Raw genomic sequence first — 72,089 nt, 5'->3', positions numbered from 1 at the left:
ATTCGGATCTCTGTGAGTTTAAAGCCACACTGGAAACAGCCAGTCATGGTGACTCATGCCTTTAATCCCAGGAAGTGAGCCAGCCTTTAATCCCAGGAAGTGATGGCAGAAAGCAAAAAGGTATATAAAACATGACAATCAGAAACTAGAAGCTTTTGGCTGGTTAAGTTTTCAGGCTTTTGAGCAGCAGTTCAGCTGAGATCCATTTAGATGAGGACTCAAAGGCTTCTAGCCTAAGGAAACAGGATCAGCTGAGGAATTGGCAAGGTGAGAAAGCTGTGGTTTGTTCTGCTTCTCTGATCTTCCAGCTAAGTTTATTAGTGTGCACAATATTTTGGGGAACACAATACCACCACAATGGAGTGAAATCTTTGAAACCGGACCAACAAAAATCCTTCCTCCCCCTAACTCATTCTTAGGTTTTAGTTAGAGTAATACAGAAGGAACTATAAAATCATAATTGTAGGCGAATATGTTTTTCTTGTTCCTACTCAAATGTCCTAGAACTGGTTCTCTGATTTGCTGTTATTGGACTCCTTTTGAATTTGATTAAGCATGTTAAGAAGTTCTACTTGAACAAATACTTGCTAATGAAACGTTTACTAGGAAAATATCTGCTCAGGCCGGGGCTTTTCTGACAATGGTAATGACCTTATTAGTTATTTTAATGGCTCTAATAGCACCTTGGAGAGTAAGAAGATCTGCCATTAAGGGAAGAGAAAGCACAGCTGAGCTGTCTCATTAATGGATTAAACCACTCATTAGCTAGTCTTTTCTAAAGTCCCTCATGATGTCCTGCCTAATGGCCACTAGAAATACAGGAGTATTTTAATAGAGGGTCTCAATCTAAAGCCCTTGTAGCTGCAGCATTGATTACTTTGAACACAATGGTAACAACACAAATTAGAGCAGCAGCTAACTACTGAGTACTTACCATGTGTCAGGCACACACAGGAACAGCATATCTGAAGAGACAAGCTAGATTAACTGACACATCTGGATAGCTAATTAGATATCTAATTCAATTTGCACATAAATGTACGAAATGGGAACAGTGGACATGATCAGCCAACTTTTCAAAAGTTTGTAAGTAGAGGGGTGTAGATGGATCCTGAAGCTTCATCCATGAACTTTATGGGAAGATACACATTGTGTCTTGCCTTCGTGTGGGAGACAATTCAGTTTCACTGACTACAAATCTGTCATGGGTTTACCAAGAAGGATTTTTGTTGTTTGTTTTTTTTTCTTATTGTTTCTTCAACCTTCTTACCTTTCATTTAAAAGCCAATAGATACTAAAGAGTTGTATCTCAGTGGAGAGCACTTGCCTAGCCTTCATGAATTCCTGGGCTTCATCCCCAGTACTGCAAAGAAAAATAAATAAAAGTCAATAAAACAAAATAGTAATTATTCATCTAGTGAATGAAAATCACTGTACTTGAGGGTACAGACAAAAGAGACAAGAACTCTAAGTCTCTTAATGCTAAGTCTCTGAAGCTTGCAACACAAGATTTGGACCATCCAGTTCCTCTTTCGATCCTAACCAGGCAGCATGCCTGGGAATTTAGCACCAGAAATGCTGGGTGTCATCCAGGAGCACAGGCAGGCATGTCCAATCTGCATTGATTATGTCTCTGTCTGTATTATGAGACTTTGCTAGAGTTTTCAGATCTATCAATGTTTCTCTATCTCTGGAAATTCAGACATTGGTAAACTACCTCATTTGGCTACAGTGGGGATTGAATTTAAATGAAAGGAGATCTATTCTACACACAGTCAGTATGCAATAGGTGGCAGCTATTATTATTCTTAGGTGTATAAGATAAATAATGATGGTACAATGAGAGTCAACCCAAAGTAACAGTACTATGCTTCAATATTTTCTCTGCCTGTAATATAAATAAATACTCCTCTGAAACCAGAACTTGAACCTTGTCTAAATTTCTGTTTATTCATCTCAAGCTTTGCCAAAATTTTCTCCCAGGAACTGGCTCCTTTAAACCTTTGTAAGAACACTGTTACTTACCCCTCCTCTCCAGAGCCCTGTTCACTGTATTTCTGCCTTGGATTGAATTGTCAAAGAATTATGTGGATGCCACCTGTTTCTAAGTATCAAATGACATAATAATTTTTCTCTGTATACCTGCTCCACTTAATAGCTAGATACCATTTGATCTCTGAAATAGCCCAACTAGATGGAACTGGCTTATCTTTTGTACAATTAATCACTCGGCTGCCATGGCTGGTGGCAACGGTTGCACCAAGCTGTGTTTCTAGGCCCTTTCCCTAGCTCAATGCTTTCCTCTTGAATTAGGTCTTGACATTCCTCATGGGTAGCATTTTATGTATTAAACTATCTGTACTGGCTGGTTTTTTGTGTCAACTTGACACAAGCTAGTCATCAGAGGAAGAAGCCTCAGTTGAGAAAACACCTCGAGATCAGCTGTAAGGCATTTTCTCATTTAGTGATCAATGTGGGTGGGCAGCTCTTGGTGGGTGGTATGATCACTAGCTAGGTAGGTAGTCCTGCATTCTATAAGAAGGTGGCATGGGAAGCATGCCAGTAAGCAGCTCCTGTCCATGGCCTCTGCATCAGCTCCTGCTTCTGGGATCCTGCCCTGTTTGAATTCCTGTCAGTGATGAACAGCAATGCTGAAGAATAGAGCAAATAAACGCTTTCCTCCCCAACTTGCAATTTGGTCATGATATTTCATCACAGCAATAGAAATCCTAACTAAGACACTCTCCAGAGGAATTAGTGTGATCCCTCCCAGCAGCAGCATCAAAGAAGGTTACAATTCAGTTTTCACCATTATCCTACGTTGTAATCCTAAAACACTCGCATATTTGACACAAACCATTACTATCTTATTATTTTATCTTTTAGTAGACATTTATTAATAAATACTGGTCTAATTCAGCTCATAATACATACCTACCTTTTAAATTATATTTCATATTGTTTTATTGATATAAATGCAAAAAATGCCATTTAAGGAAGAATAAAAGTGTTTCAAAATTCATAATTCATTTTTATAAATCTATAAGAAATAATATGCAGCAACTACTTTTAGCACTACTGTAACACTGCATATCAATACTATAATTGAAAACTATTTTAAAGAGGAAATTGTAAATGTTTGTGTAAAATAGAGTTTCAACGTAGAAGATCTCTCTTCTATGACCAATTTGCCTTCCTCATGTTTTTATAATCTTAGGTATCTAAATTCATTGTCTTGCAATTGTTCAGCAACCACTTAGCAAAAATAGAGATACTCCACACTCTGAATATGGGGTTTTCATTTTCTCATTTTTAAAAGACAGGATTGTGGAGAAGACTCAAGACCTTGTGTAGCTCAGCAATCCCTATGTCACTGAGCTGCACCTTTACCCTGGCTCTGCCTTTTAAATGACATCGTGTTGAAGCTAGCCAATATACCTCTCTGGTTAGTTTTCTGTCAGCTTGTCACAAGCTGGAATTGAATAAGAAGAGGGAACCTCAACTGAGAAGATGCCTCCATCAGATTGGCTTGAGAAGAATGATTAATAATTGCTTAGGGAAGGCCCAAACTACTGTAGGTTGACATCACCCCCAGGGAGGTGGACCTGGGTTACAGAAAGCTATGAGTAAGCCATGGAGAACAAGCTAGTAAGCAGTGTCCCTCCATGGTCTTGGCTTCAATTCTTGCCTTTAGGTTCCTGCCTTGAGTTCCTGCCCTGCCCTTCCTTGATTGTGGACTGCAAAGTATAAGATGAAATAAACCCTTCTTTCCCCACACTGCTTTTCATCACGGTGTTTATCACAGGAATACCTACCAAAGCAAATGAAAACAATACTTATCCATACAGAGATAGAAACTTCTTGATGTCTTATTCCTCTTAAAAATTTTTACACTAGGAGTTTAGCATTGGACCAATGATATGTCCTAATTAACAAAGTATACTCACACTGACCTCTACTGTATAGTTTTCTTTCTAATGTGGTTTCACTCACTCTCCATAGCTTACACTATTCAGGAAGAATGACCCACAGTGACAATTCTCAAACCTTAGGACATCAAAGATTCCTTTTCTCCTTTATATAACATCCACTGTGGCTAGACCTGAATGGTAGTGCTCACGTACATCTTCCTTCCAAGTGATGATTTAGGGATCTGGATTTTTAACATTATGAATTCTCATTTCTGTACATGGTCTCCAGGTGTGTCATATACAGGGTGCACGAGAATGTGAAAACTTCTATATGGATGTTTATGAGCAAGTTTGGAATTACCATACACAATATCTGTCTTCATTGATAAGAGACCATATCTGTAGCCTCCAGATAGCTGTAAACAGCAGTTATATTAGGAAATGTAATCAGTCAGCATGCCCAGGAGGGAAATAAAGTGGATTTATAAAATACAGCATTGTCCTTGTCATATAGTTAATAATTAAATTATATTTGTAATGTAAATAAATTATATCTTTGGCTTTTTAGTGTCCACATACCGATGTCTTTAACTATTTTATATCATAAAGAAAACATCCAAGGTCTGTATAATTCTCAGTGAATTCATGCCTACCAGGTAGCTAGAATTAGTCCTCTTCATATGTTGATTAGAATGAAGGTAATAACTGTGTCTAGGTATAAGCTCACTGGATGTCGATTGATATGGAAGAAGGAAAGAGGAAAGTAGCTCATTATTCCATTATTGATTATTAACTGGAGGACCCCAGAATTAACTGTGTAAGACTGAACTAGGTGATGTTTTCTACCAAAATGCACATTGGTCCTTACGTTTCTCTAATGAATGTATTCGGTAAAACCACTAAGGCACATGAAATAAAAAATGTCAACAATAACTTCGGTGATGTATAGAATGAACCACAAGTCAGCAAGATTAATTGGCTGCTACTAAGGGAGGAAACGTCTTGCCATGAAAATAAACTGTAAGGTTTTCCACAGGGACAATGACAGATTCTATATGTGGAGAATGTAAGAGGCAATGGCTTCTCAGCTGCAGGCCCAAGGAGCATAGACTACATACTCCATCAGCTACTGAGATGTTTTGTAATAAGGCCAGCTGTTTATAACATGAGTGATTAGCTTTGCTCTCAGATGGGAGTTTAGTCATGCTTCTGTCTCAACAAATAGGACAAGGCAGGGATCCTCTAGAATGGGATGCCTGCCAAGCAGCCAGTCCTGTTGCCTAGGTGAAAAACTATTACCTAAAATGTCTTGTTCTCCCATTAAACAGTTCCCAGTGTTTTCAACCTACTACCTGAGTTAAAGCGTGTGGGTAGTGAAGATGTGCACAATCTTAGAGGGCTTCTGTGTTTTCCACACACACCATGTAAGTATATCATCATGAGGTTGGTCAAAATGTCTGTTCACTCCAACATGGTCTTTTCATAAAAAAATCCTCCATATATACTATAATATGTATAATCATATGACGTGTGCACATGCACACACACACACAACACACACACACACACACACACACACACACACACACACACACACACACATTAAGTTCTTCGGTTTTACCAATATACAGATCCAGGTCCCTTTCTTGAGCTCCCCAGACTAACACTGTCTGGTCTCTCACAGCCATTCCAGCCTCTTGTCACATCACAGGCCCACTGCCTGATGTGCAGAATCCCTCTACTCTCATCTCCTTGGCTCACCTCTGGAAAGGCTTTACAGTGTCTCCTGGAAACCCACTCTTCACTTGTGGCTTCCTTGTTACTGCCACAGGAATATCCTTTCTGACCTTTCTAATCAGATTGAAAATTCTTTCCTGTGCTTTTCTTCATCATGTGACTTTTTTTTTCCCCTGATATTCTCAATCACGCTGAAACTTTGCGTGTGGGTGTTCAGTTTTGTATTTGAAATGTGTTGCATGTTTCAACCCCTAAGCCTCTTCAAGACTCGTCAATTTTGATCTTTAAAGCGTGCCAGGGGCAAGAGTGACTCTGGGAGATGACAAGTCCATAGAAAGTCATTTCATCTAAGGCAGAGCAAGGTTCAGTGTTAATAAGGCTTTTACTTTTCAGAGAAGCCTGGTCATTCCCACTCAGTGTCTGCCAGTGAGCTCCTACTGCCCTGTGTCCTTGCTTCCTGCAGTTCTGCCCTCTGGGTGACCACTCCTGCTCAGCAGCCTTATTTCTCTAGCTGACTTTGGCATGCCCCTGTCCCGCTTCTTTTCCTCACTCTGCTTGGGAACCTGCAAGCCATTGATCCCTCTCTCCAACAGCTAATCAAGGGCTCAGCAGAGGCTGGGCCCTGGCACAGGCCACCTCCTGTAAGCACAGAGCTTGACACTTTCATATTTAAAATTGTTGCCAGGGAACTCGGATGGAGCCATTCACAAACGCAGCTGATGGCAGGGGAAATGTCATTTTTTTCTATAAATGCTTTCTAACCTTGGGTAGACTCGCCCCAGGGAGTCTTTTGCTCTCAGGATTTTTACCTCAGATGAACATTTATGGCTTTCAAGGCATCACTCCTGGACCTACTCTTCTGTCATTGTGTCTTTGCATGGCTGAATGAATAAAAAGGATTCAACGTTTAGCAAGCAAATATAAATCCTTAAACTAGAGAGGTGAGTTGAAAAAAATAAACCTTATAAAACTACTTAGAGATTGCAATGACTTCTTCAAGTCTCTGAAGCAAAAACATATCAGATTCCTTGGGATAGCTAAGAGCATGGATGCTCCAAACAAGGGGTCTAGGATGTTAACTGCCATGTGGTTGCTATGGTACCCTCTAAGAATGCTGCAAACTGGACCTGTTTATAGAAATATAATAGTGTAGCTAGTCCTGGTTTATAATAAAGGAGCTATACCATATCCTGAATTTGACCCACATTTTATATTAATCCTCAGCTTTTCTGGCTATTTGCCAAACACTGTCTTTGAAAGTCAGAATAATGGTCATTTCCAAAGTCATTCAACTGTTACTAGATTTGCTAAAAGCAGATTAGAATACTGGCCAAATTATGCTATCTTCATAAACATCTTTTTTTAATTAAAAAAAATTACTTATTTTACATACCAAGCACAGATACCCCTCTCATCCCTCCCTCCACCTTCTGCCCGCCACCTGCCTTCCCCTCTGACCCACCCCCAAATCCCTTTCTCCAAAAGGATAAGTCCTCCCATGGGGAGACAGCAAAACTTGGTACATTCAGTTGAGGTAGGACCAAGCCCCTCCCCACTGCATCAAGGGTAAGCAAGGTGTCTGACCAGAGGTAATGGGCTCCAGAAAGCCAGCTCTTGTACCAGGGATAGATCTTGATCCCACTGCTAGGGGCCCCTCAAACAGACCCAGCTACACAACTGTCTCCCTTATGCAGAAGGTCTAGTCCGGTCCCATGCAGGTTCCACAGCTGTTGGTCTAAAGTGAGTTCCTATGAGCTTGGTTCAGTTGTCTCCAATGATTTTCCTATCATGATCTTGACTCCCCTTGCTCATATAGTTCCTCTTACCTCTATTCGACTGGGCTCCCAGGGCTCAGACTGTTGCTTGGTTATGGATCTCTGCCTCTGCTTCCATCAGTTACTGAATAAAGGCTCCATGATGACAGTTAGGGTATTCACCAATCTGATTACTGGGGTAGGCCAGTTTGGGCACACTCTCCACTATTGATAGTAGTCTAAGCTGGGGTCATACTTGTGGATTACTGGGAATTTCCCTAGCACCAGGTTTCTCTTTTACCCCATAATGTCTCCCTTTATCAAAATATCTCTTTCATTGCTCTCCCACTCTGTCTCTCCCTCAGCACGACCATCCCATTCCCTCATGATCTTATCTCCCATTACCTCCCCTCTATTGCCTTCTCTCATCCCCAGTTTACTCATGGAGATCGCCTGTTTCCCCTTCCTAAGGTGATCCGTGTATCCCTCTTAGGGTCCTCCTTGTTTCCTAGCTTCTCTGGAACTATGGGCTGATTATCATTTACTTTACATCTAGTTTCCACTTATGAGTGAGTACATGCCATGTTTGTCTTTCTGAGTCTGGGTTACCTCACTTAGGATGATTTCTCTAGTTCTATCCATTTGCCTGAAAATTTCGTGATGTCATTGTTTTTTACAGCTGAGTAATACTTCATTGTGTATATGTACTACATTTTCTTTATCCATTCTTCAGCTGAGGGGCAGCTAGGTTCTTTTCAGGTTCTGGCTATTAAAAGTAATGCTGCTATGAACATAGTTGAGAAAAATGTCCTTATGGTATGATTGAGCATCCCTTGAGTATATGTCCAAGAATGGTATCCTTGGGTCTTGAGGTAGATTGAGTCCAAATTTTCTGAGAAACTGTCATAGTGATTTCCAAAGTGGCTGTACAAGTTTGCACTCCCACCAACAGTGGGGGAGTGTCCCCCCTTTCTCTGCATTCTCTCCAACATAAGCTACTATCAGTGTTTTTGATCTTAGCCATTCTGATAGGTGGAAGATGGTATCTCAGAGTTGATTTGGTTTGCATTTCCCTAATGACTAAGAATATTGAGTGGGCCAGGTGGTGGTGGTGCACGCCTTTAATCCCAGCACTTGGGAGGCAGAAGCAGGTGGATCTTTGTAAATTTGAGGCTAGCCTGGTCTACAGAGCCAATGCTTCACAAAGAAAGAAACCCTGTCTCAAAAAACCAAAAGAGAGAGAGAGAGAGAGAGAGAGAGAGAGAGAGAGAGAGAGAGAGAATATTGAGCAATTCCTTAAATGTCTTTTGGCCATTTGAGATTCTTCTGTTGAGAATTCTCTGTTAAGCTCTGTAGCCCATTTTTTAAATTGGATTGTTCAGTATTTTGAAGTCTAGTTTCTTAAGTTCTTTATATATTTTGGAGATCAGCCCTTTGTCAGATGTGGGGTTGGTGAAGATCTTTTCTCATTCTGTAGGCTGTTGTTTTGTCTTACTTACTGTGTCCTTTGCCTTATAGAAGCTTCTCAGTTTCAGGAGGTCCCATTTATTAATTGTTGCTCTCTGTATGATCTCCTGTGTCAATGCATTCTAGGCTACTTCCTACTTTCTCCTCTATCAGGTTCACTGTAACTGGATTTATGTTGAGGTCTTTGATCCACTTGGATTTGATCCATGACAATAGATCAATTTGCCATCTTCTACATGTTGACATCCAGTTATGCCAGCACCATTTGTTGAAGATGCTTTTTTTTTCCATTGTACAGTTTTGGCTTCTTTGTCAAAAATCAGGTGTTCATAGGTGTATGGGTTAATGTCAGGTCTTCAATTCAATATCATTGGTCCACATGTTGGTTTTTATATCAGTACTGAGCTGTTTTCATTACTATAGCTCTATAGTAGAGCTTGAGGTCAGAGGTGGTGATGCCTCCAGAGGTGGCTTTATTGTACAGGATTCTTTTAGCTAACCGGGTTTTTTGTTTTTCCATATGAAGTTGAGTACTGTTCTTTCAAGGTCTGTGAAGAATTGTGTTAGAATTTTGATGGGGATTGCATTGAATCTGTAGATTGCTTTAGGTAAGATTGCCATTTTTATTGTGTTGGTTCTACCTATCAATGAGCATACAGGTCTTTCACTTGTTTGATTAGAGTTACCCCAAAGTATTTTATATTATTTGTGGCTACTATAAAGGGTGATGTTTCTCTGATTTCTTTCTTGGCCCATTTATCATTTGTATATAGGAGGGCTACTGATTTTTTTTTTTTTTTTTTAGTTAATTTTGTATTCTGCCACATTACTGAAGGTGTTTATCAGCTGTAGGAGTTCCCTGGTAGAATTTTTGGGGTCACTTATGTATACTTTCATATATTGGTGAAATTATTAAGGCCACTCCACGCAGTTAAAAGGGGGGTTTATTTTGTGGGGTAACTTACAAATGAAGGGATAGGTTGTAGGGTCTGGCAAAGGTATGGCACAGTCTGGCGGTGTTCTCTGGAGAACTCTGCTCAGTCTACCTCCTGCGTCCAGCATACCAGAACCAAGAGAGCTCTCTCCTCTAGATCCTGGGTCTTCCTCTTCCTCCTCCACCCTGCCTTGTGGGCGTGACCATTACCGAAGCCTCAGTGGCAGTTGGAACTTCCAGGCCAATGCTGGGATGGCTACCCACTACAATCATATCATCTACAAATAGTGAAAGTTTGACTTCTTTATTACCAATTTTTAGCCCCTTGATCTCCTTTTGTTGTCTTATTGCTCTAGCTAGAACTTTGAATACTATATTGAGTAGATATGGGGAAAGTGGACAGCCTTGTCTTGTTCCTGATTTTAGTGGAATCACTTTGAGTTTCTCTCCATTTAATTTGATGTTGGCTGTCAGCTTGCTGTAAATTTCCTTTATTATGTTTAGGTATGTGCCTTGTGTTCCTGATCTCTCCAGAACCTTTATCATGAAGGGGTGTTAGATTTTGTCAAAGGCCTTTTCAGCATCTAAATGAAATGATCACATGGTTTTTTCTTTCAGTTTGTTTATGTGAGGGATTACATTGACAGATTTTTTTGTATGTTGAACCATCCCTGCATCTCTGGTATGAATCCTACTTGGTCATGTTGGATGATTTTTTGACGTGCTCTTGGATTCGATTTGCCAGTATTTTATTGAGTATTTTTGCATCAATGTTCCTGAGGGAGATTAGTCTGTAATTCTCTTTCTTTGTTGCATCTTTGTGTGGCTTGGGTATCAGGGTAACTGTAGCCTCATAGGAAGAGTTTAGCAATGTTCCTTCTGTTTCTATTGTGTGGAACAATCTACGGAGTGTTGGTATTATCTCTTCTTTGAATTTTTGGTAGAATTCTGCAGTGAAATCATCTGGTCCTGGACTTTTTTTGGCTGGGAGACTTTTAATTACTGTTTCTATTTCAATAAGAGTTATAGGTCTATTTAAATTGTTTTTCTGGTCTTGATTTAACTTTGGTATGTGGTACTTATCCAGAAAATTGTTCAGTTTTTTAAATAGATTTTCCAATTTTGTGGAGTACAGGTTTTTTAAATATGACCTGATGACTCTCTGGATTTCCTCATTGTCAGTTGTTATGTCTCCCTTTTCATTTCTGATTTTGTTAATTTGGGTGCTCTCTCTCTGCTTTTTGGTTAGTTTGCATAAGTGTTTATCTATCTTGTTGATTTTCTCAAAGAATCAACTCTTTGTTTCATTGATTCTTTGTACTGTTCTCTTTGTTTCTAGTTTATTGATTTCAGCTCTCAATTTGATTATTTCTTGATGTAGACTCCTCCTGGGTGAGTTTGCTTCTTTTTGTTCTAGAGCCTTCAGATGTGCTGTTAAGTCTCTAGTGTGAGCTTTCTCCATGTTCTTTTTGTAGGCATTTAGAACTTTGAACTTTCCTCTTAGTACTGCTTTCATAGTATTCCATAACTTTGGGTATGCTGTACATTCATTTTCACTGAATTCTAGAAAGTCTTTCATTTCTTTCTTATTTCTTCCTTGACCCATTAGTGATTCAGTTGAGTATTATTCATTTTCCTAGAGTTTGTAGGCTGTCTGTAATTTGTGTTGTTGATGAATTCTAACTTTAAGTCATGGTGATCTGATAAAATATAGGAGGTTATTCCAATGATTTTGTATCTGTTGAGATTTGCTTTGTGACCGAGTATGTGGTCCATTTTAGAGAAGATTCCATGGGGTACTGAGAAGAAGATATATGAAGATATATCCTGTTGTGTTTGGGTAGAATGTTCTGTAGATGTATGTCTATTAAGTCCATTTGAGTCATAATGTCTGTTGGTTCCCTTATTACCCCGTTAAGTTTCTGTCTGGCAAACCTGCCCATTGGTGAGAGTGGGGTGTTGAAGTTTCCCACTACTAGTGTGTGGGGTTTGATGTGCGATTTAAACTTTAGTAATTCTTGTTCTACAAAATTGGTGCCCTTATATTTGGTGCATAAATGTTCAGAATTGAGACTTCATCTTGATGGATTTTTCTTGTGATGAATGTGTAATGTCCTTCTCAATATCTTTTGATTAATTTTAGTTTGAAGTTAGATATGAGCATAGCTACACCAGCTGGCTTCTTAAGTTCATTTGACTGGAAAGACTTTTCCCAGCCCTTTACTCTGAGGTAGTGTCTGTCTTTGAAGTTGAGGTGTTTCTTGTATGCAACAGAAGGATGGATCCTGTTTTCATACCCATTCTGTTATCCTGTGTCTTCTTATAAGCAAATTGAGTCCATTGATATTAAGGGATATCGATGACCAGTGATTATTAATTCTTGTTATTTTTTGGTAGCAGTATTGTATGTTTCCCTTCTTTGGGATTTGCTGGTGTGGAATTATCTATTGCCTGTGTCTTCATGGGTGCATCTAACTTCCCTACCTTGGATTTTTCCTTCTAGTGCTTTCTGTAGGGCTGGATTTGTGGCTAGATATTGTTTAAATCTGTTTTGGCATGGACTATCTTGTCTATTCTGTCTATGGTTATTGATAGTTTTGTTGAGTATAATAGTCTGGGCTAGCATCCAAAGTCTCTTAGTGTCTGCATAAAGTCTGTACAAGACTTGGCTTTCAGAGTCTCCATTGAGAAGTCAAGTGTTATTCTGATGGGTCTGCATTTATATATTTGTTGACCTTTTCCTTTGCAGCTTTTAGTATTTTTTGTTGGTTTGTTTGTTTGTTTTTTTAGTTTGTACGTTTAGTGGTTTAAGTATTGTGTGGCAAGGGGACTTTTTTGTGGGGTCCAGTCAATTTGGTGTTCTGTAAGCTTCTTGTATCTTCATAGGCATTTTCTCCTTTAGGTGGGGAAAGTTTTCTTCTATGATTTATTGAATGTAATCTCTATGCCTTTGAGCTGGTATTCTGCTTCTATTCCTATTTTTCTTAGGTTTGGTCTTTTCCCATTGCCCCAGATTTCCTGGAAGTTTTGTGATATGACTTTGTTGGCTTTAATGTTTTCTTTGACCAACGAATTTATTTCCTCTATTGTATCTTCAACACCAGAGATTCTCTCTTCCATCTCTTGAATTCTGTTGGTTATCCTTGCATCTGTAGCTCCTGTTCATTTACTCAGATTTTCCACTTCCAGCATTCCCTCAGTTTGTGTTTTCTTTCTTGCCTCTATTTTGGTTTTCAAGTCTTTAAACTGTTTCCTTCACCTGTTTGATTGCGTTTTCTTGACTTTTTTAAAGGGATTTATTGATTTCTTCTATTTTTGTTCATCTTCTCTTTGATTTGTTTAAGGAAATTTTTCATTTCCTCTTTAAAGGCCTTTATTATCTTCATAAAGTCATTTTTCAGGTCGTTTTCTTCTGCTTCTTCTACATTGGGATGTTCAGGTCTTGCTATAATAGAACCATTAGGTTCTGATGGTGCCATATTGTTCTTTATGTTGTTGAATGTATTCTTGCACTGGCATCTACCCATCTCTTCCTCTAATTGGTGCAAATGGTGTCTGTGTCTCAGGAAGCTGCTGGGGTCTTAGGTGGACTGGGTGAGTTTGGGGGACAGAGTAGGGCTTGTAAATTACAGGGTCCAGTGGGGGATGGTGGTGGGAAGGCCTGCCCTCGGGATTCTTGCCTGCTGGCCTGCAACTGGGTCTACAATGGGTGGGGGTATGGGGGCACGGGTTGTGCCCCTGAGCCTAAGGTCTAGAAGCTGGGGTGATTGATTAGGAGAAGGGTGATTCACTTCTTGGTCTAATTGGAGCTGGCAGAATCTGTGTGTGAGGGAGCAGCTGTGGTCTTGGTGGATGGGTGGGTTTGGGGAAGGAGTGAAGTTTGTAAGTTACAGGGTCTGATGAAGGGTATTAAGTAGTCTGACCTGCCTGTGGGAGTCCTGCCTACTGGCCTGCAATTGGGGCATGTCGTGGTTTCCCAGGTCACCGAAGCTCTTAGCTCAGCTACCTGCACAAGCAATTGCAGCATATCACACAAAACCACTCTTGGTAAAACATCTTACTACACCTCATACACTGACCAGAGAGCTCATCTTTTAAAAGAGTCCTGACAGTCTGTACTCAGACCCCTGAAGCCTTCAGTTGTATACATTTTCCTGACTTTTATTTGATTCTGGTTTTCTATCTGAGTTCCAACCTACTCCAACTTGCCGCCTTTCCTATGTCTTACTTTGTTTCTCCTTGATACAAATCAATACTTTCACTTATACGTGTCGTTCAATTATCCCCCAAATCTTCAGGCTGTATGCTTGATTATTAACCTACTTAACTTGGTCCTGGGAAATGTTCTTTAAGTTGTCTGAGGGATGAACTCAGACCCTATATGTAGTAATCTGTGTAAGTGAGGGCATACACAAAGTTGTTGCTTATTTATAGGCTAGCATGGTTTCCTAAGCAGAAATATTTACTATGGTTCATGGGTTTAATTATAAATAGTCCTGGGTAGGTTTCATAGACCTCAACACTAGCATGGGTCAATGCTTTGAAGTTAAGGGCATGTGATATGGATGAAGGCTTGGGGCCTTAATTTTTAGAAACAAGAAACAAACTATATAGGGTTTAGAATTTGTATTGATTCATGAGCTCTCTTTATTGAATTCCCAGAGAGGCCTGGCTCCTATTTACGATGGGTCAGTACATCCTTCTTCTCTTTACCTTCAGTTTCTAGAAACATACAGCATAGTTTGAAATTAATCTGCAACAGATAATAACTATGTAAGATTTCTTCATGTGTAAAATGTTGATGTAAAATATAGCTTCAGGCAAATTAGCTATTTTGTATTCATTAGGTCCTGATTTTGTAACATTCAAACTGGACAGAAGGACACCTCTGTGTGCCCACACCCATGGCCCTCCTTTCTCTATAAATCCCTTGACATGATCTAATTCATGACCAGGATTAGAGTAGAATTCATCACATGTATTGCTAGGGACACACGGAAGTAAGTGACCTTTAGGAAGTAATATTACTGAAAGCCCCAGAAATTTCTTTGCTCAATTTTATTTCAGATAATACCTGCAGAAGAAAAGAAGCAGGGTATTTAGAATCGTGGCAAAACAGTTTGAGATGTTGTATCCTACCTCTCACCACAAGATAAGCACAAGCATTCACTGGGCCCCAGATGTCTGGACAGAACTGGTAACTAACCAAAAGAGAAATAGGTTATATTATATTTAAGAGTTACCCTGCAACTATATTGTATTTTAACTATCTCCCTAGAGTCTCCGTCTTCAAACAAAGTTACTTACTGATTAAGGTTTCAACAATCTGATTTTTGAGTAGGCACATGTTGAGACATAAGCATGACCTTTATGGAAAATAAGATCTTGGACCTTCATTCCAAAGTAGACGGTGGGTTGTTTTAAACATGTTTGAACTTGCAGCCCAGTTCAGCCAGTGATCAAGACCCTCCCTAGCTAGGAGCTTAAAGAGTATGGCTTGCAACTGGTTCAAGTGAGGAAGAAAACCCACAATGTACTTTACCAGCATGAATTCTGATCAGTGAGGGCTGCAAGATGCTGAAGGGAGGACCAGCTTCTGAATTTGGAAAGCCTCTTCCTGATTCAGCAAGCTTCTGCCACACCAGGAGTAGCTCTTGGCGGTTATAGCCAAAGTAAGGAGATTCTCTAAGGAAATGCTGGCGGTAGAAGAATCCACTTCCTGCTTCATTGTCTCACATTTGTCCAGAGAATAATTAAGATGGATGCACTGCTATCTCACACTCAGGAGGCTGAGGCAGGAGGATTGCAAATGCAAGGCCAGCGTGGGTTACTCTTCAATGTTCCAGTCTTCTCCTGATCCCACTCCTTCCCCAAAGCAAGGAATGAACGAAGGAGCAAACTGCCCATTTCAGAGCCTAGGTCCTCCTTGATTGGCCGATCTCTTGAGGGGTAGTGAAATCTTTTTTCCTCCTCTTCAGAGCAGGGGTAGGGTGGTGTGGAGCTGAGACACACTCCAGGAACTGAGCCAAGATCTTGACCCTCAGCACTGCTCACTTGTGGCAAGCTCTGAGTGATGACACTAACTGGAGAGTATATCCACCCACCTATCTCTGAGTATTTCCCTCCTTTCAAAGGAAGAAACCTGTCTGGGTCAGTTTCCCTAGGAAGACACGTCCCTCAGAATTGGCAGATTATTTCTGTGGACCGACTTTGTATTACACAGCTCCCAAATCCCTTAATTATTCAAAAATTAGTAATGATCTGAATTTGAATATTTATAACCCGACTTACACTTTAAAGCCTTCCTTCTAGAAGTGTCAGCACCCATCACGTGGACTGCATGCTTCTCTCCTTGGTCCCAAGTGTAGATTGAAGTCCTGTGATATTGTAGCCATAGTGAGGACTGCCTTAAGAAAGGAAAGACAAAAAGAAAGAAAGAAAGAAAGAAAGAAAGAAAGAAAGAAAAAGAAAGAAAGAAAGGAAGGAAGGAAGGAAGGAAGGAAGGAAGGAAGGAAGAGAGAAAAAAAAGAAAAGAAAAGAAAAGAAAAGAAAAAAGAAAAGAAAAGGAAGAAAGTAAACTTAAAGGTCACATGGACAGAGACCTGGTTTAATAGCATTAATGCTGTCATAGAGGGGTCACAAACAGATCCCCTGTGCACCAAGGAAAGACATATGAGTGCATATTGAAAAGGTAACCTCCTGCACCTTCATCTGGACTTGGAATCGTCAGAGCAGAACTGAGTTCTGGTTGATCCTCCCAGTCTGTGGCATTGTGTTGTAACAGTCCAGATACGCTAATATGCACCACATCTGTGTGACCTTGGAAGGCGTGGAGTCCTCTTCTTCTTATTTCTCCTGCTAGTTGGAGGACGTGGTCCTTTCATTGAAATGCAACAGTTAGATTGGTGTTTCTTGCGTGACCTTGCCCAAGAGAAACAGACTTACTTACTAAGACTCTTGAACCTAAGGCAGCTTTCCAGAGTCTGTTGCCCATATCTATCCTCCTTACTGTTCTTTTGATCAGTGTTAATACAAATACACCTCAATTTTTCATTCATATCTGAGTTCCCAGAGTTTAATCCCAGGATGCTTTAAAAGGAAGGGACCACACTTCCTTCATTGACTGTCTGCTTTGTTCTGGGTTTTGTGCATTGCCCTTTAACTCTCTCCATTGTGCTATGACAGAGACATTCAGAACACTGATTCTCAACCTGTGAGTCATGATCCCCACAGGGTCCAATACCAGCTATTTATGTAATGATTCACAACCTAGCAAAATTACAAGTATTAAGTAGCAATGAAATAATCTTATGGTTGGGGTTCACCACAACATGAGGAACTGTGTTACAGGGTCACAGCTTTAGGAAGGTTGAGAACCTGGGCTTTAGAGGGTAAGAAAAAGCAACTCACACTTTCCATGTTCTTGCACTTCCTATCTTTTCAGCTTGATCTCTCTCAAACCCTGACTCAACTTTTGTCAGTGGTAATAATTGTCCTGTGATTTGTGGAATTTTATCGTCCCCCATGTCCTCCATTTATATACCACGTTGAATAGCCTTCCCTACTGTTGCGCTTTCCTCCTTTTGCTGTGGTTGGCTTTCTACACCCCATGGAAAGATAAATCCACTCACTGAGTACTTCATCACATCACCCACACCAGTAAATGTGATTGCCCTGCAACAAATTCATGACTACCTCAAGAGAGTGGCCCGTTAGCATCACTAGGTAAGACACTATGCTTACTTTGGTTCATCCACTATCTCATTGCTTTAATTAACATTTTCCTCCCCAAATCTCTAAAATACCTCTACAATTCTCAAATTAATTATGTCACTAAGAAAACAAATACATATAACATACTTAGTCACATTCGGACTCCTACCTAGCTACACACTCACATAACTTATCTACAAGAGTGGTTATAAACAGCAACAGCCTTCTCTTTGTCTGATATTGCATTCCTTTTCTCTTACTGAGCTGAAATTGCAAAAATTGTTTTGTTCGCTCTGACTTCTACCTTGATGTCTATAATCTCTGCCAAATCATCTCCCCAGCAGACTAACATGCTGTGGTCCCCCCAACTTGGAATATCTTGTCTTGTATTCAGGTCTACCACCAGACAGAAAGTGCCCGAGAAACAATGCCTCAGGTCATCCTCTGACCTCTGCATACACTTGCATGCATCCACTCTTACAAACTTTAGAACCACAGGGGCACAAAGTCACCTTTACTCTCTTATGAATTTTCACAAGCCCATATTACTTACTCAAAACATTGTCACGTAAACTGTCTCATGTCAATGAGCACAGAATAACAAAAATATGCGTGATACTGTTTTAGCAAACTTCAAACCCTTTCTTTGAGGCTATCTCAAAGAAAGGAGATAACCCTTTAAAGTTATCTCCAATTGTTCTCATCCCATCTTGCCTCAAAGCCTTTTCAGTTCTCAAATGATTTCTTTAAAATCTCACTTGTCAAGGTCAAACAAAGTTACATTGAGAACAGGTACTTGCTGCATGAATCAATAAAATGAATACTGAGTATATGGCGGTAAATGGACCTAGACAAGATTGCCTGCGTCACAGCTTTTCTGGAGGCTCGACATGGTTAATGTCAGCAATTACTTTCACTTACACATTACTAATGACAAAAGCAAAGAAGCTTCTATTTTCCTCAGCAGAAGGAATAACACTAAAAATAAAACCAAATTTCTAGGAAGCCAATCACGCCACTGGTTTTTTCACCCACCACATTAATGAGTCTATTGATATGCTAGCAACCTCATTATTAATTTCTGACAACTTCCAAAACACTCTTAACCATGGAAAAAAAATGATTCCTAGATTAGCATTCACAGAGATGAATCAATGTGAATCACCATGATACAGAATTTTTCTAAAAATACTTCTGTTGTGGCAACTGGAGGGCAGAAAGCTGTAGTACCACCTAGCAATATGATTCCTTGGGCTCCCCAGTACCCAGTACCATAAGCTTCCTCCTGAGAATGCTAATATGACACTTATTGACATAAAAATAGGAATTGATTGTAAGCTGTTATAAATTTCATTTAAAGAACTATAGGTAACCATTAAATAACTATTTAGATTAAGTTGTCATCAAATGCTTTTAGGGGTTGGGATGTGGTATAGTGATAGTGTGTTTGCCCCCTTTCCCTGGGTTTGATTCCCAGAACTGCAGGCAAAAGGCTTTTAAGTTTGTTCAAGTAGTGTTACATTTATTTTTGTTATTCAATGCTCACTCACGTAAGAGAATTAAGGTGAAAATATTATTATGTAAAATAGGGTTAGCTGTTAAATTCTGTTGGATTGTTGGAAGACATCCCCTAGTACTCCCTACATAGAAGAATGTAGAGATGACTGTGTGTGCATATGCACAGGTGTGTGATGATCATATGTGTTTGGGTGGATGTATGCCCATGGATGTGGAGGTCAGAGGACAAACTCCGGTGTCATTCCTTGGGCATTTTCTACCTTCTGTTTGACACAGAGTTTCTCATTGGTCCAGAACTTTTCTAGGTGGGCTAGACTAACTAGCATGGAGTTTATAGGTATCAGCTCCATTTCACGGTGGCGTTGAATAGAAGCCTAGGCTACAGTGTTGGCTTTTTACTTGGGCTCTGGGCATCCCAACTCAGTTCCCTAGAAGTGAGATAAAGTGCTTTATCAACTGGGCTGCCTTCCCAGACCTACAGATGATTTTTTATCAAGTTGTTTAAGTTGACTCACATACTCAGGATCAATAGGTACAATCTTCCACAGACATTCTCTCCTCTAGGAAAGGTACACTGATAGGCATTGGTGAGGATCAGCAAATCCAGAGAATCAGAATCAAGTACCATTCTTGTCAGTTTCATCCTCAAAAAAGCTTATAAGGTGAGACCATTTGATATTTGCAAACCTGTGAATCTTCACAAGGATAACAGTCCATAAATTAAAACCATTCCCATAATTTTCAGCTCTTTTTACTGGTGGGTTTCTTTAGAAAAGTGCCTTTGGATAGATTATTGTAATTAACTGGGACTGAATAAAATGGATTCTGAACCATGTGAACTGGGTTGTAGAGGAGGATGGTAAATTTTGCTTTCCCATTCTCTTAGCGTTTGTGCATTCTTGGTCATATCTTAGATCATGAGCTCCATCTGCCAATCAAATCTAAAATTAACTGTTTTGTTTTGTTTAATAACAATTTGCCAAAGGCTCAAAGAATTTTTAAGCTGACAGCAAAGGCCCAGGGTGGTCCCAAGGACATTGTACACGCCTAAGAACGTTTCACAAGTGTCTAGGTCCATCCAGATCATAGATTTAAATGTCAAGACAAGGACTTCTCTTAGACTTTCCCATGCAGAAGCAAAACAGATTATCTCAGCCTGGTTCCATCCCTTCCTTGGTGGAGCACAATCACCATCATGACCAAGGAATCAGCATGTTCCGCACTCCCCAGGTACTTCTAACCATATAGTACAGTTAGAGAGTCAGAAATTAAAGCTAGGCAAAGGCATTTTTCTCTTCTAGTCCTCAAGCTTCACTTGTTCTTACTTTTATTTTTAATTATGTATATATGTGTGTATGTGCATGGGTATGTGCACTGAGTACCAAAACAGGGCACCATATTCCCTGGAACTGGAGTTATAAGGAGTTATGTGCTGCCTGATGAGGGTGAAGCGAACTAAACTCAGGTCCTCTGCAAGAGCAGTATACGCTATCAATAGCTGAGCCATTTTTTTTTTTCAGCCCTATTGTGGTGGTATTGTTTTCCCTGAAATATTGTGCACACTAATAAACTTATCTGGGGTCAGAGAACAGGACAGCCACAATATTAAACATAGAGTTTAGGCAGTGATAGCACATGCCTTTAATCTCAGCACTCAGGAGGCAGAGCCAGGCAGATCTCTGTGAGTTCAAGGTCACATTGGAAACAGCCAGGCAAGGTGATACACACCTTTAATTCCAGGGAGTGATGGCAGATAGCAGAAAGGTATATAAGGCGTGAAGACCAGGAACTAGCAACACTTGGCTGGTTAAGCATTTGATTGGTTAAGCTTTTAGGCTTCTAGCAGCAGTTCAGCTGAGACACATTCGGATGAGGACTCAGAGGCTTCCAGTCGGAGGAAACAAGACCAATGAGGAAGTGGCAAGGTGAGGAAGGTGTGGCTTGTTCTGTCTCTCTGACCTTCCAGCATTCACCCCAACAACTGGCCTCAGGTTTGAGTTAATTAATAAGATCTTTTAAGATTCCTGCTACACCCCACCAATCTCTAAGTTGTACTAGCAAGCAGTGGACTCTGGCCTCTAGATACTAATCCATGAAGAAGAAAGCAGCCTTCATCACCCACTGCCTACTTTAAGATAACTAAAGGATAGGTAAAAATGCACAAGATGTTTGAAAGCTGGTGAGTGTCGACTGTTCATATAAATGCTTTCTTTAAGCCCCTTTATTTCCTCACAAGTATTTAGCATGTTTTGTCTTAACAACTCCTCCAGATTTTTCTATTTTTTTTTTTATGCAACTAATGTTTTGCCTGTTGATTGTCTGGTGTGAATTTTACATCAATTAATGGGAAAAAGAGGAAACAGAAGACAGTTCTATTTACTGACAATTGGTTGTGTTGGAAAAATAGCACATTTCTTTAAGGGGAAAAATATTTTCATCTAGTGGTTGCAATTTTTATCATTTTTTGCAGTAAATCTTGTATTATTTTCCTCAGAGGATTCAAATCCTACAGAGCTTTTTAGAATCGTTATATTTTATGCAGAACTGGAATAATGAATACAAGACAGAACTCTTCCTTTATGCTTTTAAAACTTCCTATCCAATTTTATTAAGTACTTTTAAAAATAAAGACACATATTTTTTAAAGAGGATTTAAAAACATGAATTAGGGATTGTTGTACTTATATTTAAGGAGTTAAAATTGAGTCGCAACTGGAAACGAAACACATGAAAGTAAGTATCCATGTCAAGAGCACAAATAAGCTGTGTGAATGTTATGAACGTTTCTCTTAGTTTTCTATGTTAGCGACCATGCCAAATGCAAATTAAGGCAATTTGACCTTTTTGTTAACAATCATCAGGCCTTTGGGTCTCTCATCTGTGCTTTATATTATTTACCTGTTTGCTTGTGGATCGTTTATCTTTTGAGTATAAAGGATGGCTTTGCTGGACATAGTTATCTTGCTTGCAGTTATTTTCTTTCAGAGCCGGAAATACATCAGGTCCGTGGTTCTGATAGGCTTGCTCGTGGAAGCAACCTGGCATTTAGTTCTCCTTTGTTGTTGTTGTTTATATACTCTCTTGCACTCTAACCGTAATACAAGGTGGAGTTGTTTTATCTGAGTGCCCACTTACTTTACCGAATGTTGAGGGTTTCTGCTAGCGTTTTATTGAATAAGCCCTCTACAATGCTAGTCTGTATCTCGGTTTCATCTCCTAGACCACACATTTGTGTGTTGCTCTCTTGTTTTGAGCCCAGAGGTGTTGGATGTTATGGTTGCTGCCTTCCTCCCCCTCTGTTGTCTGAATGCAGTAAATCCTCACCCTGTCTTCAGGACTCGATCTTTCTTCCACCTGCTCTAGTCCATTGGTGACACTTGCCGTTGAGATTTTATAGTATTTATTACATTTTTCTCATCCAAAGTTTCCATTTGGTTTTGCTTCGCAATCTGGTCTTCTTGCTGACTTTCTCACCCAGGTTTTGAATTGACTCCTTCGCTTGACTCATCTCTGAGGACACTGATGATTTCAGAAACTAGAGTCTTTGGTATTGCAATCACATCAATGTGTTTTGATTCAAAAGGTGGAGATTTTGTGAGGAGTCTTATTGTCTTTTTTTTTTTTAAATAAATCTTGAGTTTCTGCATTGCAATTTACACCTCTCTTAGGACAGCTATTCCTTCTGGTTTCATCTGGGAGTTGCCTTGGTGGGCAGCCTTCTCTTGATAGCTCTCTCTACTCAAAGGAGAGAAAATAAGCTGTTGCAACAGCACATATCCAAGCCAACCTAAATCTGTAAATATAGTGAAAGTTAATGAAAACTGTATATAACATCCCCCACACCATAGAAAAGAAAATGGAAAAAATAACATAAACTATAAAGTTAAAAACTCATATAGAACCAGGTGTGATTGTATACAACTTTAATCCCAGTACTCCTGGAGGCAGCAGCAGGCTGATCTTTCCAAGTTCAGGGCCATTTTGATCAATATAGTGAGTCCTAGGATGTGCAACAGGTCAGAGGGAAGCCCAATAATATATATCTTGTTCCTTGGTTGAAATTAAACTTAACTGTCTCACTGAGGAAGACACAATAAGGTGTGGCCACCAGGTGCCCTGAGCTCCTTCATGGTTACATAAACACACAGACTAGCCCAAGACAATGTCAGAAACTGAACTCAGGGTGAGATATGAAGGACCCTCTCTCAGCAGCAGCTCCTAAGTCTTGTTTGGGGGTTTTCATTAAAATAGCTATTCTGTTTAGCTATGCTTTGAAAATGTTTTCTAAATTCTGGAAAGAAAAGAAGGAGAAAGGGGACACAAAGTATACAAAGATGTAGTTATGAAATATATGTTTGATAGAATAGTTAAGACAAAAATGCTTTTCTATATTAGAAAATATTCCATATGGTAGAGCAAGATTTTTGTCCTAAACAAAAGGTTGTTCTAAAGTAGGAAAACAGAGAAAGCCAAAACTGAAGTTCAAGTTTGTTGTACATTTACATAAAGATAAAAAGTTAAAAAGAAAAAGGCCTGGGTATCACCAAGCTGACTGAGATGAAAGGTTAATTAAACTGCTTAGGATCAAAATGAAGTGTGTTAATATAGAACTGGAGCCTGCTTCTCCATTTACAACAATAAATTGTCTTAAAATGTTGACTTTTAGTAACATAAAATCTGGCTTAGAGAAAAAGGATTTTGCGTCTTATCTCTTCACTGAATAAATTTCTTTTTTAAAAACTTTATTTTTATTTATTCTTTGGGTCTTTGACATCATGTATCTCAGGGTTGGGGATTTAGCTCAGTGGTAGAGCGCTTGCCTAGCAAGCGCAAGGCCCTGGGTTCGATCCTCAGCTCCAAAAAAAAAAAAAAAAAGAAAAGAGAAAGAGAGAGAGAGAGAGAGAGAGAGACATCATGTATCTCAATCCCATTCATTTTCCTGTCCCTTCATATCTGCCCTCTGCCTTCACAATGCCCTCCTCCAACCAGATAAAATAAAATTTAAAAGAAAAAAATAAAAGGAAAAATCTCAACATGGAAGCTGTAGTGTGGCACAGTGAGTCACACAACAACCCCTTTGGTCCCTATGCCTTTACTTGCAAGTGTTCATTGCGAAGATGATTGGTCTGGTTCGAGGTCTCTGGTTTCTGCTATACCATTGATGCTGAAACCTCACTGGGACTCTTCTTGGATATCCTATTGTTGCCCCGTGTTGTGAAGAGCCTGCAGCTTTGGGTCTGCAGGACTGGCCCTTTCATGTGCTCCTGCAGATCACGGATGGGATGGATGTTGAGGTGGGCCAACACATATCCCTGGTTCTGGGCTTGGGTAGTTGCAGGGTTGGTCAGCCTGCCAGCTCTCCCCTGTCTTCACCACCATGGTGAGCTCTCCTGCATTGCCTCAGCTAGTTCACCCTTGCAGCAATGAGCAAGGGACAGGGACAGTTCTGCTTTCATGCCCTCAGGGTCAGCTCTCCCACACCTGAACCATCAGGGCCAGCTCTACTGTGCTGCCCAGGCGAGGTGGGAGAGCTGTCCCCACTACCTATCTGTCATGCAGCAGCTTGGGCGAGGGAGAGATGTCCTCGTGCTGTGGACTGTCCCTCCTTGTGACATCTCTGCTAAATTACATAGTAATTGTGAAACTTACCTTAGTGATAACATTGTGCCTCTAATATTCTAGGTTGAAATGAATAAAAAAGAACTAACACCAAGTAATGTTTTAAATTACACACACACACACACACACACACACACACACACATGCACACACACACCACACACACTTCCTTCATCATGGAATGGAAAGACTCTATAAGGTATTTCTAACCATCTTAAATACTATATACTATTTTTCAAAAATGAACTCTTAGATTCATATTTCTCACTTCAATCTTGTTCCATCTATTTCTGAGGACACACCCATGTGTACTCCAGAAAAGCAGGGCGAGTCCCATTTTTAACTACAAAGACAACTGAGTATGTCAATGAACCAAACTAAAAAATGTTCTGATATTTCTTCTAAATAATTCTCTTGAATAATTCACTTCTTTAATACTTTTACCCTTAGATATTTTAAAAATTGAGGTATTCAGAATTTTCCTTAGGATATTTCAATAAGTGGTAAAAAAAAATAATGCTGATCTTAGCTTCAGTGACATTGCTAATGAGAATGATGATATTTCTACTATGGCCATCTCCAAGTGACATATGTGTTGCCCTCATACACCCTCAGTGTTGGCCATCTTCTTCAAGATTTATTATAGTATTTCTATATATTATTAACTTTTCTCTCCCTTTTCAGGTGAATCAATACATGCTGGAAGGCCACAGGACATACCATGTCAGCTCCTGAGCACTTGCCAAGGCAGCTTGAGGTAGAGATTTTCATTAAAACCAGGGTAGCCACATCATTCATTGAAGATAGTGGGAGAAAACTCTTTCATCTCTCAAATTGGTCTGCTCAATCCCCCAATTGAGATGCCTTCCTGAGAATGTTCTAAGTTGTATTGTGCTAACAGCTGATGCTAACTAACCTTTATTGTTTTAATTATTCAAAGAATAATATTGTGTGGTTAGATGAACATATCCTCTGGTGGTCCTTGCTACTCGGGCTCTCTATCAGCACCACAGATACACCCCATAATGGGATTCAAAGCTGCAGTTCCCATGTGCTATCTTTGTAGTCATAAACAGCATGTTTGATGAATATGTATATGTATGTTTGCTTGTGCATGTACATGTATATGTATTCATGTGGAGTCAAGAGAATGATGTAGGAGTCATCTTCATGTATATTTTGAGACAAGGTCACTCACTGTACCTAAAATTGACTTGTAAGTGGAGTTTCTCTCTCTCTCTCTCTCTCTCTCTCTCTCTCTCTCTCTCTCTCTCTCTGTGTGTGTGTGTGTGTGTGTGTGTGTGTGTGTGTGTGTGTGTGTGTAGGCAGCCACTTCCCAAATAACCACGCAGAGGCTTAATATTAATTATAAATGCTCATTCAATAGCTCAGACTTATTACTAACTAGCTCTTACAACTTAAAGTAACCCATTTCTATTAATCTATGTGCTGCCTCAAAGCTTGTGGATTTTACCTCTCATGTACATCCTGCTTCCTCTCCATCTGGCTGGTGACTCCTCTGACTCCACCCTCTTCCCATCATTCTCTTTGTTCTCAAAGTCCTGCCTAGTTATCAGCCAATCAGTTTTTCCTTAACAATGAGAGCAATACATATTTACAGTGTACAAAGATTGTTCTACAGCATTGACTAATTTAGATCAGCTGACTAGCAAGTCCTGAGGATTTTCTTATACCCAACTCCCCAGAGGTGGAATTACAAGTACAGCCACCCTGCCCATATTTTTTCTTAAATGGAGATTTGGTGGGGAGATCAAACTTAGGGCCCTGTTTGCTTGATAGGCATTTTACCAATAGAGCCATCTCTAGGATGTTTTAGATAGGGTCTAGGGAAGACCAGTTATCTCTATGTAGACTGCACCAGAAGTAGAATTCCCAAGGAACCCTGTGGTGGGTATTGTGTTCCCTGAAATATTGTGTGTTCCCCAAAATAAACATATCTGGGGTCAGAGAATAGACGGCCACTAGAACAAAGCCAAAAATGGTGGCTAGAAAATGGGAAGAGTAAGCCATAACAGAAGTTGGGCGGTGGTGGTGCACCCTTTAATCCCAGCACTTGGGAGGCAGAGCTAGCCGGATCTCTGAGTTCAAGGCCACTTTAGAAACAGCTAAGCATGGTGACCCACACCTTTAATCCCAGAAACTCAACCTTTAATCCCAGGGAGTGGGGGCAGAAAGAGAAAGGTATGTAAGGCGTGAGGACCAGGAACTATAGGAAGAGTTAAGCATGTAGTTAGTTAAGCATTTGGTTGGTTAAGCTTTAAGCCTTTGGAGCAACACAGTTCAGCTGAGATTCATGTGGAAGAGGACTCAGAAGCTTCCAGCCTGAGGAAACAGGATCCCCTGAGGAACTAGCAAGGTGAGATAGCTGTGGCTTGTTCTGCTTCTCTGATCTTCCAGCATTCACCCCAATAACTGGCCTCGGGTTTGATTTCATTAATAAGACCTTTTAAGATTCCTGCTACAGAACCCTCTGTTCTTTATGATAACCCCAACTGCTGCTGTGAAGACCAGCCTTCAGCAGCTCATGAATTGAGGGGGAGCCACAGAGTCAGCAAACTACTTACTTAATTTGACTTTTCTATTTGAAGGAGTAAAACTTAATTCTCTGGGGCCAGTGAAAAAAGGGGAACACACACACACACACACACACACACACACACACACACACACACACCACTTTAGGATCTTTCTGTCATCTCTTTTATTTCTTTTTCTTACCTCTATCCAGATGTATCCATTCTGTATATTTTTAATTTTTTTCCTTTTTCAGATTATATATTCCAGCAAAATCTTTCAAGCAGTAAAAAATTACAATGTGGTGGCATTCTATTTTTTTAAGTGAATGATTACAATGAATATAAGTTTAAAATAACATATTTTCTATATCCCTTACATAATTAAACATTTTACATATTATAGGAGGCAAATTATTCCCAAGAACCCAGATACATCCATGTCCAATCATCTTGTTATAGATCAACAAAGTGTAAGCAATAAAGATGTTTTTCTCAGCTATATCTTTTACTGGCAGGCAACATTTTGTGGTTACAAAGGAAGGAACAATCACATTATCCTTTATTTTAAAGGGTAGCCTTATAAAATAATCCTAAAAGAATCACAAATCTAAACTTTTTACATATGAAAATCAATCAGGCAGCTCAACTTTCAGTCCTCAGGGTACATACCCATTTGTCAACAGTTTTTATATCAGGAATCTGAGGGCAGAAATGGGTACAAGGAATTAATCATTGCTTTTGATCACAAACGTAGCCTAGCAAGAAAGGCACATCAGCTAATAATAACCGGGCTGTCTTTATTCTTGTTTCTTGGCCTCAGTGAGTCCCTCACTCAACTATGTGCCTTTCTAAACTTGAAATTGTTCTCCAAGATTTTCTACCTCAAAACCATTAAGAAAAATATCTTAACCTAACCTTAAGTCATTATTTAAAGCTTTGCTTTAGCTATGATGCACACTGAAACCCATGAATACATCTCCCAACATTAAGATTAAAAGAATTTTTTTCCTAATTTGGTTAGTTTATGTCATTTGTAAATTAACTGAAAAGTATTATTTTGAAATATGTGTAATCACTAAAGTTCCCCAGCTTCCCACCCTAAGTTCTCATGAAATAAAAGGGGCTGCAGATTTCCAGAGAGTTCCTTCTACTGTTAATTTGGCATGATATGTCTATCTGTTTTTAACATTGGTTTCGGGTGTATCTGTAGGTTCTAAAAATATTGAATTTTCATTTCCTCCTTAAAATTTTCCAAAAAAAGAAAAAAAAATTAAAAGCACTTAAGCTAGTCTAGCTTCTGGGACTCAGTTGTTTTCCTTAATCATGAACCTAAGCCATAGTCTATATGTCTCCTTAAGAGAAACTCCTAAGTCCCACCTGTATGGCACTTCCTTGGTCCTATTTTCTACCCTTGTAGCCCCTGCTTTATCAGGGGTAGGGCAACACGACATCCTACCTTTACTTATATTAATTTTCCCATTAAACTAACCTCTATTATAATTCTTTACTATATTTATTAAAAACCCTTGATCATCAAAATTCTATTTAAACTAACACTATTATTGTATAAAATCATTGCTTCAGTTAAACAGTACAGCTTAAGAGGAAATCATCTTCATAATAATCCACAGGTAAAAATGACCAGAAGAATGGGGTATTTTCATGAGATAACCACACTATATTAGAGGCAGTGGAGGATCCCTCCACACCCATTCACACTGTGCCAGATACCAGAGAAAAATGGCAGTGGCAAACATGTAAAGGCACAGCAGTAGTAAGAGGCATTCTGGAGCCAAAGCCCTTGGGGTCTTGCCTATCCAAGATTCACCCACCAGTGCCTTGCATTTTGGTGGGCAGAAGTGAAGTCAATGGCCACCTGCTGCTCCTCCAACATGGCCGCCGGCACCCAACATTCTTTTCTCTCATGCTAGTCCCTAATAGGCTTTCTAAAAATGATTCATATAGGTTTGTCTAACTTTCACCCTTAGCTTTAGACCTTTTTGATATCCTCCTAGTTCCTATTACATTTATACACAGTCATAATTAAAATTAAAATGATTCAGGTAGAGCCAGTGAGATAGCTCAGTAGATGAAAACACTTGGCATACAAGCTTGTCAACTTGAGTTTAATCCCTGGCACCCATGGTGGATGAAGAGATTTATGGTCCAAAGGTTCTCTTCTGGCCATCACATGTAGCCTTCATACATATACCATGTGCACACATGCACACAAACACACACACACACACACACACACACACACACACACTAATAAATAAAAGTAATTTTGAAGACAATCCAGATGTGGTGATACATGCCTGTAATCCCAGCATTTGAGAGGTGGAGGCAGGAGGATCAAGAATTCCATGGGGTCACAGGTCAGATATTCTGCATATTAGATGTTTATAATATAATTTATAACAGTGTCAAAATTATAGTTATGAGGTAGCACCAAAACAATTTTATGGTTGGAGGCCACCACCACATGAGGAACTGTATTAAAGCGTTGCAGCACTGGGATGTTTGAGAACCACTGTCTTAAGGCCATCAGTTGCTGGAGGCCCACCTGCATTAGCAAGAACATGGACTTTTCTATGCTCAGCTGGCTATGTGTTGGGTTTGTTTCTGAGTCCTTTACTGAATTACATCTGTCCATTTTTATACTAGTATGCCCAGTGGTTTATTTTCTTGTGTGTGTGTGTGTGTGTGTGTGTGTGTGTGTGTGTGTGTTTGTGTGTGTGTCTGTCTGTCTTTGTTGTGTTTTGTGTATATACTCAGATGGTGTCCTCATTTTTTCCCCCATATTTTCTGTGTGCTTGTTTGATTTTTCTGTGTGTGTGAGTCTTGATGATGAGGCGACCGCCCCTGGATTTATGTGACTCACAATTATGAGGGGATAGACTGACTTTAGTAATACAAATAATGACTCAACAGCAACCCCATGGTGTTGACATGCAGGAAAAGATGTTTGTATACTTGACATATGTCCCCAGTAAGGCTCAGAGTGGAGCTGAGGTACTGCTGGGGACAACATGGTGTATAGATTCTTAGAACATGAACAATCAATAAGTAAAGAGGACAGAGTGGAGGGATAAGGGAAAAGCAGGAGTAGAGTATTGATGAGAAGAAAACTATATGGGTGAGAAGTCTGAAGGAAACAAGGTCCTCTAAACACAGCAGGACTGCAGTAAGAACTCAGAGAGACTGAGGCAACACACACATGGCCTGCGGGATCTGCACCACATGTGGACACAAGCCCTCATATCTAACCCAGAAGCTGTCTCCCATTGACAACCACTTACAAATGAAAAATTGGTTTTCTCCAACAGAGTCTCACTGAGTATGCAAACCACTTTTAAGGGCATGCTCTGTGCCCAGCAGTACTTGGCCAAAAGAAAACAAGGTCAATGACATCTTTGGAAGTCCCTTGTCTCATAATGTTCTGTCAGGGACATTTTTTTTTAACCTTTATAGGTCCTTTGCATATATATTATGGCTTCCAGTTTCATGTTTTTATGGATTTCCTGTGTGACCTTATCTATGTGTGTTTCCTTGCTTTTTCTTTCCAGATCTTTTTCTTCTGTTTGTCTGTTTTGTCCTATTCTAGTTTCTTTGTTGCTGTTTTATCTTACTGTATTATATTATCATTCTTTAGGTGCCTGTGTGTCTTCCAAGGAGAGGCAGAAAGGGTATGGGTTCGGGTGTGGAGGGTGTGGAGGGTGTGGAGGGGAGGTGGGAAGGATCCGGGAAGATTTGGGAGAGGGGAAGCCATAATCAAAATATAATGTATGAAAAAAATCTATTTTCAATAAAAGAAAGAAGTGTGATGTTGGAACACAGTTGAAGTGTGGAGTTGTGCAAGGGGAAATCTGAGTGCTTGTGAGAGAACCCCAAGAAAACCACAGTCTTGTGACCCCAGGTTCTTCAAAAATATGGACTTGTTCTTGGACCATCCTTCCATGTCCCTCCCAGGTATAACAGATAGGAGGGGCTTACTTCAGATTATTCATCACAGCTGGCTATTGGTATTTGTTTATATGCTTCTATGGAAAAACATGTTTTTGCTGCATGCAGCTTGTCCTTTTGATTATACACAGCTTGAACTCATGAGAACTTTACTCAGGTGACTCTTCTTACCCCTCAGGGTATAAAATGTCTCATGCTCTGCACAATGTTGGCTATTGCATGAGACTTCAGTCCGTCTCGTTTTCAGGCTCCATTCTCCCAGGTCCCACCATCTCTAGAGCAGTAAACAATATGAAGAAAAAAAGAAGAAATGTAGAATAGATGTTGAAAAAGAGAAGATGCTTACAAACCTTCTTCAGGAAAGACAAACGGAACTGAGCAACCAAAAGGTTGAACTATTGAAGTGGAAATTAAAAAAAGAATTAAATCAAATAGAAAAATATCATGATGTTAATATTTCTTCTTGATTGAGATGAATGCGGTTTACCCTGATTTCTTTGATGGTTCTCTGTAGTGGACTCTGAAGGTGAAGAAGAAGCTGTACAAGGCTAAGTCACTTAAATACCTTAGGTTAGGATTTCTCCCCACTGAGAGGAGTTTGTGTTGAACTGTGTATATATGTATATACATATATACACATGTGTGCAAGATATATACAAGATACACACAAATATATATGTATGTGACTTTCCCAGGAGAAGATGGGATGGATAACAATATTATAAACAGATGGAAGGGCACAGACAAAAACTGAGTTAAGAAAGTCAAGTTCAGCTTTTTCATATATACCAGGAAGAAAATCAAACTATAAAACAAATGGAGATTTTCCAAACTAATTTACTCTTTCATTTTATTTTCAGAACAATAACAAATACACACACACACACACACACACACACACACACACATATATATATATAAACATATATACATATATTAGCCAATCCAGTTGCTGTCCATCATGCCTAGAAATAAAACATTATAATTTAATGGAGAAGTGATGAACATAGTGTATAACATCACCTGGCACTGTTCTTATTACCAGGGAACAGAGAAGTTACTAAACAAATCAATAATGTATCATTTTGTCTTTAAAAAGGTCCAATTCTATTAAAGCACAGCTTCAGGCTGTGGAAACAAATCAATATCTAGCATGTCTCTGGGTAGGAAAGCACTGTTTGTAGTTCTTGGTCTCTTCAAGAACATGGTGGCTTGTACACTCTGTTTTGTGATTATAAGCTGTACCATTGGGCCTTTTACTACTGATTTGTTTAACAAACTGAAGATTAACCCTAGGACATCTGCATGCTAGGTAAGCACACCTCCACTGAGCTACATCCACAACCACTGTCTTTTCTTTTTGCATTGAGACAGCATCTAAGTTACCCAGGCTAGCCTTGAATCTCTGGTAGTCACAGGCAAGCCTTAATTTGTAATCCTCATTTCCTCTTGAGTTATGGATTACAAGTCTGCAATTTTAATTAGCCATTCTAGTTATTTTCTAAGGAAATGGGAATTCTTCTACAAAAGATGACAAAGTTAATTACCTGAAAAATGGGACTGGAGAGATGGCTCAGCAGTTAAGGGCTCTAGCTGCTCTTCCAGTGAACCCAGATTTGACTCCCACATAATGGTTCATAGCCATGTATAATTCCAGTTCTAGAGGCCCAGAAGCTCTCTTCTGGCTTCCATGGTACCAGGAATGCATGTGGTACACAGACATACATGCAGGTAAAACATCCAGGTACTTAAAATTATCCAAATAAAGGTAATTTGAGAAACATTGGCTCTTTCAATTAAGATTAAAAACCTCCTGCAGCAAGAGGAGCATTTCCTACGTAGAGACTAGAGTTCAGCTATGTCTCATTAATAGAATTACTTGCCTGTCCTTTATGATGCTTACTTAATTTAATGTGTTTAAGATGCTTTCTCAGGAAAGCATTCATGATACCAGATTAATGATCAGAAATGCAGACAGGAAAACAAAGCCAGTTTATAAAGAATCTCTCTGTCTCTCTGTCTCTGTCTCTGTCTCTGTCTCTGTCTCTCTCTCTCTCTCTCTCTCTCTCTCTCTCTCACACACACACACACACACACACAGAGAGAAACAAATGTGACAGTGATGCGTAGGAGTCTCAGACTTTGGATGGGAGTGGTGGCGATGACTGTGCCACATTGCAACATCAAAGCCAGACAAGGAACCTCCCAGAACGGAAAGCGCTGTGACAGCAGTCATTGCTCTGAGCTCAGCAATGCTGAGCTCCACCAGCAGCAACGTAAGCCACAGCTGCCATCAAGAGCAGATGATGGGCATTCCAGAGCCTTCGGAAGATCATCCAGAGACACGGATGGGGCGATGGATTGCTGAAGAAAGACCCAAGTATACACAGCAAGATGGGAGGCTCCGTTTGTCTAGGTATGACCAGCCCTTCATCATCTCTGGCATCACTGTCTCAGACAAGTTTAAATGTTGTTGCAAAGATGCTGTGCTCCATGACAACCCCACAACGGCTGAAGCAAGTGACAGCAGTCCACACCTTCCCTGATCTGCTTTGTAAAGGGATGAAGGATGCTTTGTTCCTCAGTATAGGACTCACCTCAATGATCCACATGAAGGTACTGCCATGCTGCCACTTTGGCAAGAGCCAGCTTTCCTTAAAAATATTAGATTCTTATGTAATAATAGGAATCCAAAGAATATATTAGGGGAAGGATTTCTGGAAAGTTCTCCCTCTCTAAGCAACTTCCACAGTCTAGTTTTCCAGAAATCCAGAGCTGTGTCAAGGTAAAAATACCCAGTTTTACTTCCTAAAAGAAAGGATGGGCCATTATTTCCATCTACAGAAGTTCAGGTACCATCCTAGGGATCTGCCAAGGAAAATTCTTCTATAAAAGATGAGTGAATGACTAACTTGAGAAATGGAATTGTCAGCCATCCCCAAACATCTCACTTAACTGATAACTAGAACATAGGTCTCATACTAGATTCCCATCCTTGTCTATGGTATGAGAAGACCCACACATATACAATTTCTCCTCTCCATGTCTTCTCCTTCTTCCTCTCCTCTCTTTGTTGAGACAGGCTCTTGGTATGTAGCTCTGGATGGCTTGGTAATCTCTCTGTAGTCCCGCCTTGCTTCAACTCACAGCAACCCTCCTGCCTTAGCCTTCCAGAGTGCTGAGAAGTCTGTCATAGGCCAGCACAGTTAGGGTCATCAGCAGAAGGAGGACTATAGAGTTGGATTGCAAGTACATAGTAGATCCCAAACTTGTTAAAATGAGAGGACTAGGGAACCGAGGAAAATTATATTAGACAGCCAAACAAATAATAAACTGAAAGAATGAGGAGAAAACACAGGCTTTCCCTGGGTCATAGGCAAGGTTTCTATTGATGTGACGAGTCACAGTGATACAAAGCAGCTGTTGGAAGGTTTATTTTGCTTATGTTTTCAGGTACCTGTCTATCACAGAGAGTAAGCAGTCAGGGCAGGAAGTCAAACAAGGCAGGAACCTGGAGACTAGAACTAAAGCAAAGGCCATGGAGGAACACTCCTTACTGGCTCGCTCCCCATGGTTCTTTCACCTTGTGTTTGTATACACTCCAGGACCCATGGACAGTGCGGCCGACAGTGAGCGGGGCCCTCCCACATCAATGGTTAACCACAGTGGTTCACTATGGACTTGCTTACATGCCAATCTTATGGAGGCATCTTTGCAATTGAGGTTCCCTTTCCTCAAGTGACTTTGAGCCTGTGTCAAGTGGACATAACGAGGCAGCACACCTGGTCATGATCATATTCGCTTATGAAACCTTAAATTCACTGTCACCAATTTATTTCTGTTTGGTGGAAAGCAATTACTCATCTGTAGCCTGAAATTTGTGAAAAATATCATCAAGGACTTCTCTCCACAAGACTCTGGATAATTTTCTTATTTAGGCAAAATGTGATGTATCCCAGACTGGCCTCAGCCTGACTATGTAGTGATGGCTGACTTTGAACCCTGAATCCTCCTGCTTCTATCCCCCAAGTACCAAGGGCTCAGATCATAACCATGTGATACCTTAATCCACAGGCAGTGTTAGTTTCAATCATATTCACACTCACCGATGGTAGGTCACTTACATACACGGAAAAATATAATTAATCCAAAAAAAACTTCGGAAATCTGGAGGAATTTATCACTCCCCTTTGGCACGAATTAAATCAGAAAGCAGGTTCCCACTCCCTCTAAACCGATTTTCTTGCCTCCTCATGTGCTCAATTTCTTTATAATTAAAAAGTCACTCCTAAGAAGAACACTGTGTCCACAGGAATGAGGTGCTTTGAAAATACAGTCTCTTACAATTTGCTTTTTTCTTTTCCTGTCTAACCTAACAACTCAGTAGTGGGGAACTGCTTTCTGATCTAATCAGCAGTTAGTGCTACCTCCAATATTGTACCTGTTTGTGTTTTGTTTGATTATTTTTGGTCTGATTTTAAACATTTTGCCTCTATTAATGCAATAAAAGAGTTTGTGTGTTTTTCTAGATATTTTAGCATTTTTTTCACATGTAAGTATATGATCCACCTTAAATTACATTTTGTGAATGATGAAAGGTAGAAAATTAAGATTAGATTCATTTTTTTTCCTTTAGAGATATAAAGTTGTAAATGTCACCAAAAGTGTTCCAGAACTTGCCAGAACGGATTTAACCAGAGATACTCCATGACATCTGTGCCAGTGCCAGCATAGGTCAAGGTGTTGATAATAGGAGCTCAAGTGATTTTTAAAAAATATTTTTCTAAAAGCGTTGGATGAAAAAAGCAAAAGTTGTAGCAACCTTTCATGACACTTCTTAGGTGTCTTCCATGTAAGAGACAAATGGATAAGGTTTGTGTGGGCTCAGATATACAAGCCTCTCCCTACTTCTGCTATATGATTATTAGTTTTGAGGGGTAAAATGGAGGAAGGATTGGTAGTTACTGGTACTGGATTATAACTAAACCTAGCAATAGTAGCAGCAGTTAGAATGCTCACCTGTATTCCACACTGAATATTGGCAAAACAAAAACAAAAAAACCCTCTACCTTTTATAAACGTAGAAGCTCCCAAAGCCAAGTATGATGGCATGCTCCTGTAATCCCAGCATTTGGGAGGTGGAAAGCTGTTCTCAGCTACATACCAAGTTCCAGGCTAGTCTGGGCTACAAGAGAGCTTGACTCAAAAGAAAACCAACCAAAAATCCTTAATAAAAAAACAAGGAGCAAAATGAAACTAAATGAATTTTTGTTGCATTTCCCATGCCCCTGGAGCTGTTTCATATGGAGATTCCACCCTCCCCCACTTCCATCTCCACAGAACTCAAAAGAATTTTAAATATGGTGAATTCTCAATATCCACAGATTAGAGAAAGAGCTCAGAATGGAAGCTCTGGATTGGCCAAACGGCAGCTTGCTCTGAGTCCTAGAACTGTAAATCCCAACACTTTGGGGAAAGTATTTAGAAAACTATGCTCAACTGGGCGGTGGTGTCGCACACCTTTAATCCCAGCACTCAGGAGGCAGAGGCAGGTAGATCTCTGTGAGTTCGAGGCCAGCCTGGTCTACAGAGCTAGTCCAGGACAGGCTCCAAAGCTACAGAGAAACCCTGTCTCAAAACAAAACAAAACAAAACAAAACAACAAAACAACAACAACAAAAAAACCAAAAACAAATAGAAGACTATGCTATGTGGAATCCAGAGGCATTGCGAATTAGCCGAGGTCTTAAGGAGTTAACTCATCCCCCATCCTGTGTAAGATATTGTCAGAGACTCAGGTTTGTCTAGATGCTGTCCTCCAATAGTCACTTTGGAATGGCTTAGTTGACTGCTCAAGGTTCATTGATGTCTATCAGGAAAATGTTATTTGATGTTTGGCATTCATTTGGGGCAGGCAGCGAGCACTAACAAATTCCTACTCTTCTTTGTTCAGTGGAGTCTCATTTAGTCTTGAGGCATAGTGGCATGCTACTTTTACTACCTTCTGAGGTAACAGGAAAGATAATGGGCATAGGTCATACAGATAAAGGGCATCAGGTCTCTGAATGTGTTAACTACATTTGGCTAAGCTATGAAACAGCATGAATGAATTCTTAGTCAACTGAAGTTCATAGGCCTGCAATGATGCCTGTTCACATGCAAATATAATCATCGGCCACCGTATGGTGCTTTGTTGTGTGAAAAGCACTACTATCTGGTGAGATGCTAAGAGCATCTCATCTATGCTTTAAGGCTCAAAGAGGCTGCAGAATCTTTTGAATTTGAAGGTGAGGAGCACCAGACTTCAGGGTGTTAGGTTGATGAGGTCATTGCTGACCAGGCCAAAAGAAAATGTTGCAAACATGCAAATTACCAATAAAATAATCACTTGGGTAGAGACCCTAGCCTAAATGTATTAACATACCTGTGTACTTTGTTCAACTTCCGTTTTAGCATTTTCCACAAACTGAATGTTAGGAACTTTCTCTGAAAGTTTGAAAATCTCTTGATTACATGGCAGGACATAGTATCACTTCCCATTCATTTTTGAGAATTCTCCTGTAGAAGAAGAGATTATCTATCTGGTTCTGGTATGATTAAGATTGTAAAGGTAGCCTAACACTTCCAGGATAACACATTTTAGGCATAATGGTTCATTTTAAGGAGTTATCTGAATATTCAATCTAGTCCCTCTTCTTTTCCCAAGGAGGGAAATCATTATATTAAATAATGATTTTAAAGATTGATTTTATTTTTATTTATGTGTATGCATTGTGCACGTATATGTTTTTGTTCATGGGAGTGTGTGTGCACTTGTGTGAGGGTTCCTACAGAGGTCAGAAAGGAGCTTAGATCCCACAGACCTGGAGCTGAAGATAGCTGTGAGGTGGCCAGCAAGGATGCTGGGACCTGCACTCAAGTCCTTTAAATGGGTAGCTAGCACTCAAGTGTTAAGCCATCTTTCCATCTCCTTCAAAAATGCTTTAGCAGTAAGTAAAATTATACTTTAGAAATCTGTGTCATGTCTGTGGTTTTTATAGTAGTCTGAGGATGAAGAAAGACATGGATCTGCTTGAGTCAAGGCCCTAAATCACAGATCCAAATGACTTTATGCAATGTATAGTATTTTCCAGTGTGACTCCAGTCTCTCTGATGAGTTCTCACAGCTGCATGTCCTGAACTCCAGCCTTCAACACTCATCAGTCTTTTTATGAATGCTAAATCTTTTCCTTCCTTTGTTTCTCCATTGACATTATTTCCTCTGCCTGGATGGTCTTTCTTTTGTTAGTTAGTAACCTGGTATTTATTCTTTTCTAGTTAATAGTCTGCTGTTTCTTCTTTGAGATGCCTTCGCATCTCACCTTTTTCATGAAGCCCTTTTCCATCTCTCTTTTGCGCATTATTTCCATTTCTCCACGGGACTATATTGCATCTCAAATTTGTCTCTGTTTTCTCCCAGCATAATGAATGTACTCCAAACATCTGTGTCCACCAGCACACAGGGGTGTATCATTGAAGGTGTGGCATACATTTATTTTGTGCACATGTTCCTCATATTGAGATTTTTGTATTTCTCTCTTTATTCTAGTATTTTTCTTAATGTTTATTTTTTATTTTCCTGAGTTAAACTTCTCTCAGCACTACCCAGACATTAATTACGTAAAATTTGCCCCTGTGACAATTATGCAATGATTCAACACTGCACATGTGTAAACAGCCCACATTGCTAAGAAATATGATCTCCTTAAGAGCTACTTCCTGTAGTTTATTTGATCTATATCCTTCAAGACTATGCGTTCACTTAGTTAAATTGAGTGATTATCCCAGACAGATGGCCCTTACCAAGTACAGGAACCAAGTTATTATAAACAAAATCTAATTGCCAAGACAAGTTTTTCTCTTTTATTGCCCCTTCTCTTGCATCTTTTGTTACCCATTTTTTATGACTGCAGTGGGAAATCATATGGTCCAACAATTGTGAACTATTATTTTATGTGCTCAAGAGATTTAAGGTAAGGAGGAAAGCATGATTTCTGTTCGGAGAAAGCTGTTCTGCTGCCGGTATGCACTAGTTATTGAAAAACATGGATTTAGAATATTCGGCTGTAAAATGTCAGTTTAATGAGTTCCTTTCCATTGTTTTGTACATACGTAACACAGCACTGCATATCCAAAACTCACATTCAACTGTCTTATCCCCTGCTCAGACCCTTCCTAGGGCTGCATTGAGAGCGGCATTCAAACTCCTTAGCAGAGCCTGTTGGCTTTATACCCAGCCTCTATCTATTCCCCCAACCCTGGGCCATATCATTATCCTATTTATCTCAAGCCACTATTTCTCTCTGACATCTTTTCAGGACATACAATTCATGCTTTTCAGATGCTTTGTAATTACGGTGTGATGTCCATATGTAGTCTCTCTCTCCGTATCTGTCTCTCTGTCTCTCCACCTCTCCTCTCCTCACCCCCTCTCCAATTACCCTACACTAACTGGAAGTCTAATCACTCTTATAATTTTACCTTAAGGGCAATCTCTTCCAAGAAGCCCTTTTTGCATACTCAATGTCAATTCCAAATAAATGTGCATGGAAAAAATGGAAATGAATAATTGCTGTTTGACTGGATAAACTAACCGTCGGAAGTACATATTTAGAAATATACCTACTTGAACGACTCTTTGGCTATCCACCAAGCCTATATGCTATCAGCTGCCTTCTTTTCTTTAGCTAGCTCAGATCTTAAATTCACCACATATTAGATGTCAAGCAGAAACTATGCTGTATCATGCTCTTATATATAAAAAGTAAAAAAATAAACGTAATGTTGTTTCCACCTGCAGCTGGGTTGGTGTTCACTTTCCCTTCATGACTAGTCTAATTATATCAAGGATTGTTTCTCTGAGAGCATTTATGGCCTGATGTGAAAAGAAGTTTCAAAGATATGTATAAACTGTGCATGTGCGTGTATATGTATATGTGTGTTGTGTGGGTGTGTTCTGTGTGTAAATGTGCTGTGTGTGTATGTGTGTGGTGTATGTGTGTGTATGTGTGTATATGTGTGTATGTGTGTGCGTGTTTTATATAGGAATAATCACAGCGGGTGTGAAAGGGAAGACATTGACTGTGAAGGATGGTTTGGCTTTGAAGGGGAATCACTATCATGTAGAACGCAGTAAAGCGGGGCAGAAAGGGCAATTAGAAACACCTCAGTGGGGTATCTTGAAAGTCAAGTTAAATGGGGAGACACCTCCAGAGGATGGGCTGTCTGTAAAAAGCTTGGTAAACTTCAGTTTATAACAAGTCTGTACGTGTAATAGGCTGATCAAGTGAGTGATGCATAGGTTCTGGTATTTGGTGCCTCGATGAACCCTGGGACATTTGCAGGGGAAGTAAGGCAGCAATGTGGTACCCACTGTGAAAAACTCAGGTCAGGTTTTGGATTCTCTCTCAGTTCTACTGAGATCACCAGCAGCTAGGAGAACCTTCTCTTCTATCCCAATTAACCATCTAATAGCCACTGGATTCCTTCATGGACAGTATCAAACAGAAGCCTATGCCATGTCATCAGAGGCCCCGTGGGTTCTGACCTCCCAACTGCCATTTAAATCAGCTTCCCATGCCAAACTACAGTAGCCTCTTGCTTTTTCATTGATCATGTCCAGCTTTGTTCTGCCTGAGACATTTCATGCTTGCTTTCAACTCTTCCTGGAATCTTGTCTCAGCTGCTCATGGCTAGGCCGATCATTTCCTTTACAATCCTGCCCAGTATGTCTGCCGGACAATTCTCTCTTCACCGTCCTGATTAAACCCACACCTATCCATCCCTGTCAGTTCTGTTCATTACTCTAGTTTATTTTTCTGTGCTTCATCTGTTTCTATAATGTAAGCACTACAATGTACATGTCTCAACTTATTCGGCTACTGTCTTTCTGGGTATAATTCAAGGTTTAAAAGAACAAAACTTCATTTATTTCTATCTTCTGTATTCAGTATTTAATTTATCAATGTTTACAGCGTTATATGGACAAAGAACTAACTCTGTTTCCATTTAAATTGTATTGGCCATAAGAAAGATGTCTGATATCAAAGAGGATTTGAGGCAGATATCCATCAGTCAAACTTACAAAAAAGAAATAATAAGAATTCTTGGACTATACAGTAGATTCAGGATATAAAAGGAATCCACTATGGAAAGGACAGACATCTGTGGGTATATACTACTTTGTCAATAGCTACTTAAAAATGATTTATTTCTAAATTTTATATGTGTAACTGTTTTACCTATGCTGTGGATATCGCTCTGTGTAAATAAAGTTCTGATTGGCCAGTGGCCAGGCAGGAAGTATAGGCGGGAAAAGAGAGTAGAGAATTCTGGGAAGTAGAAGACTGCAGAGAGACACCGCCAGCCGCCGCCATGAGAAGCAACATGTAAAGACACTGGTAAGCCACAAGCCATGTGGCAAAGTATAGACTAACAGAAATGGGTTAATTTAAAAGAGAAGAAGTAGATAACAAGCAGCCTGCCACAGCCATACAGTTTGTAAACAATGTAAGTTTCTGTGTGCTTTCTTGGTTGGGTCTGAGCGACTGTGGGACTGGCGGGTAAGAGAGATTTGTCCTGACTGGGCCAGGCAGGAAAACTCTAACTACAAATGGCGCCCAACGTGGGGCAAGAGTTTCCACCTAAAATCTGAAAAAAAAGATTCTAAGACGGAGGTAAAAACAGTTTCCTAATTGTCTCTCTCAAGTTAGCAGCAGCCTGCCGGTTTGAGCTACTATGGCGGGTTCCTGGCGTGTGCGTCTGACCTGTAGTGCGGTGGGAATGAGGAGTCTACAAACGACACTTTACTCTGCTGCATGGTAGATTTAGTCTTTGCTAGTTTAAAAAAAAAAAAAGTTTCTGGGCTATGCACTGCTTTGATAAAACTGCTTCTGATAGTTGATGGTACACATGGCTCCAGACCCAGAGCTGGCGGTAAACTGTACCACCACCATGTTGGGAAACTGAGATGGGTGGAGCCAGCAGCCACAGTGGTGTTTCAGTCTTACAAAGATGGATATTACACAGAGAATCTGGTTTGTCTTGTCTTTGGGATTTTTAACCACAGAAAAAGATTTGATCGTAAAAACTGTTGAGTTAAATAAATATGTAAATTATAAAGGTAACTTGACTTCAAAATTTGGATATAAAGATATGTTACTTTGGAAAAGAGTCTCTGCTTTTGTTTCCACAGAAAGCCAGAGGCTATGGATTTGTTCCAGATTAAGATACATCAGGTTTGATCAGCCAAGACCACCTAAAAGGTCTCCGATGACACCATGGCCCAGATGATCTGACATCCACAATGGTTTCAAGGCAACTGGCTCAGAGGTTCACCCTAATGGACTACTCTATAATCCTAAAATTTTCTTTGTGTCCCCATAAGATACAGCGCCCCCCTCCAGCAGGAAGTAGTAAGAAAAACTACACCCACATTCCCAAAATTATCAAGCTGGCTTTAGAGATGGAATTGGCTCACTCCTTCTCTAAACCCAGACATATTGCTAAAAAAAAAGATTAAGAGATTCTTATGTCCCAAATCAGAAGAGCCCTCTGGTGTGGGACAGAGAAAAACCAATATTTTTCTTTAAAACAGTTTGATTATAAATGCGATCTCTTTCTAAAGAAGAAAAGGGGATATGATATAGATATAATAGGATGAAAGGGTAGATTAAGGAAGGAACTTACTTCTAAAGAGCAACAACTTGTTTAAAATATTTTACATTGGTATAGATTTTAGTCTATTGATACAAACTTAAAGTTAATTTTGTTATACTATGTATATTTCTAATCATGTTTAAGATATTATGTTTCTATAGCTCATTTTAAATTAAAATGGATAATTAAAAATAGATTAATAATTAATCATCTATGATAATCATACTTGTAGCCATGTTAATTAAGTCTTCTAGATATACATAGAGATATTTCAGATAGATAGGTAATCTTCAAATATTTCAAAGACCTACAGAATATGGCATTTAAAATACTTTTAAAATTTAGACTTTCTGGACAGTGAGATATGTCTGCTCGTGACAGCACCAATTTACTTCAGAGAGGAGGATGGGCATTGAAGACACATCTTATCTTCATGAAGACATATCTTATCTTCACCTTGGCAAAAATAGCCATTTGGGCAAGAAACTGTTCTTGCTTGGACTGCTCGATCAACTGGACATGCAGGACCCATAGAAAGGTGACCACTAAACTTTGCTTGACAAAATGGTCCTTCAGGTTCCTGCTTCACAGAGGAAAATGCCAGACATTCTACAGGACATTGAGAGAAGTGACCGAGAGACTCTAGCCCTGTGGGCTAAAGACAAATGCCCCAACTTTACAAAAAAACATTAGATGACTGTCCAGGCTGCCAGCTGTCTCTGTCTACTCTTGCAAGACTCCTGAAAAATGCTTACATCCTTCTCCCGGTTCTCAGGAAATATTATATCCTTCTGAGGTCTTTGATATGATTAAAGACTAGATAGTTATAATTTCCTCAGTTATGATAAAAAATAAGTTAGATATAGAACCTTAGACTCACAAATATTAGATAGGATATCTTCTTTAATATTATAACTGTAATTATTGCTTGATAATTGTTTTGTTATATGTAATTGTACTATATAAAAGTTAAAACCTTCCTTAAAAAAAAAGAAAAGGGGAAGTGCTGTGGATATCACTCTGTGTAAATAAAGTTCTGATTGGCCAGTGGCCAGGCAGGAAGTATAGGCGGGAAAAGAGAGTAGAGAATTCTGGGAAGTAGAAGACTGCAGAGAGACACCGCCAGCCGCCGCCATGAGAAGCAACATGTAAAGACACTGGTAAGCCACAAGCCATGTGGCAAAGTATAGACTAACAGAAATGGGTTAATTTAAAAGAGAAGAAGTAGATAACAAGAAGCCTGCCACAGCCATACAGTTTGTAAACAATGTAAGTTTCTGTGTGCTTTCTTGGTTGGGTCTGAGCGACTGTGGGACTGGCGGGTAAGAGAGATTTGTCCTGACTGGGCCAGGCAGGAAAACTCTAACTACATACCTGCATGAATGTTTGTATACCTGGTGTTTTCAGATGGTGTTAGATTCCCTATAACTGGAGTCACAGTTGTTTATGAGCTGTTAAGTGTGTGCTAGGACAGAACCCAAGTCCTCCACAAGAGCTTAACGGATGAGCCATCTCTCCAGCCATGAGAACTACTTTTTAAGATCTCAGCTCTAATAAAGAGACTCTTCGATGGGAACAGCCAGGGAGTGCTGAAATGTGTTCTCTGCAGTTGGGAGATGCATAGGATTGGTGTCTAATGCACACACATGGTACACAGGGGGTAAAAAAATAAAAAATAAAAAAAGAATCCCACTGTGTGGATCCCCATGGATTGCTTTTCCCAACACATTCCAGTTCAAGAGGTGCCTCTGGGGACCAGTACTTGTTCCCAAATAGGACATTAAGGTCCATAGCCATGGAAGCATTTGGGTATTTTCTCAAGAGAATGTCTACAAAAATATGAGAGGACTCCAACATGGAAACTGTTAAGAATGGGATGCTGGAGAAGTGGATGGGTATTGGGAATGACAGGAAGAAAGCATGCTGCCAACATCAGTTGTTTCCATTGGAGGGGACACTTGGGAATTTTTCTAAACATGCTCAAATAGATCCATGGGAGTCCTAACACTTTGCCAAATATGGCCAATATGGAGCTGCATGGCCAGGCAAAGAAATGCATTTTCCTTCCCCTGCTCCCAACACTGTTCTTGCCTCACTTTGAGCAGTGGTTACGGAGCCTGGAGCAATCAAGGAAGGATGGATGTCACTTACCCACCACTGTCCCTTCCCACATTATTTGTCTTAGGCAGAAGCCAGTGGTCACCTAATTCTAGTGAAAATGTAGAAAAGATGCAAGCTCTGCTTTCAAACAGGGATGTAAAAGTGTAGAATCTACTTCCTTTTCTTATTCTATGCCCTTCTTTCTTTAACAATTTGGCAGTGAAGATGAAAGTTTTTTTTTTCTACTCAAGGGATGAATACAATAAATAAGTAAATAAATCATTAGAGCCTAAGAAAAATTATAAATTTAAATTTCATTACATTGAGAGAGAGAAAGAGCATGCAAGTTTGCATGCGTGCTTGTGTGTGTGTGTGTGTGTGTGTGTGTGTGTGTGTGTGTGTGTCTGCATGTGTACATGTTGATGCTCCCTAGATCATACACCAGGAAAGCCCAGGAATAACGTCACCACAGCACTATTAAGCATGCCTAGCATCTATGATTTGCTTCCAAATTGTATTCTCTATTAACAGAAATCAAAGCTCCTTTGGGAATAGCTGGTTACCAGGCTGGCACAAGTAAAGGCTAGGATGGCCTGGAACACCTTGAACCATGTGGTGGTATAATGGTTAGTGTTGATTGTCAACTTGACAGAATCTAGAATGCCCTGGGATACAGGACTCTGAGCATGTCAGAGGATTGTCTTGACAGAGCTAATTGATGTGTGGAAACCTGTAGGTGGTGCTATTCCCTGCCCTCCCTGCCCCCCCCACACACAAGGGATCCCAGGCTGTATAAAATGAAGAAAGTGAACAGAACACTGGGAAGCATTCACAGTTTCATTCCTTGGTTGTGGCTTGTGTGGTAAGACAGCTCCAGCTGTCTCCAGGCTCCCGCTATCTTGACTTTCTGCCATGATTGGCTGTCCCTGAAACTGTGAGGTGCAACAAACTAACTTTGTGCCTTAAATTGATCTTGTCAGGGTGCTCTATGGCAGGAGCTGGAAGTGATACTTAGACAGAAAGAGGCTGTGCAAAAACTGATGAGAATAAATAAAACAAAGATGAGACGTGGCTTTAGTCAACTTCCACTTGCCAATGTAGCACTCAGACAAATGACAATATCAGTGTTGGGTTTTGAATACAATCACAAGCTATGGGTTTATTCAAGTAAAAACACATTAATAAATACATTTAAGTTTTAATGATATGCATAAGGTCTCCAATATTTCCTTATAGAATATTCATCCATTTTGGAAGTCATTAATTAAGTGAGCAGATGCACAGGTACAGGGACCAGATAGAAAGATTGAATCTTGCCAGATGATGGTGGCGCATGCCTTTAATCCCAATACTCGGAAGGCAGAGTTAAGCAGATCTCTGTGAGTTCAAGGCCAGCCTGGTCTACAGAGTGAGTTCCAGGACAGGCACCAGAACTACACAGAAAAATCCTGTCTCCAAAAAACAACAAACAAACAAAAAAGAAAGAAATATTGGATTTCTGTAGAGACCGTATCTCAGAAAAATTCATGAAGACATATCAAAAACGTTAGGAACCATAACAAAATACTATAGTCTTCAAACGTGTGCAAGTCATAGAAGTCAAGGAAAGACAGAGGAATCATTTCAAACCCAAACACTAAATAGAGTCAGAGCATGGACTGGGTTGTCTTTAATGAGAACAAAAGGTACTAAGATTACAGTTGAGGCTGGAGTAGAGCCTGAGAAGCAGACATCAGTGATGCTTCGGTGCCGAGTCCCTCACACGGATGTTGCTGAGTATGGCATTTACTTATGAGAATGTTCTCATCTGTGGGAAATTCAAACTGAAGTGTTGGGGTTGGTAGCAGATAGTAGAGGTAAAAATTTCTCTCTACTTCACTTTGTAATAATTCTGCAATTTTCCAATTGTTCTTAAAAATAAAAGTTGCCTTATATCACATAGGCTCGATTGTTTCTTGATTATAGTTTTTGAGTTTTAAGATCATAGATTTCCACATTGCTTAGTAATAAAACATGTATGATATGAAAGAATAAGTGATGGAGCGGGTGGGGGGGGGATAAGAGGAGGGAAGAGGGAGGTTTCCCAGAACTGAGGATATATGAGAAAGTCTCATGTTTATCAGCTAATTTAAAATGTAAGTGTAGTAAAAAGGACAATGCTGCTCTCAGAAAGCATGGGTTATTAAATGCAAATCGCAATGCTAGGCACTGGATATCGCCCTACAAGTTATGATTCCAGGAGATTCCAGAAGTACTCAACCTCTACAGGCTGTGACCATTGCTCCTGATTGTCAAGAATAACTAGATGGTAAAACTCTATTTCTGAAGAAACCATACACCTGAGGTACAAGATATAGAGAAATCAATCTTTAGGGAAACTCTGTCCTGTAGGCTAGCTTTCATTGTTCTGGAAGGTATTGCTATGCAGTCTACTAGAGGAGAAAAGACATCAGTGGTCTTACCTAGAGCTCCATCCTGTATGCTTTAATACAGACCTTCTAAACCAGATGTTCCTGCCAGTGGCAAGGGTGCTTGTGGCAGATAACAAACTGCTCTCTGTTTGGGTTTGAGGCCAGTTCAGATTCATGCCTGGTGATGTAAACATGGTCAAAAACCATAGTTATGGAGGTCATGGGCACTAGGAGGAAATATACTGTTATTAATTTGCTAAATAGCTATGTTGTCAAACTGCCTGCTAAATAGTTAAGTTTATGTTGTTTTCAGTCTTGGCCAGAGAAGTATATCACAGTTGGTAGTGGTTAATGAAGAAAACTGTTCTGTTCATAACTGTTCAGAGTGCTGAGAACAGGCCACTGTAAGTGCTCAGCCATGGATGGAAGACCTCTATCAAGTCTCCCTTGTCTCCCCAGTAAGGTTCAGGTAATAATACCAAGGAAGACAGGGCAGAAAGAATATAAGAGCTGGGGGATGGGAGGGATGCTATTAAATGCTGTTTTCTGGACACCTGACATGAATTTAGAGCAGCTGTGGTTACCTGCAAACAATCAAGCCCATTGGAATTTTCAGCACAGATGGGCGAGGAGCTACCAAAGCCCCAAGTTGAGGAGCAGTTGGCCTTTGATGACTTCTGAGGGAGAGAAAGTCATTTTCTTTGGGAGCATGGTCACAGACCTCAATGGATGGCTCTATACCCATGTAGGTGTAGGCAGTACTAATTGGAATCAGTGGTTTGAAAATACTGCTAATAATAATTACTATTATTTATTACTATTAAAATTAAAAGAAGGGAATGATATTATAACTTTCTTATTCTATTAAAAGTTCTACCTGACCTAACCTAAAATAAATGACTGAGAACCTCTGAGCTTTCCCATCTCTAAGCTATTGCTTAACACGCATTTTCAGCAGGGGTAGAGGAAGTGTATATATTTGGTTATATGTGGATATTGGCAGTTAAGTCAATGATAACCAAGCTAAAATCTACATTATTCTAGAGGATAGGGGCAGAGTAAGTGACTAGGAGGTAACCGATGTATCTCCCTAGGAAATGGAGATAGAAGAGATAGCTATGGAGAGATGAGTGGGGGACTGGAAAGGGAGGATCAGGTAGAAAGAGGAAGGGAAGAGAGAGATGAGGGACAGAATATGGGAGAGAGAGCTAAATTAAGGGTCAGTCGAGGGGTTGTATAGAAACAATGTAGTAGAAGCTTCCTGAAATGCATACACATATAATGGGGATGACAGAGCTCTAACTGGCCATCTCTTGCCACCAACTGAAGCTTCCAGAACTAGGATTGGGTTACATCTAATTGAGTTGTTGGACAATGGGGTCTTGTGGGGATCCCCAACCAACCCTGGCTGCCACTATAGGTTGTTCTCCCCAACGTGACAGTAAGGTCCCATTGCCAAAGACAACATCTACATGGCTCATTGAACATAGAGACACCCAGTTGGTGCCTACACAGGTGCCTTCACACCTTCATGCTGAATATGTTATAGTTTGGGGAGTTCTGAACTAGGAGTAAAGAAGTCTAGCTGAGCACAAGCAAGCAAGCAAAGGGCCACTCATGCATGAGTTTTTCTTTGCTCCTTACTGTGCATGAGATGTGACTCACCACCTTGGCTCCCCTGCTATCTTGGACTGTAACTTGGACTATAATCTAAAACTATCATTTAGATAATAAACTCATCTTTCCCAAATTGCCTTTTCATCAGGGCATTTTATCACAGCCACAGCAACAAAACCAGAGCATATCACAAGTGTGCCATACACACAAAATCAGAATCCTGAAAGTTAGATGAATATCACAAGCATCATTCAAAAGCTTGTAAAATTAAGAATGGTTCATCAAAGATAGCTTGTTCAAATGTTTGCACAAACCATTTTAACATGGAAATTTCAGAAACTCCATGTTTTTCCAACATTAATATAGTACTAATACCAGGGTATTTGAGTCTAATAATCTCTAATCACTTTCAAATATGCAAGTCTAATTGAAACATATGTTGGAGAAAGCACCGAAAATGTATTCTCACTTATCAATGTATTTAGTTTTCCATTGCTATTTGACTGACTTTGTAGGGATTTTCTTTTAAGATGTAATGTTGTCTTGGCATAGAGCCAGAATAAAGTTCTGCAAATAGAACTGATTGGCACATCTAGCAGAATGGAATATGATTTTCACATTTTCCAGGGACTGAGAAAAGGTGGTTGCGGATGCTGCCACGGATCCTGTTGTCCACTCTATCAAGCATCTGCTCTCTGAGCTTTTAGTTAGTTGTTAGGCTAGAAATGGCTGCAGCCTGAGAATGAGACACTGTCTGCAGAGGCCTGGCCTTGCAGGTCTGAGGATAAAAGGAGGTGCTAAAACAAACCACACACTTCTTCTTGGCTGTGCATTTTATTCTATACACTAGAAAATTTTTGATGGCTGGCAACAACTCTATCCAATTAGGCAAACCAAGAGCATCCCCTAAGTCATGCTCTACAGACATCTTGAGTGACTCTGATGAAGAAGATGGATGTCTGTCTACCTTCCCCAGAGGAACAGCAGTGCTACCCTACAAGAAACTGGACAAGAAGTCAGAATGGGCATCATTATCCCCTATATAAAACAGCATGTCATAATTTTGGTAAAGAGTAGATAGGGGTCATTCTAAAGAATATTTTTATTGGGACTAGACCTGTGAATCATTGAGAGCCTTTTCCTGACATGTGTGAGGGTCTGGCTTAAATCTCTAGCACCAATAAATGGAGGGGAGAAAAAATAAAACAAAGAACACTATTGTGTTTTCCTCCCTTTGGGATAAAATCCAAAGGTAAATCTTGTATGTAACATAAATAAAGCTTTTTCTTAAGAGATAAGAATTGGTAAATAGTGCTTTCTTGACTATTAATCAGAATCAGGTTGTCAGTGAGTAAGGCTATGAAATATGAACACTAATTCAGAATGAGCTATAATTTGAATAAAGCAACTTCAGTATCTAAGGACCAGGCTGAAAAGATGTGAAAAGAAACAAGGTACAGAGGCAAAATACCAGTCCTCCAGAAATACGGGAGAGCATAAAAACACAACCACAGTTCCTCTTGGACCCCGACAGGTTGCTTTCTGTATGTATGGTGTGTTTCTGTTTGAGATCCAGCTCTCCAATCTACCTGTCTCTCCACTCTGAAACTGAAGACTGCATGCACAGCACAGGTGTCCCCAAGGACCATATCCGTGCAGGGATGCTGATGGATGGAAAGAAACACAGATTGGGGCTTTGAGTAGTTACACACAGCTTCATTGATCCCACCCCCACCCCCAACCCAGCCTCAAGTTCTCCATGTGGTTGATGACAATGATTTCAAACTTCTGATCCTTCTTCCTCCATGTCCTCAAAGCTGAGATTACAAGTGTGTGCCACTCCGCTCTGTCTATGCAGTGCTGGGCATGGAACCCAGGGCTTTGTGCACACTAGCTAAACACTCTGATATTTGTGTTGCATTTCCTGCCCCAGGTGTGGCTTTCTTTAAGGGGATTTTCTTCAGTGCCTGGATGTCAGGCATGGATAGGCTGAGGCAGATCCACAAGCAGTTTCAAAATATAAACACAGAACTATCTTCCTGAGAAGCAACATTCAACTTCATCTTTACAAATTTACAAGGAAACACTAGGCCACAGCTCTTGGACCTGATCAACAGTGCCCAGGGAGTAGCTCTGCTGTCCAATGCTTCTGGCATGACTGTCTAGTTGGGGACTGGAGCTTGGTAAGAGGCAGGCTGAAAGGTCCCAAGCACCCCAGAGTGCCCCATGCTGCTTGAAGTCTGAATGAACCTTACATGTTTGAAATAAGGATATCTGACTCATGTCTAGTTAGGAAAGTAGCTATTGAGTCAGAACCAAAGCCACAAAGAAAAGTGAGTTCAAATACAGGACTCACCAGCAGATGTGCTGGGCCTTCCTCTGCTGCTGAGAAAGAACCAAAGTCAAAGTGATTCAATTTAAAAAGTTTTCAAAATGGCCTTAAATAAATTTTCTGTTTGCTGAGGCTCATAGCAACTGTCCATTGCCTGTGGATGCTAAGACTCTACTGCTGCTATAAAAGGCATTTAACACACTCTAGCTTTAAAATTTCCACTGCAAAGTACAAAAGGGACAGGTCGTTGTGGGTCCCTATATGGAATATGATATTTGGGTTGAGATTTGAAGCTCTCGATGAATGAGAAATCAAACTAGGGAAGGTCCTGTGTGGTCCCAAGATGATGGTATGCCCTGTGGAATGGTATGGTAACCTGAGAACACTGACCTTGAGGAAAGGAAAGAGAAGAAGGAAGAGAAGAGGACAGAAAGTGGAAGAAGAAGGGATGCTCCATCCACACTGAATTCCAAGTCTACCAAGACAAGGCCAGCTTTAGTCACTGATGTGAGTGTTGAGGCCTTGGCCTGTCTAGGAAGCCATAGATACTTCCTACTCCTGAGCCCTACAGTGAGGCAGACTGGCCCACTATCTACAGGCAAGGTACATGAACATAGTTTCACACATGTATACAGTGTATTTCAATCTTCTCCATCAGCCCCACCATCCTCCAATCTCTCCCACCACCCCCTACTTCCAGTCTCCATTTCTTACCTGCATCTTTCTCTTTCTTTATAACCCACAGAGGACAATCAGAGCCTCAAACCGTCTTCTAAATACCCATCCATATAGCTGTAGCTTAGCACCGTTCTCTCCCCTCCTCAGAGAAGCTTCCTGTTGTAGTAGAGTGGCTGACACCGAGGTTCACAACCAGTCAAAGGGCAGAGAGTAAGGAAAAGGCTCAGAGACCATCACTGAGGAAGATTAGGAAGACTGTAACAGCCTTAAGTCAGGGAGGGCCACTGCAAAACAGTGCCTCTGGACATAACAGAGCCAATATGTTCACGAATTCTCAGCAGCTGTGGTTGCCTGCACACATCTGCACAAGAGCAACAGTCCAGCATGGATGAGGAAGGAGACCAGAAGACCCAACTGGCAGTTGATGGCTGTTGGGGATAGGGAAAGTCAGTTTTCCTTGGTGGGGTGGCCCCTCATATGTCTCCTATGCTCCAGTAGATGCTCTATAAATGGAGAGTTTTAAATGCTTTTACAGTCCATCAAAACAGAGAAACAATTGTGGGCAAAGAACTGAATTGTGTAAGGAGTATAAATAAGAGTTACTTAAACAAGTTTTTTTTTGTTTATGATGCTACATCAAGAACTGTTTCTTTTCTCCTGGTCTAGAGATGCTGTGTTTTAGAAAGGTTTTGGGTTTTTTTTGTTTGTTTGTTTTGTTTTGTTTTTTGTTTCTGTTTTAAACTTTTGGTTTGTGTTTGCTTTGTTAACTCAAGTTTTCACATGAAGAAGAAAAATTAGGGTCCTCTTGTATCTGCCATTTGCCGAGTACCTTTCACACAAATAGGTGAGTTTAGGGGTGCACATTTGGCCATCCTCACAGTACTTGCTTCTGTGGTTCCTGATGTTTTCTAACCTCAGTGTCACCTGTAAAGTGACTTCATCCCACCCCAGTGTCTGAATTTTACTCTAGAATTACTAAATGAAAAATCTGCCAGTGGGAGTGTGGGCAACGGAAGCCAAAGCACCACAGTGCCCAAGCTTTCTTCGTCCATTGTCTGTCCTTGGGATGCAGATTAGTGAGAGACATGAAGAGAAAAAAACCCACCGAAATTGACAAATACATGATAACACTGTGGGGTGCTGTAAGTAGAGCAGTGTGTAAAGTGTAAAAAATGCAGAGAAAGCAGAGAGAGGAAGTTTCACGGGTTCTGTCTCTGCCATCCATTTTCAGAGCCAGGAGATTCTGGGAGGGCTGCAATGATAAATGGGCTCCATTACATGTTGGCATTCAGTTTTGCTTACCAGCAGAGCACTCAGCAGGAGATCAGAGGAGAAAGGCAGAGAATTCTCTTGGATCACCCCACAGGTAGACCGGCTGTGCCTTCAACCCGAGGCTCTTGACAGCTCAACAATCTCTCCATGGAAGGCTTGTCAAGGGCAGTGGCTCCCTGCACCTGAGCCCCTGAGCTGAAGGAACACTGGAGCGAGCATGTGGCTCAGGCAGGCCTTGTCCTTCTCCCCATTCCCTCTGCCCTGCTAAAAACTGTTAGATAACATTCCCAAAGCTAGCCACCAATGTCCATTCCCTTCTTTGGCCCCTCCTGAGGCTGACTACCAAGGTCCAGCTATCAAAGTATTGAAGTCCAGCAATTAAGAGCCCCCCATTTGGCTCACCTAATTAACATGCCCAATTAAAATTAAACACCCCATCCTAACACAGGATTTACCCCCTTTACCTTTACAAACTGCCATTTTCCTATGGGTCATTTCTGTCTCCCCTCTATCCAGATGCAGTCCTTTGTTCTTCTGGAACAAATAACCCTCCCGGTCTCCCATGTTTCCTCCTTTTCCCTCATCCTCTACCTCCTGTCTTTGTCTCTTATTCCCTGCCCTCTGTCTCTCTGGGGCAAATAAATCTCCTTTGTACTGAGAACTTGGTTTTAGGGGTTCAGAGCCAGTGCTTTTCTCTTCATGAGCTATACATCCTGCCCATTTCTACAGATATAACTTTTTGTTAGACATCACTGAACTTACCCATTTGTACCACCTGTTTCATAGTTTATACCAGACCCAGGGCTTAGAAGAAAGTTCTGGAGTGAGTTGGTAACAGAGGATTCCTAGGAAATGATGTGTTGCCAGTGCTCTTGATAACACAAAAGCTCCCACACGGACAAAACAAAGCATTCATGACTATGAGTTGACTAAGGATTCAAATGAACCATCTCTGAACGTCACAGATTTCTGGATATGAACCAACATTGTCCCTGACATCTTCCTCCATATGGATGTAAGTGGTGATACACACTTTTAAATATATTCCCTTTAGTAATTCTGCATGTGTCTCTAACTACAAAATAAAAAGAGGGTGATAAAAAAAAATCACCTGATAACAATTTACCCGAAAATCTCTTTTGTAGTGAAGCATAATGTTAAACCACATGCTGTGTGGGCTTTGGGGTATAAATTCCACCTAGCCTGAGAATAAGATCAGGTTCTTTGAATCCTTTCTTTGCACTGACTTTCACCCCTTAGGGAATCTCTGGTGTCAGCTTTCTGGATGTCTTTGTTTCAGATGCAGCACCTGTGGCTGGAGGTTTCGCTTTAGGAACCTCATCTGTTTGTCCTTTTCCTGCCAGTAAATGTGCTTAATGACCACCGCAAATCTCTTTGTCATACTTTCCTTTGTCACTTTTCACGGACTCAAATCCGTTCTCTAGTAATTGTCTTCAATTTTAAAAAGCCCCTGAGAACAGTACTCATTATATTACCACATGTTTTAGAAAGTTTCACTAGCTGTTGAAAACTAGTTTACTTTATATTTTCCTTTTTTTAGATATTTTGTGGAATCGTTCATGTTCTGGGAGGAAATAAAAGTCTTCCACCAATCCTACAAGGAACATTTCTTTTAGACTTGTTGCCACCCCTCAAAAAATTTGTTCTTCATTTAAAAAATATTTTTTATTATCTTATGAGTATTTTGCCTGAATGTAGGTAAGTGCACCTTGTGGATGCCTTATGGCTATGGAGACCAGAAGAGGAGGTCTAATTCCCTAGAAATGGAGTTGCCATATGGTGTTGGGGCTCAAATCTATATCCTCTGGAAGAGCATCCAATGCTCTTACCCACTAAGCTGTGTAGCCATAAGTTTCTCTGGTTCTGCCTAGCCCCAGAATCAGGACGAATCTCTCCCACCACCTTCCCTCAGCCGCTTGGTGGCAAGTAAGCACACAGAAGCTCATATTACTTACAGACTGTATGACCTATGAGTCAGGCTTCTTGTTAGCTAGCTCTTATAACTTAACTCAACCCATAACTATTAATCCACGCATCGCTATGTGTTCCGTGGCTTTACCTGCGTCCCATTACATGTTGCTCCTTGGACGGCGGTTTGGCAACTCCCCACTCTCCTTTCTTCTCCAGGCTCTCCAGTTCAAAAGTACTACCTAAGCTTATTCTGCCTCGCCATTGGCCAGACAGCTTTATTTATCAACCAATCAGAGCAACACATATTCACAACATACAGAAAGACATCCCACAGCAAAGCTGTGTCTCCAGCCAGGCTCCCAAATTCTTTATCTCCAAAATTCAGTCATTTTACTAATACAGATTTAGGAGTTGACTACCCCGATTCAATGTTACCTAACATACAGTAACTACTACCTCTAGATTCTACACTGGGTGTTATGTCAGGAACTGCAGGAGGATGAACCAATCAACGGCAAAAGTAGCCTGAGGAAATATTTTTTCGACAAAAATAATCACTGTCCTTGAGATTTCAGAATGTAAAGCATCTTGTGGCTGTGGATAAGATGGGACGGCCGTCATCTGGCTGCTGATCTGGAACATCCCCTGCAGAACACATCTCCATGTCTCGGATCAGCTTTTACCTGCCATAAGGAGGTACCCATCCGTCTGTGTACACGCACCGCCTGCCCATGTAAACCATGCTAAATCATCTCGTGGAAAAGTGGGCTTCATAAAAGGGACTTTTATCTGCTTATGCGACAAGGCACAGATCCCCAGCCCAGGATCTCTATCTATAGTTTCTGTCTTGTTCTCTGATCCTGCTATTCTCTCTTATGTTCCCATTTCACGAAATCCACTGTTCTCATTTGCTCTCTAAGGCCATTCATGTTCTGCCTTCAGCATCTGCGTTTCCTGGTGCTTCTTCCAATTTCATTTTCTTATATGAATCTGGGCTCTGCAGACTCACGTTTCATCTACCATCTTTAATTTTTTTTTTTTTTGAGACTATCAAATTTCTAACTTGTGATCCTCCTGCATACAGGTTAAAGACACACATTGATTAACATTTTTGATCATAGGGAAATCTTGAGTCTTTGTTTTATCCGTGAGGTGGCAGCATTTTTCCGCTGGTGAGTGCTATTTCTCTGAGTAAGTTTCGCTGTTGTCTTTCAGGTTTGGTTTGGTTTGGTTTTTCATGTGTTTTCTCATGTCAACAGTCTCTTAGTTCCTCATCACCACTGTTCTTCCCCATCATTGAACGAATTAGATTTGGGGGATTTTCCCACACCCAGGGCAAGGGTGTTGAGGGAAACGTCTAGAGTTTTAAGTATAAAACTGGCTTTCACAATCCTGGAAGCAGACGGACAGCTCCCTGAGAATATGGCCAATTGTTGTATTTCCTTCACTTCTTTCCCTCTGTCTTGCTGTTCTGTTGCTTATTTTCCCATTTTCCCCGCTTGTTTGAAACAGACTAAGTTCTGGAAGGTTTCTGTCTTCAATCATTTCTATACACACGCTGCTAGTGGGAAATACACACACACACACACACACACACACACACACACACACACACACCCCACAGTGGCCCATTGTTTTTCAGAAGTGACTTTCACTGACTCTCCTGAGATTTGCCCCAGAGCAGCTCACCTGCCACTCTGGTGATTTTAATCTTTGGTGTTCCTCGGTTGCTTTGGCCAGATCTCAGCTGTTTGGGCATTCTGTGTTTGTTTACATGGAAATTTCTTCTGTGTTTTCCTGCAGAAACATTAAAAAAAAAAAAAAGAAAAAAAGAAAAAAGAAAACTCAGAAATTTGAGAGGGAAATGATTTCTGCAACAAGGCTCGCACCAGAAACCCACTTAAATGCTCTCATTGATTTTGTGCATTTTCTGTGACAAGCCAGCTTTTGGCTCATATGTTACATGAGACATGTTTAACTATTGGTGTTCCTTGCTTGATGCAACTATTCAGGGAACATTCAGTTTAACTCTCACAGGAATTAATATGAGACCATCTTTGACCAAAGAGCCAAATCGGAAGCAATGTTATCCATAGAAAATTTCCATTTCATTTGCTACTCAGTGGTTAGCACCTGCTACTTATTAAGTAATGTTTTTAGGGTCTAGTCTTCCTAAATTGTTTCTTTTGTCTTTGTAGCCATTGAGAGCCTTCACCTCTTTCCATTGTGGCTATTGGCCTCTGATTTAAACATTCACACATGTTAAGGCATGGACCATCATCACACATACACGTACACACACACTTTTCCCTGTCTAGTTTGACTTGGGTAGGCATAGATAAGCATTTGCTTCCACATTAAATTGGAATGGCACCCAATGAAGATAAGTTGGGCTATACAAGGAATATTCTTACTCTTCCTGGAGAGCTCTGGGACACACTGGTATTTGCCTGACCACTCTGTCATTCAGAGTAGGAGCTGGCACCCGAGCTATCCATGGCTTGTTTGACTGCCCAGTCTGTGGGCTGGGTGTTCCTGGGATCTGTAGCATGAATCTTAAAGGTACTTGTTAATAAAACAAACCCGAGGCCAGTTATTGGGGTGAATGCTGGAAGATCAGAGACGCAGAACAAGCCACGGCTATCTCACCTTGCTAGTTCCTCAGGTGATCCTGTTTCCTCAGGCTGGAAGCTTCTGAGTCCTCCTCCACATGAATCTCAGCTGAACTGTGTTTCTCCAAAGCCTGAATGCTAACCAACCAAATGCTTCACTAACTACATGCTTTTTCTCACTTAGTTCCTGGTCCTCATGCGTTATATACCTTTCTCTTTCTGCCCCCACTCCCTGGGATTAAAGGTTGGGTTTCTGGGATTAAAGGCGTGGATCACCTGTTTAGCTGTTTCTAAAGTGGCCTTGAACTCAGAGATCCCACTAGCTCTGCCTCCCAAGTGCTGGGGTTAAAGGTGTGTACCACCACCGCCCAACTTCTGTTATGGCTTACTCTTCCCATTTTCTAGCCACCATTTTTGGCTTTGTTCTAGTGGCTGTCTGTTCTCTGACCCCAGATATGTTTATTTTGGGGAACACACAATATTTCAGGGAATACAATACCCACCACAGGGATCCAGTCTTTTAAGTCCATAAAGATGTCTGATATGCTTCCCTATCAAATGGAAAGTTTTCAAAATTATGAATAAATTATTTGAGATTGAACACCAATATTTAATTGATGAGAAATCAATGTTTGGTTGTTCCATGATAAGAAAGAAATGATATAAAAATACAGCTAAATTTCCTCATTTCTCTTTCTAAGAAAATATTTCTTAATACTGAAATGAATCATCACTCAAGGAATTACTCTAAGAACAATTTCAAATGACAGAAACAACCACCTGTTGTTTTTCTATATAGGACTCCTTTTAACAGGAGCAGAAGGCTCCCCCCCCCCAAAAAAAAAAATGCTGGTTGATTTACAAATAAGTGTCTTCAGTTAGAACAGAAAGAGAGGGTGACTCAACTGTGAAGAGTATTTGCTGCTCTTGCGGAAGACCTGAGTTTGTCTCCTAGCACCAGCATCAGGCTCTCTACAGCAACCTGTAACTCCAGTTCCAGGTGCTCTGATGCCCTCTTCTGGCCTCTGTAGGGACTGCAGACCCATGGTGCACTTAAAAGCAGGCATGCACACACATACACATAAATAAAAAAAATACAAAATTTTAAAATGAGTATAACTTTTACATGTTTAAAATCATCTTACAAGTGAAACTTAAGTACAAGTAGACTTACCAAATTCTGGCTGAATAATCTGTAAATAAGGGTTTCAACTGTCTTTATTCCTCTGCCAGGCATTCATAAGCTCAGCTTAAACTGAAGGATAAACAGGAAAACCATTCAATAACATGTTAAAATACCTATGCTTGATATTATATAAGAAAGTCTTTTAAAGTGAGCTCAAAGTTTCAACTTTCATCCATATCTTTTGGTGTAATATAATTCAACTTGTGGCTTTTCAGCATATTTGTGGTTGTATTCAAAGTTCATTAAGTACTACTCCATCTGAGAACTGTTTTGAGAAGTAAATGGTGGCAATGGCCAGTGTTTTGTCCTGAAAGTTCAAGCTTTTTGGCAAACCCATGGTGCAGACAGTGACTAGTTGATTCTATTAACATCTGGTTCTGTCAAATCATGGCACACCTAAGCAGCTTCAAGGGAGAGTGCATTTTATTACCAAGATAAGCCCTGGGAGAAAACTCCAGCAGAAATCAGACATACACCATCTGCTGTCCTCTCTACAAGGAGCCATGTCCTCCTTTGTAAGGTGTTTATGTCTTCTTTGAGAACAGCCCATTTCTCCTCCCGTGCAAGCTAGGTTCCTCACTACTGTCCTCAGTGAAGACTCCAAATGCCTCCCTTCATGATGACTAACCAACCCATTTCCTCCATTCCAGATTATGGAGTACAGAGTGTGGCCTGTCTGCTTCGAGTTTTCGATGTAGCTTTGAGCCACCAGCAAACCTCTGGATTTTCTGCCTGTGACAGAATACAGACTTTCGTGAATTCTTTTCTACTCTGTTTAAACGCTGGAAGGTAATTTCCCTCCAGTTAAAGGTGCATTTGCCTTTGAGATTTGCATGAATCATAGACTAGAACAGGACTAATTGAAAGACGAGCTTCCAAAGTTAGGAGAGTAGACATCTGTCAGCTTCTTTCTGAGTGTTTTTGTTTGTTTGTTTGTTTGTTTGTTTGTTTTTAAATAAATCATACCAAACAAGCTGTCCAATTAACCATCTTTTAGATTTATCCCATAAAGAGGCTCTTTGACTACATTGCCTTTCCAGTGTTCCTATCATGGTCCGAGCCATTCTGAAGATATCTTGGACCCTCCAGACCAGACCAACCATCAGCTTAACAGCTCAAATGGTCTATAATGAAAGCCAAGTGCAACAGAATCACCCGCATGAGCACTGCCAAAATTCCCTGTCCACAGTACTTGGAGATTTAATTAAATGATTGCTTAAGCCACATTTGAGTTTTAGTGTCATTTGCTACACAGCAATGGATTACCGGAAGACCCATGCTCCAATCAGCTGTGACTCAACGGAACACAGACGAAGCAACTTAAGTCTACTGCAACAAGGAGAGTGGAAGCCTCATTACAGAAAAAAACTTGCCTATAGTGAGGCATGATTGCTTAGTCAGGAAGCTGAGGCAGGGGGATGAGAAGCTGGAGATCAACCTGAGCTGCACAGTGGTTCCCGGCCTTTGGGTTCCTCAGTAAGACCATATCTCAAGAGAGGGAAAGGTATGGAGTAGAAGGCCCCAGGAAATCAAGAACTGTAATTAAATCCCTAGCTTAGCTGCTGGCCTTAATTTCTCTGGAGAAAATAACAAGTAAAAACTGGATCGAGTTACAACCAGACTGATGGGATTTAGATTAAAAATACATAGGTACAGCAAGATGACAGATGAGCCCACTGACGTCACTGGCTGGGTTACAGCTTACAAGGTGATCCTGTTAAGTAAAGGCTGATCAGATCCCAACAAAACTTTAGTTAGTTGGCAGCTTAAGGACAATTATCTAAAAGCCAAAGACAACCTTGGTTACTCTCACAGTTTTTATGATCAACCAAAGCAGCGAAATCAATAAATTTAAAGATGCCTCAATGTTTTTGAAATGTGGCTTAGATGTATTTTGCTGACAGTTACTTGAGAATGAAATATATGTATATGAAATCTGCTGCGTGCACATATTTTTTGGAGAAAACAGTTCAAGTCTTAGAAACCAAAGACATAATTGGTTAGAAATAATGACAGAAAGCAAATATAATTCTTGCTTGAATATAACCACTTTCTCTTAAATATTATGAGTGCAAACCTTCAACCTATATATTTGTAATTGAGTGTAAGCCATATATACACACACATATATATATATATACTTGTAATTAAGTGTAAGCCTTCAATCTATATATATTTGTAATTGAGTGTGGGCCATATATATATTTTATAATTGAGTATAAACCTTCAATCTATATATATTTGTAATTGAGTGTGAGCCTTCAATCTACATATATTTGTAACTGAGTGTGAGCCTTCAATCTATCTATATATGTATGTGTGTGTATATATATATTTGTAATTGAGTGTAAGCCTTCAATCTACATATATTTGTAACTGAGTGTGAGCCTTCAATCTCTCTCTCTATATATATACATATACATTTGTAATTGAGTGTGAGCCTTCAATCTCTTTCTCTCTCTCTCTCTCTCTCTCTCTCTCTCTCTCTATATATATATATATATATATATATATATATATATATATACACACACATATATGTTTGTAATGGAGTATGAGCCTTCAATCTCTCTCTCTCTCTCTCTCTCTCTCTCTCTCTCTCTCTCTCTCTCTCTAGATATATATATATCTCCTTCAATCTCGGTATGTTTGTAACTGAGGAGACAAAGAGAAGCAGTAAAGCCCTAAGCACTTCTCTATCAGTGTGATCACACATCTCAGTTACATGGAGGGGACCAGGCTTTGACATCTGTTGTGTGTACTTCTCCAGGGCATCCTTTCATCCTTTCACTGCTTTTCTAAACTACTGTTGTTCTTTAGAACGCCCTCTAGTGTGTCCTCCTTGTCATTTGTACTGAAACAAGACTCCACTGTAATTCTAAGCATGAACTTTAGTCAAAATTGTCAACTCTTTGGCAGGAAGGTTTGCTCAAAGATGTGTAAATACTCCAGTCATCTACACAATGGTACATATGTTCTGGGACTTGAGGAAAAGAAGCCAATTTCTCTGCCCCCTGACATACTCCTGAATAGTCCCCCTTTCCTTCTGCCTGTCAAGCTGGAGGTCTGAAACTTCCAGTCATCTTTTGCTGCCACATGTGGATGTCATGGGCCTGCAGGCCCTGTAAGGAAGAAGGAAAGATAGATTACCAAGAAAGGCACAAACTGAGTCCCCAGTGATTAAGACTTTGCCTCGGGAATACATCTGGCCTTTGCAGTTTTATGAGCCAATAAGTTCTTTTATTACAAAGATGGTGTTCATTTTGGTTTATGATGTGCAACTCTATGCTTACCCACTGTAACAGTCTTGTTCTCTAAGAGTCTTTGAATGATGTGGAAATAAACTCAAAGTTCCAGGAGGGGCAAGAATTTTGACTGTTGTAGTTACTATTTAATCCCATCAACTTAGTACTTGGTGATAGTCAACGCTCTGTAAATATTTGTTGATGAAATGTGCAAACTGAGTTCAACTTTTCTGAAGATTAGCGTGGTGAATGGTACATAGCTGAGAAGAACATAGTTCGTCTTCATAGAGAACTCATAAAACCGAAAATATCCAGGCATGGTTAGATGTGTTTGAAAAACAAGAAGCAACAGCAAAAGGATTGCTGTGGTTAAGACAGCTGTGTGTTAGAACTAGATTCTGTAGGCTTTGGAGGACATGCTGTGTACATTCCTCCTCAGGTCTTCATCCAGTGACTTCATGCTGCTAACCTGAAACTGACCACTGCAGGATTGTTTATACCCTGGAAATCAGCAAGCAATACAAATAAAAACAGTTATTCCTTTAAAAATGATTTTTTAAAAGGGAGTGAAAAGAGATAGAAAGAGAAAAAAATCAATGTAGTCAGTATTTATTTTCAGAAAGTAAATTTTCAGGATTTAGACCTGGAAAAAAAATTGATCATTTTCTTCTCTGAAAACCAAATTTTATAGAAGAAATGGCTGTATCTTGGATTAGCTAAACTAGTGAGCTGGGAGTATACTCCAGGTACCTTGTTCTCAAGATCCAAATAATATAGCTGTATCTCACTTTAAGAGGTGATAAATAATCCAAGTGTAGGGGTCATTACTGAGGTGATGAGCCTGTGGTAGGGAAAAAATGTATCCCTCAGATAATTTAAAATTAGGGTTCATTCTAGAGAAAAATCTTTCTAGTCAAATGCTACAATAGGACCCTATAGATTCAGCCAGACTTCCCCCAAGGTGGGCATTATGTCTCGAACTTGAAGGCAATGCCTCAGCCTGGCTCTTTGTCATTGATGAGTATGGGAAGTAACCCTAACTCATTATATTCAATGTTTTGGTTAAAATAGGCAAAGGAATAAAGGTATATCTCTATTTGTATATACTTGGCTTCAGACCCAACACTATGAAATCACCCTACTGCCACAGACGGAGAAAGGGGGGGGGTGTTCACTGGGGAATAAGAGGAAGGAAAATAGAACATAGCCATATGGGCTGGTCAGTGTCCATGTGTGAATATGTGTGGTTTGATCAATGCCCTGGTGTGGACATGCAGAATGACCACATCTTTCTGAAGCCCTCTTATTCCTGCTCTCTTCTCATCCCAGTCATTACTGCCTATTACTTGAAAACTTCCAATCAGAGTGTATGTGACCATATAGAGGACACGGAGAAGCCAAAAGAGAATGAAAGCCTCTATAACATTCAGGGCTCTAGCCTTTAGACAATAATAGACTGCTTCTTGGTCAAGGAAGCCTCAGGGTCCCATTTCTTGGACTGGAAAATCTGTAACACTGCTGCTTCTCATGGTGGGCACTACCAGCCTTTAGAAGGGACAATTTTGTTGTGTTAGCTTGTCCCATACATTATGTTACTTTTAATGTGTTGATTTCTAGGAAAACAAACACTGTTAGCCAGTCAAGTCATTTACTAACCAAAAATACCCAGAGATCCTACCCATTGCCCACACAGGCTTGATTTTCACTTGGTTTCAAGTATCTAGCAATGAGGAATAAACTCCATGTTACGGGTAAGAAGTTGAAGCCTGGGACATGTGACTTGATTTCTAATGAAGCCAGGTCTGCTGATTTTATGGCAAGGTCCCCTTCTAGTCTTTTGTTATCCTCCAACTAATGACACCTAAGACTTGGGGGAACATCACAGAAGGGGAGGTGTTAAGATCAGAAAAGCCAGAGGACAGGGAAGTCTGCTATGAGATTGTGCCTCCTAGCAGGAAAGGACAAGGAAGCTACACCCGTAATATCTCAACAGTATGGCTGCCCAAACAAGACCTGAATAATGACAGTGCTTTTTTTTTTAATGCTAGCAGGGGCCAAGCAGAGGTGAGGGATGCATGGCCCTGCCCCTGAGCAGTCATGGGGGTTGGCAGTGTCAAGCTACTCACGCTACGTGGGTGCGGAGGAGGGCAAGCTGAAGTTGGAAAGATATTCTCCTGGCTGTCTCACCTCTGGCTGGACAAAGGCGCTTGTCACTCAACTCCCCCACAATGAAGAGCGAAAGATGCACAGTTGTGTTCAGAGAGGTCACTCACATGTTTCGGTATCGTCAAACAACATGCAAGGAACCACCAGTAATACAATTGAAGGCCGCAGAATGGAAACAATAAGCTCAAGTCAAGAAAAGAAAATAAAGCGGAGCTGTTTCTTATGTATTTACCAGATCGTCTTGAAATTTAACTAAAACTAGGACAGCTATCCCTTCAGAGAACAGCTGTTTTCAGCACATGTTACATCGGGCAAAGCAGCCCCTAGATGTTAATTGTCTGTTGTTCTCGATCATACTTGGGAAAATATTATTAAATGTCCTCATGCTCAGAATGAAAAGCAAAAGCACCTATTGGAGCTTTATGGAGTGTTTCTGCTCTTTTGCTACATTTGTTGAGTTTCTACTCTTGGTGAACATTTCCATTCTGTCCTAATTAGGGACTCTGTAGTTCTAGGTATTAGGTTTACGAAATACCACCTCTGTCTGCTCACATAAATCATTCCCTCTGCTTACAGCTGGCTTTTTGCATTATCCAGTTTGCTTGCTAGCTTGTATAGATTCTGTTCAACTCTATCTGGAGCCACTCAGCATTCATTTAAGTGGTAGAAGTTATTTTGCTTCTTGATGGTCGTTTTAACTTGGATTTCAGTCTTTGCTTATGTTCTGGGAAAGCCAACCATCTCACATAGCTGAAAGACACACAGGATTTCCATGTACTAATGCCCTTCCTGTGCCAGCTCTCAGAGTTACTGGCTGTCACTGTCTATGCTGATGGCTGTCCAATAAAAAGTGGTCAGCCCTGAAATCATATACACTCAGGTTACACTAAATGGACCCAAAGGGCTTTATTTATATTCATATATGTATATATATCAACAAGTAAGAATAAAGAAGCCATTAATTTGAGAAGGAGGGTGTGGAGAGATGTGGGACGAGTTTGGAGGAGACAGAATAGGAGGGATTGGAGTTGGGAAAGGGAAGAAGTGGAGTAACATAATTATATTTTAACTTAAAAATTTTTAGTAAAAATGACATGTTAATATTTAAGCTCCATTTTTGTACCTTTGGGCATCACTGTTGAAGTAGTGACAGTCTCCTCTAATGAAGATGCTGTGTCTGATAAGATAGGTGTGGTTCTTGTCTATATAACAATCACACAGGCACACACACACACACACACACACGATATAATTCTTTGGAACTTTGTATAAATTCTTCTAATTTCAGTTTTCCTAGTGGCCTTCTGGTTATCTTTATTTAGATAGATTGTTAAAAAACTTTTAAAGCATTCACCAGGAGCTAAAGGGGCCATATATAAAACATATTAACAATTATTGTTTTATATATATTAATTAGTTTGTACACATATACATATAAAGTCTAGTTAAGAAACCCAACATGCCATTTTAAATGGCAAGAAATATTTGTGGAACCTCTGAAGTTGAATACAAATTAGAAAACAATTCCATCATAATGTATTAAGTGTGAAATGTAATATGCTTATTAGTTGACATAAACTATAGAGAATCCTGGGAAGAGGGAGGCTCAAAGGAGGAAGTGTCTCCATCAGATTAGCCTCTGGGTATGTCTGTGGGGGATTTTCTTGCTTAATGATTGATGGGAGGAGAGGGGGCGGTCCCAGACCACTGTGGGTGGTGCCACACTTTGGCTAGTGCCCTGGGTTGTAGAAGAAAGTAGGCTGAGCAAACCCTTGGAAGCAAGTCAGTAAGCAGTGTGCTTCCATGGATTCACTCTGAGCTCCTACCTTGAGTTCCTGCCTTGGCTTCCTTTAGTAATGGACTATAGCCTGTAATAAGTAATAGCAGCTCCTTTTTGTTATGGTGCTTAATCACAGCAACACAGAGCGAACTGGAACCATGTGTAAGAATCTGAAGTTCCCCATGGTTTCTCACTTTCCCTCAGCTGTATCTTTTATAGTTGGAAACTAGCTTCACATAATAATTTAAGTGGAAGGACGAACAGCAATAGATAATTAATGGCATAGTTGATGCGTCTCAAAGTACACACCAAGGAACAAATGCATACAAATTGAAGTGAGTTTTCAAATTTCCAGATTCCTGACTCTAATCTGTGACTGCTGCTTCAAAATCTCAAATAGAAGACCCTGTCATTTGCATTGTGTGACCTTCCTAGCTGATTTTTGTACATATTAGAAACTGAAAACTACCAGGTCATATGCTGTTGTGACAAGTAAAATTAGATATCACAACTTCAGTGGCATGCCCCTCAATTTTCCTCTTCCCCATTCCAAAAGATGTTTTATTCCTTTTTTTTTTTTTAAAAAAAAAAAACTATAGGACTCTTCTTTCTAAAACATTAATCAAGCACCCATTAGAATTCTTTGCTTCAATTCCAGACCATATAGAGGAGGACAGTGAGTGAATCTTGCAGGATGAATGTTACATAATTTACTCTGATTACCTTTGCATGTGTTTCTCTAGATCCAGTTACATCTAGAGCTATCATTACAAAGCAGGCAGGATTGTGTGTCCTTCCGTGAACTGCTCAGATTCAGATTCCGAATAGTCAACTAGCCACGTGAGTGATGCAGCCGGTCCAGTAAGACTCAGGAAGCAGGGCAACAGCAAGGTTCAGAAGGGAGAAATAAAACTCGCTGGAAAAGAAAACTGAGCAAATTGACTCGACATTTGCAGACAAAATGCACAGTGGAAATTGATGAACTCTTTTGCATACTTTACAGAGAAATCAACATTGTTCCCAATTTATGAGTTATGTTCAGACTGCAAGGTGCCATTTATTATTTGATAATGTGGAACAGCATTATTTTATAATGAGTGATCACTTAGAGCCTAGACAGAGCTAGTGTTTCCTTTAAGTCATTTGATGAAGAAATGTGAAGTAAAGTGGCATTTCCAGGAAGGGTTGTTTTGAAGGACAACTTATTTTAAGCATAATTTAAAATCTTGCAATTATCCATCTAGTTGAACACAAACAGCATAAATTATGCACTAAATGATCTTTGCCCTCGATTATGCAACAAAAGAGAGTGTCCCAGGAGTTAAATCTAGTTGTGTAATATTTTAGTTAGTATACATATTTACTTGTATGACTTTTTATCTGATAGAGGGTCAGAGCATTGTTCAGCCCCTTCCAGAAAAACTTCTTCTTGCCGTAGATGATAACACACAGACCCACAACTGGAAAATGCAGACAGTGAGAGACTTTGAAACACTCAGTTCTATATGAAACGTCTTCATCAAAGTCATCCTTTCAAGGCTCAGGGATCTGTACAGAAGAGGAGGCAGAAAGACTCTAAGAGTCAGAGGTGGTGGATGTCTCCGAGTAAACGGCATCTTCCAGACACATCAGGACTGGTGCTCATGACCTCACAGAGACTGTGAGAGGATGAGTGAGACATGTTCAAACCAACAGAAGTCCCAGCACTGAGAAGGGAGGCAGGCATACACAAAGCCCCACCCCTACCCATGAAGTGGTTTGCAATTGATAACCTGCTGGGAAAGGGAAAATCCATTTTCTCTAATGGAGGGTCACCGCGTGTATCAACCACACTCCAGGACAAGCCATGCCCAGGGGTAGTTGGCCAACACAAAACAGAATCCATGCTTTTTGTGTACTTTATTTTTTCTTTTGATATTTTTTGTCTTATAGGTTTTTTTTTTTATTTTTACTATTTTTTTTAAGAGAAAGAATATGAAGTTGAGTAGGTAGGGAGGTGGGAAGGGTATGGAAGGAGATGGGGAGGATAAATGACATAATAAAAGATACTGGATGAACAATGTTTTAATAAAATACCAGCTATAAATAAATTAAGGAAATGAATGGATAAAACCAAAAACTTGTGTGCATCTTCAGTCAATGCTCAATTTGCTAAATGGCAACTGTATCTAAGGCTTCTTGGGAGTAGCAATAGCAGATGGGTGACGAGACAAGAGGAACTGGGTATACAAACAGCTTAGGTCTGGTTCCTGCAGCAGAGGCAGCTGAAGAACCAGGAGCCAGCAGTGCCAGGAGTAAAACCATACAGCTGGATGCCAGTCCCCTTTCCTCTTCCTGCCATGGTTTCCTTGTCTGTGGTAAAATCCCAAAGTGATGCAATTGACCATCCTTAGCATGGGTTTCACATCCTCAGGTGAAAAAAAAAAAGTGCTTGAGGAAGAATTAAAATCACATTTTTAGCGAGCATGTCCAGACGTTATTCTTTGCCATGGCTTCCTAAACGACGCAGTGTAGCACTTCCTCCCAACATAGTCTGGTGCTTGCTCACATTGTATTTGGTATGACAAGCCAGCAAGAGATAACTTACACAGGACATGAGTAGGTTATATGTAAGAATCATGCCATGCCATTTACATAAAGGATCTGAGCACCCACAGATCTTGTTATCAGCAGAGGGTCCTGGTATCCCAGGGATGCCAAGGAACAAGTGGAATTAGGAGTTTGTTAGTATATACGGGTACAGAAAGAAGGGGCGGGCTACAGGGCAAGAATACTTATTTATATGGCATGACTCAGTGGTAGAATGCATGTCTAATATCCATAAGAGCTTGGTTTCGATTCCCAGCAACCATACACACACACACACACACACATACACACACACACACACACACACACACAGAGAGAGAGAGAGAGAGAGAGAGAGAGAGAAGACAATTAAGATCTTCAACCCAAACTCTGTAATTTTTGTCTTTTGACATAATAAAATAGAAACGTTAGAATACAACATTTGAATAAAAGTTACATGAATACAGATTCTTGATTTAAACCCATTTATTTTATGGTATTGGGATCAAACTCAAAAGTCTCAAGCATGTTAGGTAAGTGCTGTACTACTGAGTCACATCCTAAACCATAGTGTCTCTTTCCCGAACGGGCCAAAATAAATGTTAATATTTTCAAACCACAATTGACCTCGGGTAATTGAAAATGGGAGGGTGAACTCTTAGGATAATGAATCGGTGTTGGAAACCCCTGGCAAAGTTTTTTCACTCAGCCCATGCTTGTCTCTCATTTAAAAACTGTTTCAAAATATCCCCCCAAATTAAACAGCTGTCAACAATTATCAATCCGTTGATGCTGGAGGGTAGCAGCAAAACTCTACATCTCTAAACATGAGTCTTTGGCGAATGGACTATTCTGATTTGAAGGTAACTGAGAAAGAGCAGCTACCCATGAGACCCTCCCATCTCCACACCTTGTTTTTGTCTCCTCCATCCAGAAGCAGTGGGCTGCTTTTCATTCACTTGGCTTAAGGTATAACCCTCAGTCTTCTACACTCCCCTGCTTCCCTAACAATCCTCATCACTTTGTGAAACTCACATGCGTCATAAATAGGTAAAATGGTTTTCTTTTTTTTGGGGGGGGGGCGGTGTGTGGTTGTGCTGGCTAGTTTTGTGCCAACTAGACACTGGCTGTAGTCATCCAAGAGAAAGGAACCTCAATTGCCTCCATAAATTTGGGCTCCAGGCAAGCCTGTAGAGCATTTTCTTAATTAGTCATTGACACACGGGAGGGCCCATCCATCATGAGTGGCACCACTCTGGGCTGCTGGTCCTGGGTTCTATTAGAAAGAAGGCTGAGTAAGCCACAGGGAGCAAGCCAGTAAGCAGCCTCCCTCCGTGGCCTTTTAGCTGCTCCTGCCTCTAGGTTCCTGCTTGGTTTGACTTCCTACCTTGGCTTTCTTAAATAAACAGTGACACAGGATATGCAATCCAAATAACCCTTTCCTACACAAGTTGCTTTGGTCATGGTGTTTCTTCACAGCAATAGTAGCCCTAAGACAGTGGTATATGCACATGTACACATGTACATGGGTAAGAGTGTGAATTCACTTCTGTCTCTGTATCTCTGTCTCTCTCTCTCCCCCTCTTTTCCCCAACCCCACCCTCTGTGTCTGTGTTCTTGTAGAAGCCAGAGACTGATATTCACTGTCTTTCTCTATTGCTCTCTGTGTTTTCTAAGACTCAATTTCTTTGAACCTTGTGCTCACAGACTGGCTAGCCTGGCTGTCCAACAAGAAATCTGCATGCAACTGAGCCCTGGAATCTGCATGCTTGTGCATTCCCAGCATGGGGCTCTAGATGTTGACCACCACACTTAGCCTTTTGGCCTGGGTCCTGGGGATATAAACTCAGGTCTTCATGCTTGGTGGGGCAAGCATTTTATTTTGTTAATGTGCCTTTTATCCATTATATTTCTAGAGCCTAAGTTGGAGACCTAGGAATGCACAGAGAAAATGCCTCTTAAGTTTGTTGTGGGAAAGTAAACATATGGGAAACATTTTTACAAGATGAGATCTAGTTAGTGAGGATTGGAATAAAAATTCCTGTTATGTAGATTACCTGGCCTGGTAAGGTCTAGAGTTAATGCTAATGATTAAGACCTATGGTGGCCTTTAATGCTGGCATTTGGGGGTGGGGGTTGTTGATGCAGGTGAACTGCAAGTTTAAGACCAACCTGCAGTATACAATGAAACTCTGTCTCAAAGAACCAGGGAACAAAAAAAGGGGGTTGGTGGTGGTTAGAGTTTTTTCTTAAATGTTTCTTTTTTAGTTGCTTTGCTCAAAACAATTCTCATGTCTAAATGCCATACTTCAGGGGCCATTGCCAGAACCCCTTCAAAGCAAATGAGAAAACCATCATGTCTAAATGTGAAAGTTTAGAGTTGAAGTGATTCATAGTTTAATGAAAGACAATATTTTCGAAATTCAGGCTTGGGTACCAGCCAGAAACTGATAGAAACTATTGGTAAAGGGACAGTTTGCACACAACTATAGGAAATGAATCAGCACTCGGAAAAGCGACTTCATCCGCTCAGCAAAGTTCACCATCTCTGTGCTCCATCTGGAGGTAAGCCACGGGGAGATTTCTATGACTGACAGATGATGGCTTCTGTGCTTGGCTCCCATCACTCAGTTTTTGAAGCTGTGTGGAACTCCTAAACTAGTTTCTCCATTGTGCTGTAGGAAGGGAGAAGGTTCAGAGCCAGCTATCATAATGAGGATCGCACAGAAAATCTCACACACAAAAAAAATATGGCTGGAGCCTGGAGAGAAATAATAGATTCAAGTGGTGTCAGGACTACAGAGAGAAGAAATAATGAAATCTTCCTCCTGACAGTTGGCAAAGACCCTTTTCTTCTCTAGGACAATGCCAGATGAGGTTCTCTGATGTTTCGAATGGAGATGTGCTAGTGACTGATGCTGTACCCAACAAAGCACGCCTGTCAAAATGAACTTCATTTTTCTTATTGTTTGTTTGTTAAAGAAGGGTCTTTATATATATATACAAGTTGGCCTTAAGCCCTTTATATAGCTATACCTGGCTTCAAGCTTGCATCCTATACCCTCAACCTTCAGGTATGTTACCCAATGTCCAGCTCCAATTAACATTTTAACAAAGTCATGTTTAACATTAAATAAAAAGGCAGATTTCAATTTTGTAGTCTGTCATCAAATATAATTATATGGTCAGGACATAGTTATAGTCACCTACTTATTTTCATTACCAACATAATCCTTATTCTGTTTAACTTGTCCTCTGGTATTGAGTATAAGACAATTAAAATTGTACAAGATACAATTAGAAGAAAGAAACTGTCCCCTACCATCCAACCTTTACT

General features: G+C 40.3%; 1 pseudogene; it reads left to right on the top strand.

Annotated features, from left to right (window-relative positions):
• The first annotated feature begins 33,317 nt into the window (after positions 1–33,317).
• On the top strand, positions 33,318–65,251 carry LOC118597750 (annotated as a pseudogene).
• Positions 65,252–72,089: the final 6,838 nt, after the last annotated feature.

Source organism: Onychomys torridus, chromosome 17 (assembly GCF_903995425.1).
Source record: "Onychomys torridus chromosome 17, mOncTor1.1, whole genome shotgun sequence".
Taxonomy (NCBI): Eukaryota; Metazoa; Chordata; class Mammalia; order Rodentia; family Cricetidae; genus Onychomys; species Onychomys torridus.
This window is presented reverse-complemented; position numbering and strand designations above follow the sequence as displayed.